Source organism: Protopterus annectens, chromosome 12.part0 (assembly GCF_019279795.1).
Source record: "Protopterus annectens isolate FY-2018-M chromosome 12.part0, PAN1.0, whole genome shotgun sequence".
NCBI classification, from domain to species: domain Eukaryota; kingdom Metazoa; phylum Chordata; order Ceratodontiformes; family Protopteridae; genus Protopterus; species Protopterus annectens.
This window is the reverse complement of record NC_056746.1, coordinates 1,334,515,107-1,334,587,195: the sequence shown is the minus strand read 5'-3', so window position 1 is coordinate 1,334,587,195 and position 72,089 is coordinate 1,334,515,107.

The window sequence follows — 72,089 nt, the reverse complement described above, 5'->3', positions numbered from 1 at the left end:
AAGAAGCAAGTTTGTTAAGGGTTGTCTTGTTTAGGTTTGTAAAGAGGGGGGAGGCATAGAAAAGAGTTGATAGTAGGTGTGTGCTGGCAATTGTAATTTTAGCGTGAGGAGTGAGAAAGTGTTTTACTTTATAGAGAGCCAAGCTTTTATTGACGGTTTTGATGGTAAGATTGAAATGGGTGTCAAATTTAAGGAGTTATCAATGGTAACACCTAATAGCTTTGTGTAAGCTTCTGGTGATATAGTGATTCCATTGGAGGATGTAATAGAGAAGGTGGGGGGAAGAGTCTTGTAAGTGGGTGAGAAAGTAAGTAGTTTTGTTTTGTTGGGGTTGAGAACTAGTTGTCGACTTGAGAACCATTTTTCTATTAGGTTGAAGGTGTCTTGGGTTGAAGCAGTGAGGTCTGCCAGGTTGGAGGCAGTGCTGATGATAGTTGAATCATCTGCATATTGAATGCATGTGGCATGGGGGTGATTGTGGGCAGGTCATTAACAAAGATGGTGAAGAGAAGAGGGCCAAGAATAGATCCTTGGGGAACTCCAAGTGTAACAGGTAGGCATGCAGATAATTTGTCCTGCCATAGAACAGCCTGTTGCCTATTGGACAGGTAGGATTGGAACCATTTCAGCGTGGAATTGCTGAGTGATAGTTTTTTTAATGTATGGAGGAGTTGAATGTGGTTCACCATATCAAAGGCCTTGGAGAGGTCTAAGAAAAGAGCAGATGATAGTTTATTACTGTTTCTGAAGTTATTGATGGTATTAGAAAAGGATAGTAGGGCTGATCTGGTACTGTGATTTGGCCTGAAGCCATGTTGGGAGTTGGCTAGAATTTTATTTTTGGTGAGGTGCTCCATCAGTTGTTTGTGGACACACTTTTCCATAATTTTGGCCAGGGGTGAGAGTATAGCTATAGGTCTGTAGTTGGTTAGCTCTAGTGAGCTACCACCTTTATGGAGAGGAATAATGTGGGACATTTTCCATATGGTGGGGATGAAGGCTTCTGACAAGGTACGGTTTATGATTATGGAGACGGGATAGGAAATGGCCTCAGCTGCTTTTTGCAGAAACTCAGCTGGGAGAAGGTCAGCTGCTAGCTTAGTGGGTTTTAGTTTTTTAAGAAGAGATGTTATAAAGGATATGGGTACTGGATCGAAGGTAAATAGATGATCTGATGTAGTTGTAGTATTCTGCTGGCATGGATAGTGGAGTGGGCTGGTTGTTTGTTTGAATTGTGTGGCCAGGGATTGTATAGTTTCTGTGAAGAAACTATTGAATGTGTTAGCAATGTTTACAGGGCACTGTTGTTTGCAAGTTGTTGGAGTGGGGTGGTTGCCTGGCCTGGGTGCAGGAGCTTGTTTAAGCCTGCCCAGAATTTTTGTGGATTATTAAGGTGTTTGTGTTGGAGGTGGAGGAAGAAGTTTTTTTTATCATTTAAGATAATTCTTTTAGTTTCATTTCTAAGTTGCGGAAGGTTTGGTGGGAGTGTGTGTCTTTAGAGGTACGCCATGTGACCCACATCTTGTTTCTAGATAGGATTTTGGATTTTGTTTCCTTAGAGAGCCATGGTGCGGTTTTGGTTTTAGTTCTAATGGACCGTATTGGAGCATGGGAATCTAGAATCTTGAGGAAGGTGGTGTTGAAGTAGATAACTGCCTCTTCAAGAGGAAGAGACTTGAGTATTGTCCAGTTGTGGGCTTTAAGTTCAGTTTGAAAAATGGAGGCGTTGAATTTATTATTGTTCCTGATTTTTTTATGGTTGTAAGAAGGGGTGATTTTCTTGAATTTGATAACATAGGTGAGTAAGTGATCACTCATGTCCTCTGGGTGAGTACCTGCTGAGTACTGGTCAGGATCTTTATTAGTAAGGATCCAGTCCAGGATGCTGTCTTTGTTTTGGGGTTTACCTAGTCTGGTAGGAGTGGATATGAGCTGAGAAAAGCCATGTAGATTTATGCTGCTAGATGGGGAGCTAGATGAGAAGGAATTCCAATCGATGTTGAAGTCACCTAACACTATGGATTCCTGGGGTGAGTTTGAGTTAACCAGTGGAGAAAGTCCTCCAAGGTTTTGTTATTATTGTTGCCTGGGGGGATGTAAATACATGCTATATTTATGCTTTTATGTTTGTTTGGTTGAAGTTTTACAAGTAGAATTTTGGCATTGTTTGTTAGGAGGGGTTGTGGAGAGGCAAGGGAGATTTGTAATGTATTTTTGTAGAGTATGGCTACACCGCCACCTTTACGAGTTATTCGGTCTGCTCTTAGTATATCATACCCTGGTGGGATTATCTGTGTGTCTTTCGTACTTGGTTTAAGCCAGGTTTCTGTGAGACATAGTAGGTCTGGGGAACAAGTAGCTAAAAGGGCATGTAGGTTGTGAATCTTATTGTTTACACTTCTGATGTTTAGATGACAGGTCAGAAGAGAGTTAAAGGGTCTAGAGTTTAGATTGAGAAGTGGAGGGAGGATAGGGTGGAATTACAATTGAGTGGAGGGAAGGGCCAGGGTTGGGGTGGATATCACCATCTGTGGCTAGTCTGTGATTCAGAGTGGTAATGAATTTGAGGGCTTTGAGTAGAAGTTTGTAGTAATGTTTTTCATTTGGCCTAATATTGGTAGGTTTGATAATTACATAGCGTTCGAGTTCTAACAAGGTGGGTGAGTAGGGAGTTGAGTCATGGCCTCTGTTGTTAATTATGGGTGAGGGGTTGGTTTGGTAGCCTGGGTGGTGGAAGCCTGTGTAAGACCAGGTTTCATATAGGGTAGCTAGGTAAGGGACAAGTAGGAGGGGAAAAAGAGTTAGTATGATAAGCTTCCTGGGTGGTGTCATATTCCGTTTGATCTTAGAGGGCGGTAGTGAGGTACAGGAAGTTAGTGGACAGTAGGGGAGTGGTTTGAGGTTATAAAAGTACAGTACTGGGGCGGGTGGGAATAGGGGGCAGGGCGGGAGCGAGCAGCGAGTGCTTTCATGAGCGGGCTTACACTAAGCCACTAGAGCCCAGGTTTCAAGATGTAACTCCTGAATAATTAACTTGCAGGTGAGTAATCTCATCTAAACAAACACCAGGTTCAATGCCTATTATACTATTATACTATGCTTTACTTGTGTTACCTGATGAGTTACACGGATTATACTAGGCTTTACTTGTGTTATCGGATGAGTTACACTGATTATACTATGCTTTACTTGTGTTACCGGATGAGTCACACTGATTATACTATGCTTTACTTGTGTCACTGGATGAGACACACTGATTATACTATGCTTTGCTTGTGTTATTGGATGCATTACACTGATTATACAATGCTTTACTTGTGTTATCGGATGAATTACACTGAATATACTATACTTTACTTATGTTACTTGATGAGTTACACTGATTATACTATACTTTACTTGTGTTATCGGATGAGTTACACTGATTATACTATGCTTTACTTGTGTTACCTGATGAGTCACACTGATTATACTATGCTTTACTTGTGTTACTAGATGAGTCACACTGATTATACTATGCTTTACTTGTGTTATCGGACGAGTTACACTGAATATACTATGCTTTACTTATGTTACTTGATGAGTTACACTGATTATACTATACTTTACTTGTGTTATCGGATGAGTCACTCTGATTATACTATGCTTTACTTGTGTTACCGGATGAGTCACACTGATTATACTATGCTTTACTTGTGTTACCGGATGAGTCACACTGATTATACTATGCTTTACTTGTGTTACCGGATGAGTTACACTGATTATACTATGCTTTACTTGTGTTACCTGATGAGTTACACTGATTATACTATACTTTACTTGTGTTATCGGATGAGTTACAGTGATTATACTCTGCTTTACTTGTGTTACTGGATGAGTCACACTGATTATACTATGCTTTACTTGTGTTAGCGGATGAGTCACACTTATTATACTATGCTTTACTTGTGTCACCGGATGAGTCACACTGACTATATTATGCTTTACTTGTGTTACCGGATGAGTCACACTGATTATACTATGCTTTTCTTGTGTTACCTGACGAGTTACAGTGATTAAACTATGCTTTACTGGTGTTATCGGACGAGTTACACTGATTATACTATGCTTTACTTATGTTACCTGATGAGTTACACTGATTATACTATGCTTTACTTGTGTTACCCGACGAGTTACACTGATTATACCATGCTTTACTTGTGTTATCAGATGAGTTACACTGATTATACTATGCTTTACTTGTGTTACCTGATGAATCATACTGATTATGCTATGCTTTACTTATGTTACCGGATGAGTTAAAGTGATTATACTATGCTTTACTTGTGTTACTGGATGAGTTACACTGATTATGCTATGCTTTACTTGTGTTACCGGATGAGTTACACTGATTATACTATGCTTTACTTGTGTTACCGGATGAGTTACACTGATTATACTATGCTTTACTTGTATTACCTGATGAGTTACACTGATTATACTATGCTTTACTTGTGTTATCTGATGAGTTACACTGATTATACTATGCTTTACTTGTGTTACCGGATGAGTCACACTGATTATGCTATGCTTTACTTATGTTACCGGATGAGTTAAAGTGATTATACTATGCTTTACTTGTGTTACTGGATGAGTTACACTGATTATACTATGCTTTACTTGTGTTACCAGATGTGTTACACTGATTATACTATGCTTTACTTGTGCTACCTGATGAGTCACACTGATTATACAATGCTTTACTTGTGTTACCGGATGAGTCACACTGATTATACTATGCTTTACTTGTGTTACCGGATGAGTCACAATGATTATACTATGCTTTACATGTGTTACCGGATGAGTTACACTGATTATACTATGCTTTACTTGTGTTACCTGATGAGTCACACTGATTATATTATGCTTTACTTGTGTTACCGGATGAGTCACACTGATTATACTATGCTTTACTTGTGTTACCGGATGAGTCACACTGATGATACTATGCTTTACTTGTGTTACCTGATGAGTTACACTGATTATACTATGCTTTACTTAAGTTACCTGATGAATTACACTGATTATACTATGCTTTACTTGTGTTACCTGATGAGTTATACTGATTATACTATGCTTTACTTGTGTTACCCGATGAGTTACTTTGATTATACTATACTTTACTTCTGCTACCTGATGAGTTACACTGATTATACTATGCTTTACTTGTGTTACCGGATGAGTTACACTGATTATACTATGCTTTACTTGTGTTACCTGATGAGTTACACTGATTATACTATGCTTTACTCGTGTTATCTGATGAGTTACACTGATTATACTATGCTTTACTTGTGTTAGCTGATGAGTTAGACTGATTATACTATGCTTTACTTGTTTTACCGGATGAGTTACACTGATTATACTATGCTTTACGTGTGTTACCTGATGAGTTACACTGATTATACTATGCTTTACTTGTGTTATCGGATGAGTTACACTGATTATACTATGGTTTACTTGTGCTACCTGATTAGTCACACTGATTATACAATGCTGTACTTGTGTTATTGGATGAGTTACACTGATTATACTAAGCTTTACTTGTGTTACTGCAGGAGTCACACTGATTACACTATGCTTTACTTGTGTTACCCGATGAGTTACGCTGATTATAATGAGCTTTACTTGTGTTACTGGATGAGTTATACTGATTATACTATGCTTTACGTGTGTTACCGGATGAGTTACACTGATTATATTATGCTTTACTTGTGTTACCGGATGAGTTACACTGATTATACTATGCTTTACTTGTGTTACCTGATGAGTCACACTGTTTATACTATGCTTTACTTGTGTTACCGGATGAGCACACTGATTATACTATGCTTTACTTGTGTTACCTCATGAGTTACAATGATTATACTATGCTTTACTTATGTTACCTGATGAGTTACACTGATTATACTTTGCTTTATTTATGTTACCTGATGAGTTACACTGATTATACTATGCTTTACTTGTGTTACCTGATGAGTTACACTGATTATACTATGCTTTACTTGTGTTACCAGATGAGTCACACTGATTATGCTATGCTTTACCTATGTTACCAGATGAGTTAAAATGATTATACTATGCTTTACTTGTGTTACCGGATGAGTTACACTGATTATACTATGCTTTACTTGTGTTACCTGATGAGTCACACTGATTATACTATGCTTTACTTGTGTTACCGTATGAGTCACACTGATTATACTATGCTTTACTTGTGTTACCTGATGAGAGTCACACTGATTATACTATGCGTTACTTGTGTTACTGGATGAGTCACACTGATTATACTATGCTTTACTTATGTTACCTGATGAGTTACACTGATTATACTATGCTTTACTTGTGTTACGTGATGAGTTACACTGATTATGCTATGCTTTCCTTGTGTTACCCGATGAGTTACACTGATTATACTATACTTTACTTCTGCTACCTGATGAGTTACACTGATTATACTATGCTTTACTTGTGTTACTGTATGGGTTACACTGATTATACTGTGCTTTACGTGTGTTACCTGATGAGTAACACTGATTATACTATGCTTTACTTTTGTTACCGGATGAGTTACACTGATTATACTATGCTTTACTTGTGTTACCTAATGAGTTACACTGATTATACTATGCTTTACTTGTGTTATCGGATGAGTTACATTGATTATACTGTGCTTTACTTGTGTTACCTGATGAGTCTCACTGATTATACTATGCTTTACTTGTGTTACCTGATGAGTTACACTCATTATACTATACTTTACTTGTGTTATCGGATGAGTTGCACTGATTATACTGTGCTTTACTTGTGTTACCGGATGAGTCACACTGATTATACTATGCTTTAATTGTGTTATCAGATGAGTTACACTGATTATACTAAGCTTTACTTGTGTTACTGCAGGAGTCATACTGATTACACTATGCTTTACTTGTGTTACCGGATGAGTTACACTGATTATAATGAGCTTTACTTGTGTTACCGGATGAGTTATACTGATTACACTATGCTTTACTTGTGTTACCTGATGAGTTACACTGATTATACTATGCTTTACTTGTGTTACCCGATGAGTTACACTGATTCTACTATACTTTACTTCTGCTACCTGATGAGTTATACTGATTATACTATGCTTTACTTGTGTTACCAGATGAGTTACACTGATTATATTATGCTTACTTGAGTTACCGGATGAGTTACACTGATTATACTATGCTTTACTTGTGTTCCCTGATGAGTCACACTGATTATGCTATGCTTTACTTGTGTTACCGGATGAGTCACTGTGATTATACTATGCTTTACTTGTGTTACCTGATGAGATACACTGATTATATTATGCTTTACTTGTGTTACTGGATGAGTCACACTGATTATTTATTTTATTTTTTATTTATTTATTTATTTTACATTTGTTAACCGGGAGAGTCCGACTGGATACATGTCCATTTTCAGCGGAGGCCCGGGGAGAAAAGCTCCAAGTACATAACAGACATATGAACAAGATAGTTGAGTTCTAAATACAATATAAAGATACATCACATCTTGGGGAAAAAAAACAACAGCAGCAAATAAAAAAAAACATAGGTCAGTTACAAAGGTGAGGCGCCTTGTTAAAAAGCGGTTAAGGATAGTGAGGTAAGAGAAGGGTAAATGATAGTGGTTAATCAGGTTTGGAACAGGGACATTGCCAGAGAGTATTGAGATGGGGTTTAAGCTTTTTGAATTGTAGGAGTGAGGGTTCTGAGGTGAGCATGGTCGGTAGGAGTTCCACATTTTACCTACAAAGTTTGAGAATAGAGAATCCCCAGCAGAATTATTGGCTTTGGTAGTTTGAGCTATGATCTTATTGGAGGAGCGTAAAGATTGCAGGTTAATATAGGGGTGAATGATGTTTTTCAGAGCTGGTGTTTTCTCTGGGTGATACAGTATCTGGTGAGCCATTTTGAGTTGGTTGAAATGGAGTTGGCTGGAAAACTCTAACCACCCTAGTTGCTTCAAGTTAGTGCAGTGGTGCGTTCTAAAGGTGGAATTTGTGGCAAATCTAGCTATGTGATTGTAACAAGAAGCAAGTTTGTTAAGGGTTGTCTTGTTTAGGTTTGTAAAGAGGGCGGGAGGCATAGAAAAGAGTTGATAGTAGTTGTGTGCTGGCAATTGTAATTTTAGCGGGAGGAGTGAGAAAGTGTTTTACTTTATAGAGAGCCAAACTTTTTATTGACGGTTTCGATGGTAAGATTGAAATGGGTGTCAAATTTAAGGAGTTATCAATGGTAACACCTAATAGCTTTGTGTGAGCTTCTGGTGATATAGTGATTCCATTGGAGGATGTAATAGAGAAGGTGGGGAAGAGTCTTGTAAGTGGGTGAGAAAGTAAGTAGTTTTGTTTTGTTGGGGTTGAGAACTAGTTGTCGACTTGAGAACCATTTTTCTATTAGGTTGAAGGTGTCTTGGGTTGAAGCAGTGAGGTCTGCCAGGTTGGAGGCAGTGCTGATGATAGTCGAATCATCTGCATATTGAATGCATGTGGCATGGGGGTGATTGTGGGCAGGTCATTAACAAAGATGGTGAAGAGAAGAGGGCCAAGAATAGATCCTTGGGGAACTCCAAGTGTAACAGGTAGGCATGTAGATAATTTGTCCTGCCATAGAACAGCCTGTTGCCTATTGGACAGGTAGGATTGGAACCATTTCAGCATGGAATTGCTGAGTGATAGTTTTTTTAATGTATGGAGGAGTTGAATGTGGTTCACCATATCAAAGGCCTTGAAGAGGTCTAAGAAAAGAGCAGATGATAGTTTATTACTGTTTCTGAAGTTATTGATGGTATTAGAAAAGGATAGTAGGGCTGATCTGGTACTGTGATTTGGCCTGAAGCCATGTTGGGAGTTGGCTAGAATTTTATTTTTGGTGAGGTGCTCCATCAGTTGTTTGTGGACACACTTTTCCATAATTTTGGCCAGGGGTGAGAGTATAGCTATAGGTCTGTAGTTGGTTAGCTCTAGTGAGCTACCACCTTTATGGAGAGGAATAATGTGGGACATTTTCCATATGGTGGGGATGAAGGCTTCTGACAAGGTACGGTTTATGATTATGGAGACCGGATAGGAAATGGCCTCAGCTGCTTTTTGCAGAAACTCAGCTGGGAGAAGGTCAGCTGCTAGCTTAGTCGCTTTTAGTTTTTTAAGAAGAGATGTTATAAAGGATATGGGTACTGGATCGAAGGTAAATAGATGATCTGATGTAGTTGTAGTATTCTGCTGGCATGGATAGTGGAGTGGGCTGGTTGTTTGTTTGAATTGTGTGGCCAGGGATTGTATAGTTTCTGTGAAGAAACTATTGAATGTGTTAGCAATGTTTACAGGGCACTGTTGTTTGCAAGTTGTTGGAGTGGGGGTGGTTGCCTGGCCTGGGTGCAGGAGCTTGTTTAAGCCTGCCCAAAATTTTTGTGGATTATTAAGGTGTTTGTGTTGGAGGTGGAGGAAGAAGTTTTTTTTATCATTTAAGATCATTCTTTTAGTTTCATTTCTAAGTTGCGGAAGGTTTGGTGGGAGTGTGGGTCTTTAGAGGTACGCCATGTGACCCACATCTTGTTTCTAGATAGGATTTTGGATTTTGTTTCCTTAGAGAGCCATGGTGCGGTTTTGGTTTTAGTTCTAATGGACCGTATTGGAGCATGGGAATCTAGAATCTTGAGGAAGGTGGTGTTGAAGTAGATAACTGCCTCTTCAAGAGGAAGAGACTTGAGTATTGTCCAGTTGTGGGCTTTAAGTTCAGTTTGAAAAATGGGCGTTGAATTTATTATTGTTCCTGATTTTTTTATGGTTGTAAGAAGGGGTGATTTTCTTGAATTTGATAACATAGGTGAGTAAGTGATCACTCATGTCCTCTGGGTGAGTACCTGCTGAGTACTTGTCAGGATCTTTATTAGTAAGGATCCAGTCCAGGATGCTGTCTTTGTTTTGGGGTTTACCTAGTCTGGTAGGAGTGGATATGAGCTGAGAAAAGCCATGTAGATTTATGCTGCTAGATGGGGAGCTAGATGAGAAGGAATTCCAATCGATGTTGAAGTCACCTAACACTATGGATTCCTGGGGGTGAGTTTGAGTTAACCAGTGGAGAAAGTCCTCCAAGGTTTTGTTATTATTGTTGCCTGGGGGGATGTAAATACATGCTATATTTATGCTTTTATGTTTGTTTGGTTGAAGTTTTACAAGTAGAATTTCGGCATTGTTTGTTAGGAGGGTTGTGGAGAGGCAAGGGAGATTTGTAATGTATTTTTGTAGAGTATGGCTACACCTCCACCTTACTGAGTTATTCGGTCTGCTCTTGGTATATCATACCCTGGTGGGATTATCTGTGTGTCTTTCGTACTTGGTTTAAGCCAGGTTTCTGTGAGACATAGTAGGTCTGGGGAACAAGTAGCTAAAAGGGCATGTAGGTTGTGAATCTTATTGTTTACACTTCTGATGTTTAGATGACAGGTCAGAAGAGAGTTAAAGGGTCTAGAGTTTAGATTGAGAAGTGGAGGGGAGGATAGGGTGGAATTACAATTGAGTGGAGGGAAGGGCCAGGGTTGGGGTGGATATCACCATCTGTGGCTAGTCTGTGATTCAGAGTGGTAATGAATTTGAGGGCTTTGAGTAGAAGTTTGTAGTAATGTTTATCATTTGGCCTAATATTGGTAGGTTTGATAATTACATAGCGTTCGAGTTCTAACAAGGTGGGTGAGTAGGGAGTTGAGTCATGGCCTCTGTTGTTAATTATGGGTGAGGGGTTGGTTTGGTAGCCTGGGTGGTGGAAGCCTATGTAAGACCAGGTTTCATATAGGGTAGCTAGGTAAGGGACAAGTAGGAGGGGAAAAAGAGTTAGTATGATAAGCTTCCTGGGTGGTGTCATATTCCGTTTGATCTTAGAGGCGGTAGTGAGGTACAGGAAGTTAGTGGACAGTAGGGGAGTGGTTTGAGGTTATAAAAGTACAGTACTGGGGCGGTGGGAATAGGGGCAGGGCGGGAGCGGAGCAAGCACGAAGCGAGTGCTCATGAGCGGGTTTACACTAAGCCACTAGAGCCCAGGTTTCAAGATGTAACTCCTGAATAATTAACTTGCAGGTGAGTAATCTCATCTAAACAAACACCAGGTTCAATGCCTATTATACTATTATACTATGCTTTACTTGTGTTACCTGATGAGTTACACGGATTATACTAGGCTTTACTTGTGTTATCAGATGAGTTACACTGATTATACTATGCTTTACTTGTGTTACCGGATGAGTCACACTGATTATACTATGCTTTACTTGTGTTACTGGAGGAGACACACTGATTATACTATGCTTTGCTTGTGTTATTGGATGCATTACACTGATTATACAATGCTTTACTTGTGTTATCGGACGAATTACACTGAATATACTATACTTTACTTATGTTACTTGATGAGTTACACTGATTATACTATACTTTACTTGTGTTATCGGATGAGTTACACTGATTATACTATGCTTTACTTGTGTTACCTGATGAGTCACACTGATTATACTATGCTTTACTTGTGTTACTAGATGAGTCACACTGATTATACTATGCTTTACTTGTGTTATCGGACGAGTTACACTGAATATACTATGCTTTACTTATGTTACTTGATGAGTTACACTGATTATACTATACTTTACTTGTGTTATCGGATGAGTTACACTGATTATACTATGCTTTACTTGTGTTACCTGATGAGTCACACTGATGATACTATGCTTTACTTGTGTTACCGGATGAATCACACTGATTATACTATGCTTTACTTGTGTTACCGGATGAGTCACACTGATTATACTATGCTTTACTTGTGTTACCGGATGAGTTACACTGATTATACTATGCTTTACTTGTGTTACCTGATGAGTTACACTGATTATACTTTACTTTACTTGTGTTATCGGATGAGTTACAGTGATTATACTATGCTTTACTTGTGTTACTGGATGAGTCGCACTGATTATACTATGCTTTACTTGAGTTAGCGGATGAGTCACACTTATTATACTATGCTTTACTTGTGTCACCGGATGAGTCACACTGACTATACTATGCTTTACTTGTGTTACCGGATGAGTCACACTGATTAAACTATGCTTTTCTTGTGTTACCTGACGAGTTACAGTGATTAAACTATGCTTTACTGGTGTTATCGGACGAGTTACACTGATTATACTATGCTTTACTTATGTTACCTGATGAGTTACACTGATTATACTATGCTTTACTTGTGTTACCAGATGAGTTACACTGATTATACTATGCTTTACTTGTGTTACCGGATGAGTCACACTGATTATACTATGCTTTACTTTTGTTACCTGATGAGTTACACTGATTATACTATGCTTTACTTGTGTTACCTGACGAGTTACACTGATTATACCATGCTTTACTTGTGTTATCAGATGAGTTACACTGATTATACTATGCTTTACTTGTGTTACCTGACGAATCATACTGATTATGCTATGCTTTACTTATGTTACTGGATGAGTTAAAGTGATTATACTATGCTTTACTTGTGTTACTGGATGAGTTACACTGATTATGCTATGCTTTACTTGTGTTACCGGATGAGTTACACTGATTATACTATGCTTTACTTGTGTTACCGGATGAGTTACACTGATTATACTATGCTTTACTTGTATTACTGGAGGAGACACACTGATTATACTATGCTTTGCTTGTGTTATTGGATGCATTACACTGATTATACAATGCTTTACTTGTGTTATCGGACGAATTACACTGAATATACTATACTTTACTTATGTTACTTGATGAGTTACACTGATTAGACTATACTTTACTTGTGTTATCGGATGAGTTACACTGATTATACTATGCTTTACTTGTGTTACCTGATGAGTCACACTGATTATACTATGCTTTACTTGTGTTACTAGATGAGTCACACTGATTATACTATGCTTTACTTGTGTTATCGGACGAGTTACACTGAATATACTATGCTTTACTTATGTTACTTGATGAGTTACACTGATTATACTATACTTTACTTGTGTTATCGGATGAGTTACACTGATTATACTATGCTTTACTTGTGTTACCTGATGAGTCACACTGATGATACTATGCTTTACTTGTGTTACCGGATGAATCACACTGATTATACTATGCTTTACTTGTGTTACCGGATGAGTCACACTGATTATACTATGCTTTACTTGTGTTACCGGATGAGTTACACTGATTATACTATGCTTTACTTGTGTTACCTGATAAGTTACACTGATTATACTTTACTTTACTTGTGTTATCGGATGAGTTACAGTGATTATACTATGCTTTACTTGTGTTACTGGATGAGTCACACTGATTATACTATGCTTTACTTGTGTTAGCGGATGAGTCACACTTATTATACTATGCTTTACTTGTGTCACCGGATGAGTCACACTGACTATACTATGCTTTACTTGTGTTACCGGATGAGTCACACTGATTAAACTATGCTTTTCTTGTGTTACCTGACGAGTTACAGTGATTAAACTATGCTTTACTGGTGTTATCGGACGAGTTACACTGATTATACTATGCTTTACTTATGTTACCTGATGAGTTACACTGATTATACTATGCTTTACTTGTGTTACCAGATGAGTTACACTGATTATACTATGCTTTACTTGTGTTACCGGATGAGTCACACTGATTATACTATGCTTTACTTTTGTTACCTGATGAGTTACACTGATTATACTATGCTTTACTTGTGTTACCTGACGAGTTACACTGATTATACCATGCTTTACTTGTGTTATCAGATGAGTTACACTGATTATACTATGCTTTACTTGTGTTACCTGACGAATCATACTGATTATGCTATGCTTTACTTATGTTACTGGATGAGTTAAAGTGATTATACTATGCTTTACTTGTGTTACTGGATGAGTTACACTGATTATGCTATGCTTTACTTGTGTTACCGGATGAGTTACACTGATTATACTATGCTTTACTTGTGTTACCGGATGAGTTACACTGATTATACTATGCTTTACTTGTATTACCTGATGAGTTACACTGATTATACTATGCTTTACTTGTGTTATCTGATGAGTTGCACTGATTATACTATGCTTTACTTGTGTTACCGGATGAGTCACACTGATTATGCTATGCTTTACTTATGTTACCGGATGAGTTAAAGTGATTATACTATGCTTTACTTGTGTTACTGGATGAGTTACACTGATTATGCTATGCATTACTTGTGTTACCAGATGAGTTACACTGATTATACTATGCTTTACTTGTGTTACCTGATGAGTTACACTGATTATACTATGCTTTACTTGTGTTACCGGATGAGTTACACTGATTATGCTATGCTTTACTTGTGTTACCTGATGAGTCACACTGATTATACAATGCTTTACTTGTGTTACCGGATGAGTCACACTGATTATACTATGCTTTACTTGTGTTACCGGATGAGTCACACTGATTATACTATGCTTTACATGTGTTACCGGATGAGTTACACTGATTATACTATGCTTTACTTGTGTTACCGGATGAGTTACACTGATTATAGTATGCTTTACTTGTGTTACCTGATGAGTCACACTGATTATATTATGCTTTACTTGTGTTACCGGATGAGTCACACTGATTATACTATGCTTTACTTGTGTTACCGGATGAGTCACACTGATTATACTATGCTTTACTCGTGTTATCTGATGAGTTACACTGATTATACTATGCTTTACTTAAGTTACCTGATGAGTTACACTGATTATACTATGCTTTACTTGTGTTACCGGATGAGTTACGCTGATTATACTATGCTTTACTTGTGTTACCTGATGAGTTATACTGATTATACTATGCTTTACTTGTGTTACCCGATGAGTTACTTTGATTATACTATACTTTACTTCTGCTACCTGATGAGTTACACTGATTATACTATGCTTTACTTGTGTTACCAGATGAGTTACACTGATTATACTATGCTTTACTTGTGTTATCAGACGAGTTACACTGATTATCCTATGCTTTACTTGTTTTACCGGATGAGGTACACTGATTATACTATGCTTTACTTGTATTATTGGATGAGTTACACTGATTATACTATGGTTTACTTGTGTTACCTGATTAGTCACACTGATTATACAATGCTGTACTTGTGTTATTGGATGAGTTACACTGATTATACTAAGCTTTACTTGTGTTACTGCAGGAGTCACACTGATTACACTATGCTTTACTTTTGTTACCCGATGAGTTATGCTGATTATAATGAGCTTTACTTGTGTTACTGGATGAGTTATACTGATTATACTATGCTTAACGTGTGTTACCGGATGAGTTACACTGATTATATTATGCTTTACTTGTGTTACCGGATGAGTTACACTGATTATACTATGCTTTACTTGTGTTACCTGATGAGTCACACTGTTTATACTATGCTTTACTTGTGTTACCGGATGAGCACACTGATTATACTATGCTTTACTTGTGTTTCCTCATGAGTTACACTGATTATACTATGCTTTACTTATGTTACCTGATGAGTTACACTGATTATACTATGCTTTATTTATGTTACCTGATGAGTTACACTGATTATACTATGCTTTACTTGTGTTACCTGATGAGTTCCACTGATTATACTATGCTTTACTTGTGTTACCAGGTGAGTCACACTGATTATGCTATGCTTTACTTATGTTACCGGATGAGTTAAAATGATTATACTATGCTTTACTTGTGTTACCGGATGAGTTACACTGATTATACTATGCTTTACTTGTGTTACCTGATGAGTCACACTGATTATACTATGCTTTACTTGTGTTACCGTATGAGTCACACTGATTATACTATGCTTTACTTGTGTTACCTGATGAGCCACACTGATTATACTATGCGTTACTTGTGTTACCGGATGAGTCACACTGATTATACTATGCTTTACTTATGTTACCTGATGAGTTACACTGATTATACTATGCTTTACTTGTGTTACGTGATGAGTTACACTGATTATACTATGCTTTACTTGTGTTACCTGATGAGTTACACTGATTATACTATGCTTTCCTTGTGTTACCCGATGAGTTACCCTGATTATACTATACTTTACTTCTGTTACCTGATGAGTTACACTGATTATACTTTGCTTTACTTGTGTTACTGTATGAGTTACACTGATTATGCTATGCTTTACTTGTTTTACTGGATGAGTTACACTGATTATACTATGCTTTACGTGTGTTACCTGATGAGTTACCCTGATTATACTATACTTTACTTCTGTTACCTGATGAGTTACACTGATTATGCTATGCTTTCCTTGTGTTACCCGATGAGTTACCCTGATTATACTATACTTTACTTCTGTTACCTGATGAGTTACACTGATTATACTTTGCTTTACTTGTGTTACTGTATGAGTTACACTGATTATACTATGCTTTACTTGTTTTACCGGATGAGTTACACTGATTATACTATGCTTTACGTGTGTTACCTGATGAGTAACACTGATTATACTATGCTTTACTTTTGTTACCGGATGAGTTACACTGATTATACTATGCTTTACTTGTGTTACCTAATGAGTTACACTGATTATACTATGCTTTACTTGTGTTATCGGATGAGTTACATTGATTATACTGTGCTTTACTTGTGTTACCTGATGAGTCTCACTGATTATACTATGCTTTACTTGTGTTACCTGATGAGTTACACTCATTATACTATGCTTTACTTGTGTTATCGGATGAGTCACACTGATTATACTATGCTTTAATTGTGTTATCGGATGAGTTACACTGATTATACTAAGCTTTACTTGTGTTACTGCAGGAGTCACACTGATTACACTATGCTTTACTTGTGTTATCGGATGAGTTACACTGATTATACTAAGCTTTACTTGTGTTACTGCAGGAGTCACACTGATTACACTATGCTTTACTTGTGTTACCGGATGAGTTACACTGATTATAATGAGCTTTACTTGTGTTACCGGATGAGTTATACTGATTATACTATGCTTTACTTGTGTTACCTGATGAGTTAGACTGATTATACTATGCTTTACTTGTGTTACCCGATGAGTTACACTGATTATACTATACTTTACTTCTGCTACCTGATGAGTTATACTGATTATACTATGCTTTACTTGTGTTACCAGATGAGTTACACTGATTATATTATGCTTACTTGAGTTACCGGATAAGTTACACTGATTATACTATGCTTTACTTGTGTTACCTGATGAGTCACACTGATTAAGCTATGCTTTACTTGTGTTACCGGATGAGTCACTGTGATTATACTTTGCTTTACTTGTGTTACCTGATGAGATATACTGATTATATTATGCTTTACTTGTGTTACTGGATGAGTCACACTGATTATACTATGCTTTACTTGTGTTACCTGATGAGTTACACTGATTATACTAGGCTTTACTTGTGTTATCGGATGAGTTACACTGATTATACTATGCTTTACTTGTGTTACCGGATGAGTCACACTGATTATACTATGCTTTACTTGTGTTACTGGATGAGACACACTGATTATACTATGCTTTGCTTGTGTTATTGGATGCATTACACTGATTATACAATGCTTTACTTGTGTTATTGGATGAGTTACACTGATTATAATGAGCTTTATTTGTGTTACCGGATGAGTTATACAGATTATACAATGCTTTACTTGTGTTACCAGATGAGTCACACTGATTATACTATGCTTTACTTGTGTTCCTAGATGAGTCACACTGATTATACTATGCTTTACTTGTGTTATCGGACGAGTTACACTGAATATACTATGCTTTACTTGTGTTACCAGATAAGTTACACTGATTATACTATGATTTACTTATGTTACCTGAAGAGTTACACTGATTATACTATGCTTTACTTTTGTTATTGGATGAGTTACACTGATTATACTATGCTTTACTTGTGTTACCTGATGAGTTACACTGATTATACAATGCTTTACTTGTGTTACCGGATGGATTACACTGATTATACTATGCTTTACTTGTGTTACCTGATGAGTTACACTCATTATACTATGCTTTACTTGTGTTACCTGATGAGTTACACTGATTATACTATGTTTTACTTGTGTTATCGGACGAGTTACACTGACTATACTATGCTTTACTTGTGTTATCTGATGAGTTACACTGATTATACTATGCTTTACTTGTGTTACCTGATGAGTTACATTGATTATACTATGCTTTACTTGTGTTACCTGATGAGTTACACTCATTATACTATGCTTTACTTGTGTTACCTGATGAGTTACACTGATTATACTATGTTTTACTTGTGTTATCGGACGAGTTACACTGACTATACTATGCTTTACTTGTGTTACCTGATGAGTTACACTGATTATACTATGCTTTACTTGTGTTACCTGACGAGTCACACTGATTATACTATGCTTTACTTGTGTTACCGGATGAGTCACCGTGATTATACTATGCTTTACTTGTGTTATTGGATGAGTTACACTGATTATACTATGCTTTACTTGTGTTACCTGATGAGTCATACTGATTATGCTATGCTTTACTTTTGTTGCCGGATGAGTTACACTGATTATACTATGCTTTACTTGTGTTACTGGATGAGTTACACTGATTATACTATGCTTTACTTGTGTTACCTGATGAGTCACACTGATTATACTATGCTTTACTTGTGTTATTGGATGAGTTACACTGATTATACTATGCTTTACTTGTGTTACCTGATGAGTCACACTGATTATACTATGCTTTTCTTGTGTCACCGGATGAGTCACACTGATTATACCATGCTTTACTTGTGTTACCGGATGAGTCACACTGATTATACTATGCTTTACTTGTGTTACCGGATGAGTTACACTGATTATACTATGCTTTACTTGTGTTACCTGATGAGTTACACTGATTATACTATGCTTTACTTGTGTTTTCAGGTGAGTTACACTGACTATACTATGCTTTACTTGTGTTACCTGATGAATCACACTGATTATACTATGCTTTACTTGTGTTACCGGAATGAGTCACACTGATTATACTATGCTTTACTTGTGTTATCGTATGAGTTACACTGATTATACTATGCTTTACTTCTGTTAACTGATGAGTCACACTGATTATACTATGCGTTACTTGTGTTGCCGGATGAGTCACACTGATTATACTATGCTTTACATGTGTTACCGGATGAGTTACACTGATTATACTATGCTTTACTTGTGTTACGAGATGAGTCACACTGATTATACTTTGCTTTTCTTGTGTTACCTGATGGGTTACACTGATTATACTATGCTTTACTTGTGTTATCAGATGAGTTACACTGATTATACTATGCTTTACTTGTGTTACTTGATGAGTTACACTGATTATTCTATGCTTTACTTGTGTTACCTGATGAGTTACACTGATTATACTATGCTTTACTTGTGTTACCCGATGAGTTACACTGATTATACTATACTTTACTTGTGCTACCTGATGAGTTATACTGATTATACTATGCTTTACTTGTGTTACCAGATGAGTTACACTGATTATACTGTGCTTTACTTGTGTTACCTGATGAGTTACACTGATTATGATATGCTTTACTTGTGTTACCTGATGAATCACACTGATTATACTATGCTTTACTTGTGTTACCTGATGAGTTACACTGATTATACTATGCTTTACTTGTGTTATCGGATGAGTTACATTGATTATACTATGCCTTACTTGTGTTACCTGATGAGTCACACTGATTATACTATGCTTTACTTGTGTTACTGGATGAGTCACACTGATTATACTATGCTTTACTTGTGTTATCGGATGAGTTACACTGATTATACTATGCTTTACTTGTGTTACCGGATGAATTACACTGATTATACTATGCTTTTCTTGTGTTATCAGATGAGTTACTCTTATAATACTATGCTGTACTTGTGTTACCGGAAGAGTTACACTGATTATACTATGCTTTACTTGTGTTACCTGACGAGTTACACTGATTATGCTATGCTTTACTTGTGTTATCAGATGAGTTACACTGATTATACTATGCTTTACTTGTGTTACCTTATGAGTTACACTGATTATACTATGCATTACTTGTGTTACCGGATGAGTTACACTGATTATACTATGCTTTACTTGTGTTACCTGATGAGCTACACTGATTATACTATGCTTTACTTGTGTTATCGGATGAGTTACACTGATTATACTATGCTTTACTTGTGTTACCTGATGAGTCTCTCTGATTATACTATGCTTTACTTGTGTTACCTGATGAGTTACACTGATTATACTATGCTTTACTTGTGTTACCTGATGAGTTACACTGATTATACTCTGCTTTACTTGTGTTATCGGATGAGTTACATTGATTATACTGTGCTTTACTTGTGTTATCGGATGAGTCACACTGATTATACTATGATTTACTTGTGTTACTGGATGAGTTACACTGATTATACTATGATTTACTTGTGTTATCGGATGAGTTACATTGATTATACTGTGCTTTACTTGTGTTACCTGATGAGTTACAATGATTATACTATGCTTTACTTGTGTTATCGGATGAGTTACATTGATTATACTGTGCTTTACTTGTGTTATCGGATGAGTCACACTGATTATACTATGCTTTACTTGTGTTACTGGATGAGTCTCACTGATTATACTATGCTTTACTTGTGTTATCGGATGAGTTACACTGATTATACTATGCTTTACTTGTGTTACCTGATTAGTCACACTGATTATACAATGCTTTACTTGTGTTATTGGATGAGTTGCACTGATTATACTAAGCTTTACTTGTGTTACTGCATGAGTCACACTGATTATACTATGCTTTACTTGTGTTACCGGATGAGGTACACTGATTATAGTGAGCTTTACTTGTGTTACCGGATGAGTTATACTGATTATACTATGCTTTACTTGTGTTACTGGATGAGTCACACTGATTATACTATGCTTTACTTGTGTTATTGGATGAGTTACACTGATTATACTATGCTTTACTTGTGTTACCTGACGAGTCACACTGATTATACCATGCTTTACTTGTGTTACTGGATGAGTCACACTGATTATACTATGCTTTACTTGTTTTACCGGATGAGTTACACTGATTATACTATGCTTTACGTGTGTTACCTGATGAGTAACACTGATTATACTATGCTTTACTTGTGTTATTGGATGAGTTACACTGATTATACTATGCTTTACTTGTGTTACCTGATGAGTCATAGTGATTATACTATGCTTTACTTGTGTTGCCGGATGAGTTACACTGATTATACTATGCTTTGCTTGTGTTACCTGATGGGTTACACTGATTATACTATGCTTTACTTGTGTTACCTGATGAGTTACACTGATTATACTATGCTTTTCTTTTGTCACCGGATGAGTCACACTGATTATGCTATGCTTTATGTATGTTACCGGATGAGTTAAACTGATTATACTATGCTTTACTTGTGTTACTGGATGAGTTACACTGATTATAATATGCTTTACTTGTGTTACCGAATTAGTCACACTGATTATACTATGCTTTACTTGTGTTACCGGATGAGTTACACTGATTATACTAAGCTTTACTTGTGTTACCGGATGAGTTACACTGATTATACTATGCTTTACTTGTGTTACCTGATGAGTTACACTGATTATACTATGCTTTACTTGTGTTATTGGATGAGTTACACTGATTATATTATGCTTTATTTGTGTTACTGGATGAGTCACACTGATTATACTATGCTTTACTTGTGTTACCATTTGAGTCACACTGATTATACTATGCTTTACTTGTGTTACTGGATGAGTCACACTGATTATAGTATGCTTTTCTTGTGTTACCTGACGAGTTACACTGATTATACTATGCTTTACTTGTGTTATCGGACGAGTTACACTGATTATACTATGCTTTACTTATGTTACCTGATGAGTTACACTGATTATACTATGCTTTACTTGTGTTACCTGATGAGTCACTCTGATTATACTATGCTTTACTTGTATTACCGGATGAGTCACACTGATTATACTATGCTTTACTTGTGGTACCAGATGAGTCACACTGATTATACTATGCTTTACTTTTGTTACCTGATGAGTTACACTGATTATACTATGCTTAACTTGTGTTATTGGATGAGTTACACTGATTATACTATGCTTTACTTGTGTTACCTGATGAGTTACTCTGATTATACTATGCTTTACGTGTGTTACCTGATGAGTTACACTGATTATACTATGCTTTACTTGTGTTACCCAATGAGTTACACTGATTATACTATGTTTTACTTGTGTTACCTGATGAGTTACACTGATTATACTATACTTTACTTGTGTTACCGGACGAGTTACATTGATTACACTATGCTTTACTTGTGTTACCTGATGAGTCACACTAAGTATACTATGCTTTACTTGTGTTACCTGATGAGTTACACTGATTATACTATGCTTTACCTGTGTTATCGGATTAGTTACACTGATTATACTATGCTTTACTCGTGTTACCGGATGAGTCCCACTGATTATATTATGCTTTACTTGTGTTACTGGATGAGTCACACTGATTATACTATGCTTTACTTTTTTATCGAATGAGTTACACTGATTATACTATGCTTTACTTGTGTTACCTGATGAGTCACACTGATTATACTATGCTTTACTTGTGTTATCGGATGAGTTACACTGATTATACTATGCTTTACTTGTGTTACCAGATGAGTCCCACAGATTATACTATGCTTTACTTGGGTTACCTGATGAGTTAGTCTGATTACACTATGCTTTACTTGTGTTACTGGATGAGTCACACTGATTATACTATGCTTTACTTGTTTTACCGGATGAGTCACACTGATTATACTATGCTTTACTTGTGTTACCGGATGAGTCACACTGATTATACTATGCTTTACTTGTGTTACTGTATGAGTTACACTGATTATACTATGCTTTTCTTGTGTCATCAGACGAGTTACACTGATTATACTGTGCTTTACTTGTGTTACCAGATGAGTTACACTGATTAAACTATGCTTTACTTGTGTCACCTGATGAGTTACACTGATTATACTATGCTTTACTTGTGTTACCTGATGAGTTACACTGATTATACTATGCTTTACTTGTGTGACCGGATGAGTCACACTGATTATACTATGCTTTACTTGTGTTACCTGATGAGTCACACTGATTATACTATGCTTTACTTGTGTTACCTGATGAGTTAAACTGATTAGACTATGCTTTACTTGTATTAGACTGATTTCAGATATGCTTCACTTGTTTAATGAATATGTAAATATTTATAGAGTTACTATTTTATCTGTCTCACTTCTATGTATAGTGGAGGCTGTGTTTTGCTGCTGTTGTGTAGGGGTTTGATCCGAGTGACAGATGTCACTGGGGCAAGGAATTTACAACTCCAGGCGGGTAGCTACCCCATTTTTTCATAACATATACACTACATTTAATTTTCTTAATAAGTTTTTCCTGACATCCATCATAATTCAAATATATATAATTGTAAGTTGCAAGAATAGTATAACACATACTTTGTATCTCATACTAACAGACAAAGACTATAATTTATATAAATATTCTGGAGAGGATTATATAAACTATATTCAAGATACACACAGATCACAAGAATCCATTACTCATTTATAAAGCTATCATGACCACACTAAAAGGTTTATCAATCAACATAAATGGTCTGAATAACCCTATTAAAAGAGGAACTTTATTTAAATACTTAACTATATACAAACCAAACATAATATTTTTACAAGAAACACATCTTTTAAAAGAAAATATTAACTTTTTAAATACTAATAAATATATAGTTATTGCCAGTTCTGAACATTCTAAAAAGAAAAGAGGACTAGCAATCCTCTGGAACAGAACTCTCCCTTTACCTAGAATTATTAAATCTTATCAAGACGATAAAAGGATGCTTTGCCTGGTGACAATTAAAATAAATACAAAACTTTTCACCTTAGTAAATAACTATTGGTTACTGGGCATTGGAACCAGAAGCATTAAACAACAATTGAACCAAATTGTATCTCATTCTGAGGGTAATATTATTATGGCAGGGGACTTTGTGTTTTAAATGAAAAGGACTCTAGCACTTCAGGGAAAATGAAGATAACCTCACAAGCTAAACAACTAATACAATTTAGGGATACATATCATCTAAAATATATACATGACTATACAGACTTGAGCTCATCTCAATTTACATTCTATTCTAATAGATTCAAATCATACTCTAGAATAGAAAGGTTAGTTATATCCACGCAAATAATAAATGATTGAATAAACATCAAGATTGTGTCTTGCCCTATTTCAGATCATAATACAATTATATTTGAGCTTAATTTAAATGATACCCCAATGACTCATACAAAAATAACTCAATTAAAAGAATTTCAAACATTTTTTGAAGAAGAAACAAAAAATGTTATAAAAACCAGTCTAACATCTAACTCTCATGACATTTATCTATGGGATGCATTAAAAGCTTATTTATACGGACAAATAAATAAATGGTACTATAACAAAAGGAAGTCCTGGGACTAAGATTTAATAAAAATGCAAGACAAACTAGATAGATTACACCTCAAAGTTAATGCAAGTTCACGCCTAAAAATATCAGAGATGAAATAAATAAAACTAAGGAGGAATATAGTGCAATCTTAGAGAAATTTAAATTCCTAGCCTATTCAGTGAACCCGAAACATTTAACCAACCTTGTAAATAAAACAAAAAGAATCAACAAACAATCATATTAAAGAAATATACTCAAGAAAAAAGAAACGTTTATAATATACATGACATAATAGATGAATTTAGACATCATTTTCACACGATTAACTTCTCAGATCATTCAACCAATAGATATTATAAAACAATACATTAAAAAGAATTTGTATGCCAAACTCAACAAACAACAGTCAGAAATCATAGACAAACAGATCTCCCTAGCGGACATACAAACCAAATTAATAAACTTAAACAGAACAAAGCACCAGGCAATGATGGCATCATTCCTGAATTGTATAAAACTATGCCTAATACAGCTATTTCTTTACTACATAACATATTTCTTCTAGCCCAGAATGACATTATTTTGCCTCTATCTTGGAAATATACCTTTATTTCGCCCATTCTAAAATCTAGTATATATCCTAAATTATGTACCTCATATAGGCCCATAACTCTTTTAAATATTGACTACAAAATGTTTATGAATATATATGCTGACAGATTAAAAAAAATGACCCCAGTTAATTAATGATGACCAAATAGGCTTTGTAACTAATAGAAGTACATATGATAACATCAAATGGTCTCTTATTTTAATTGATTATTCACACAGAAAGAAAAAAAAACTTGTCTCTGGTTAGTCTTGACTTTAATTCAGCATTTGACTCAATACATTGGGACTTTCTATTCACATTATTACAATGTTTAAACTTTTCAGATAACTTTATTAATCTGCTATTACACCTTTATAAAGGCACTCTGGCTTATATCAAAATTGGATCATACACATCGACTCAAATACCCATCACTAAAGGAACAAAGCAAGGCTGCCCCCTATCTCCCTTATTGTTTACCCTTATAATGGAACCATGGGCTAACGATATATGAGGAAATAAAAACATAGAAGGTTTAGAAATAAATGATGAAATAACTTCTAAAAATTCCGTTACTTGCTGATGTTCTCATCACTACTAAAGGAGATAATTCCTCCATAACAGCCTTATTTGAAGCTGTTAACACATTTCAATTTATATCTGGACTGACACTGAATGATAATAAAACTAAGATCCTACCTATTTAAACAATAAGAGAAACTAACAAATACGTCACAGATCAGATTACGTATTTAGGCATCATTCTTGCTAAAGATATTAAATTAATCACAAAACTAAATTATAATACATGTTATGTAAGCATTCAAACCTTATTAATGAAATGGAATATAATTATATTTACAAGTGAGGAAAGGTTAACTATCATTAAAATGATAATCTTTCCTAAAATTCTCTATATTATACAATCTGTTTTAATACTTCCCAATAAAGTTTTCATTAACAAGTTCAATTCCCTGCTATTAAAGTTTTTTTGGTTTCCCAGGAAACCTAGAATAGCACTCAAATGCCACCTTTATAGCTAGAACAAAGGGGGCATAGCTTTTCCTGATTTGAACCTTTATTCTAATGCAGCTATTATTAGATCCATAGAACAACTTTTAGATACATCATATCAGGCCAAAAGAGAAAATATTTTGGGAATCCTCAGCTATGCTATTAACATTGAAACCACAACCTTACAAATTAGAATTAATAAACAATCCAATACTATGGATACTTAAAGATTACTTCATGTTACACAGCATACCCAAATATTCATTTAGCTACTTGTATAATATATTAATAAACTTTAGAAATTTTATATTTAAACACACAAGATACAAGGAACTTTTCTTTACAATTTTCCCGATAGTCTTTACTTAAGAATCCTTACAATCCTCAGATATAGATAACATTACCTTGCTTAAACAAAAAGGTCTTTTGTATTGGTTCCAACTAATCACGGACGAAAGGGTTAAAGATGCAGATCAGATAATAAGTGAATATCAGTTAGACAAATCCCTTTGGCTTAACACACGATCCCTCAGATTATTTTTGCAAAATAAGATAGACCTGATTACTCCTGCTAATAAACAGGTCACTAGTATACTACTAGTTTTTTTAATTCAGTTATTCAACATAAACAAACTTATTCAGACAAAATGGCATTTATATACAGACTTATTAGAGAAGAAACATATTGTTGTCCAGCTAATTTCTGGAATTATTTTTATATAACAAATAGCACACTTCCAAGGGATCTAGATAAAACAAATATATTAGAATCTGCAGGGAATACAACACTTTCACTTAAATGGAAAATATATTCCTGGAGATTTTTATATAGATCCTTCTACACTCCTCAACAAATGAACAAAATTAATGGTAAACAAAATATATGTAACGGATGTAAGTCTAATATAAACATTGATTGGACCCATATGTTTTATGACTGCCCTGCTTTAAGTGTATTTTGGAAAAACATTAATGAATTCCTGCAAGCAATATTCACAGATAATTTTATTTTGACCAAATCATTAATACTCTTCAATGCACCCCATACCTGGTTGTGTAAAAACAGTTAAACATTCCTTACTTTGGGCAATACTGGCAGGAGCCAGGAAAACTATAACAAGAAACTGGATATCTGAATCCTCTCCTTCCTATAATGATTTTAAGAAAATTCTAATGGAAGTTTGTCAATTACAGATTGGAAGTATGACATCTAGAACATCTAGAAAAACTTATAACTATAATTTATGGGTTAATTTACAGAATTTGATGAAAAGAGATTGACAACTATAACATATAAATTAAATTTCAACCTTTCTATGTGTTATATATATGGAAAAATCAAATACTTGTCAACATAATGATATTCAAAGGATGTCTTTGTAAATAGTTTTAGTAATTTAATTTTATTTGTTAAACATTATGTGAATGCCTATGTGAACATTTTTTGAATTGTAAATATTTTTATGTTAAAAGAATATGTAATTGTTTATACTTATCTCTTTAAAATCAATAAAATTGTTAAAAAAAAAAAAGAAATCACACAAGTGCAAAAACTGAACATAATTCTGTGTCTCCAGACTCAATGTGCAGAGAACATGTAGACTATTTTCACAGACATTTACACATATAACACCTGGCTGTTGCATCACGGACATGCAGGTAGACAGACTAATGTTGCACATAATTAGAAACACATTTTAACACATTTTGAACTGAACACTTACTTGCATGAGACTTTAGTATTGCACAGGTACTTGGTTAAGACATTGCATTGATCCTTGCACAGAAACAGACATTGGAGTATTGCACTGTGAACATTAGAGTATTGCACTATGGATTGCGCTATGGTTAATTTATGAATTTGCAACATGTATTGTACTGAAAGAAGCGATATTTTATTGTATTGCTACTGCCCTAGATGGCCTATAAGTTACAGTCATGGTGAATATTGCACTACATATTAGATGAGACTGGTAACCAGGTTAATGCACAATTTGAGACAGTTTGTACTGATCCAGGTGGACATCATGGAGTGTAGTGGTTACTAGAGTTCAGCAGCCTGATCACATCAAGGAAGAAGCTGTTCCTGAATCTCGTACTTCTGCAACATATGGTTCGGAATCACTTTCCAGATGATAGATTTAGGAACATTTTGTAAGCAGGGTGAGTGCAGTCTTTAATTATTTCTCTGGCCCTGTTGAGACATCTGGATAAATACAAGGCATGGATAGGTGGTAAGGTGGTCTTAATGATCCTCTCAGTTGTCTTCACCCCTCTCTGGAGGGGTTTGCACTCAGAGGTAGAGCAGCCTCCATACCATACTACAAGGTTATTCGTCAGGATGCTTTCTATAGTACCTCTGTAGAAGGTAGTGAGAGCTGTCGATAGGAGATTTGCTCTCCTCAGCCTTCCTAGAAAAGTACAATCTGTGGCACGCTTTCTTGACTATGGCATTTGTACTTGTGTTCCAAGACACGTCCTCATCAATATCACTCCCAGAAACGTTGGGATTCTCACTATTTCCACTGTTTCCCCATTGATGGTGAGGGGAGAATGTTCCTTGCAATTTTTCCTGTAGTCCACAATCATCTCTTTTGTCTTGTTCACATTTAGTGCTAAATTATTATTTCCACAACAGGTAATCAGTTGTTCCACCTCATCTCTATACGCTGTTTCATTGTCATTACTGATGAGGCCCACCACCATTGTGTCATTGGCAAACTTGATGATATAAGGGCATAACTACACCAAAAACCACTTCATCTTGGGTATGTGATATGTACATGAAAAGTTAAACTTTCTATATTTCTGTATATTAAAACAATACATTTCATTATCAAACATTACAGGGAACGTTTGGGACTCCCAGACTTTGCATAAAATTAAATAGCTGAATAAATTACAAATGAAATAAGTGACTGTGCAAGGCACCCACATCATTCTGTATGGACACTCAACCCATACGGCAGCATATACACTTCTGACAGCTAAGTGACCTGAGTTCAGAAACAAACTCATACTACTTAAAGGAAAATTCCACTCAGAAACTGAAAAAAATATTTATTTTTTCTTCTTAGTTTCAATTGTCTGATAAACCATTTAGAATTACAGTCGGTCAATAATACTAGACATTAGAGACTCCTACTTCTCAATGTGCAAAAAATGGATGTTGATATGAAACCTGTTGTATGCTATTAACCTTTTATTAAGTGAACTGGAGTTCACAGGTTCATAGGTGTTCACTAGGACAATGACCACAAGGGCTTTTTTAAGCCTAGTCATGCATCCCAAATCTCTGACAAGTTCTGGTACCCTTGTACAAGTTCTGGTACCCTTCTAAGCAGTGACTGTACAAGCAAGGGCTTGGGAGCTGAACCATTTACGGGCAGTATGTACCCATCAGAGACACAAGTGTGCCAAACAAGGAATGAATTAACTGTTTCCCATCCAATTGCCCAGTTTATACTTGAATTGGGTTATGGAGGAACTCTGCTTTAGATGAATGGGGAGCCTGTTCTAGAGAAGGGGTAGTCTTTGGGATACATACATGTCTCTTCAGTAGGTCCCATTTATATCACAGGCAAGTTTTAAGTCTTTAGAATGGGTAATTCTGGTGCTGTTTGTTTTGCAGATATGCAGGAAGTCCATCAGGGTGGGGTCTGACAATGCCTTGTATGCCAGGCATAGATCTCTCCTCAACAGCCTGTAGGAGACAGAATACAGGAATACAGGACTAGGGCTTTGAGGCAGTCTGCATAGGACAAGTTACTTATGCCCTCTATTCTTTTAGTGATTACCCCCTGTGAACATTGTAATTGTTGCATAGTGCCTGGTTAGGTACATAACAAAGGGGGCATTGTACTCATTGATTGGTGTAATGAATGCTGAATACAGTGAAACAATAACCTTCTTGGACATTTTTTTATTTTATTTTATTTTATTTTATTTTACAATTGTTTACTGGGAAAGTCCGACTGGACACAGGTCCGTTTTCAATGGAGGCCCGGGGAGAAAAGCTCCAGTTAAATACATAAGAATCAATCAAGATCACATAAAATGCAATGTAAATAAAATAAAATAAAATAAAAGGCAAGAGTACATAATATGATATAAAATGTGCTGTACATTAAAATAAATGGAAAGTACATTGGAGTAAGGTAGAATGCAGAAGTACATAAAATAAGTACTATTAGATACAGTAAGCCAGTCTGTCTGTTAGATAGTAGATTTAATACAGCCCCTAGCACTAAAGACATTAACTTTTACTATATAGATCCACATGGTTCATAACCAAAAGTTACTTGAGAGATCATTTTTTTATGCAAAGTTACTGATAGTATAGTAATACTGTTTAGGCAGGTCACAATAATAACAGTATTAGGTGGTATGATGGTATCATAGGCCTGTCTGGAGGTGTGGCTGTGGGAGTCAATAATAACAGTATTAGGTGGTATGGTGGTATCAAGGCCTGTCTGGAGGTGTGGCTGTGGGAGTCAATAATAACAGTATTAGGTGGTATGGTGGTATCAAGGCCTGTCTGGAGGTGTGGCTGTGGGAGTCAATAATAACAGTATTAGGTGGTATGGTGGTATCAAGGCCTGTCTGGAGGTGTGGCTGTGGGAGTCAATAATAACAGTATTAGGTGGTATGGTGGTATCAAGGCCTGTCTGGAGGTGTGGCTGTGGGAGTCAATAATAACAGTATTAGGTGGTATGGTGGTATCAAGGCCTGTCTGGAGGTGTGGCTGTGGGAGTCAATAATAACAGTATTAGGTGGTATGGTGGTATCATAGGCCTGTCTGGAGGTGTGGCTGTGGGAGTCAATAATAACAGTATTAGGTGGTATGGTGGTATCAAGGCCTGTCTGGAGGTGTGGCTGTGGGAGTTAATAATAACAGTATTAGGTGGTATGGTGGTATCAAGGCCTGTCTGGAGGTGTGGCTGTGGGAGTCAATAATAACAGTATTAGGTGGTATGGTTGTATCATAGGCCTGTCTGGAGGTGTGGCTGTGGGAGTCAATAATAACAGTATTAGGTGGTATGGTGGTATCAAGGCCTGTCTGGAGGTGTGGCTGTGGGAGCCAATAATAACAGTATTAGGTGGTATGGTGGTATCATAGGCCTGTCTGGAGGTGTGGCTGTGGGAGTCAATAATAACAGTATTAGGTGGTATGGTGGTATCATAGGCCTGTCTGGAGGTGTGGCTGTGGGAGTCAATAATAACAGTATTAGGTGGTATGGTGGTATCAAGGCCTGTTTGGAGGTGTGGCTGTGGGAGTCAATAATAACATTATTAGGTGGTATGGTGGTATCATAGACCTGTCTGGAGGTGTGGCTGTGGGAGTCAATAATAACAGTATTAGGTGGTATGGTGGTATCATAGGCCTGTCTGGAGGTGTGGCTGTGGGAGTCAACAATAACAGTATTAGGTGGTATGGTGGTATCATAGGCCTGTCTGGAGGTGTGGCTGTGGGAGTCAATAATAACAGTATTAGGTGGTATGGTGGTATCAAGGCCTGTCTGGAGGTGTGGCTGTGGGAGTCAATAATAACAGTATTAGGTGGTATGGTGGTATCAAGGCCTGTCTGGAGGTGTGGCTGTGGGAGTCAATAATAACAGTATTAGGTGGTATGGTGGTATCATAGGCCTGTCTGGAGGTGTGGCTGTGGGAGTCAATAATAACAGTATTAGGTGGTATGGTGGTATCATAGGCCTGTCTGGAGGTGTGGCTGTGGGAGTCAATAATAACAGTATTAGGTGGTATGGTGGTATCAAGGCCTGTCTGGAGGTGTGGCTGTGGGAGTTTAGTCTGAAAAGAGTAAGAAAGAGGGGTAAGAGAGAATGTTAGCTGAGATTATGAGGTCATTTTAAATTGTTATTATGTAGCATTATCCCTGTGTAATTGACCAAGAAGGAAATGGGAAGGCGAGTTAGAATTGATTAGTTAACAAATTAGTTTTGGGAATATATATATAAATATATATATATATATATATATATATATATATATATATATATATATATATATATATGCTACACCTTATATAGACATATATGCTTTACCTTTGTTTATAAGCTGTACAACATAGAATGGTTTCTTCACTACTGTAGAAATGTGATGGTTAAAGACTAAATGACTATCTGTATGTATCTTCAAGTCAATGACTACTGGGTCGACTCTTAGGGGTGTGTTGTCAATATAATAGCTGCCAGAGATGGATGACTTCCTTAAGGATAATATTGTGCATTTCTTGGAAATTAGTGTTAGACCATGGCTCTAACACATGTTATTTGTCTCTGTCAGCCCTTCTTAGAGAACATTAGTATCCATGGGGATTCTATGGCTGCTACTAATTTGCAATTATCTGCAAATTTAGTCAGCCAGTCGCACTTGACATTGTCCTTGACTGGAAGGGAAATAAATGCCATAAAGGAGCTGTCCCAGGAGCAATCCTTGAGATACTCTGTTTGTGACTGGCCTCTTTGTAGAAGTGGACTCCCCAGTTCTAGCTTCCTGGGTCCTGTCTGTGAGTCAGATGGCTCTCTACCAGGTGATATAAGGATATATACCTAACCTGTTGAATTTGTCAACCATGTCTGAGTGGGATACTGTGTCAAATAAATGCCTTGGCCAGGTCAAGGTAGGCAGTGTGAATCATTGTGCCCTCATCCATTGCTTTGGTAACCTACTCAAAGAAGTCTGCCAGGCTGATAAGGCGTGATCTGCCCTTGATGAAACTAGATTGGGTATGGCCCAGTGTTTGTAGGTTTCCTATGCCATTACTGATCATTTCCATGATAATTCTTTCTGTGCCTTTGCATATGAGACCAGTAAGACTTATGGATTTGTAGTTTCCAGGGTTTGAAGATGGGTCGCCTTTGTGCAGATGTCTTTTTGGAGTCTATAGTTAAATAGCAATTCCAGTGGACCTGATAGGTCATGTTTCATGCTATTTAGAAGGCAACCTATGACACTGACTGGGTCCATTGATGCAGTGTTCCTGGCCTTAGAGAGAGAGAGAGCATTGAGGACCTATTCCTTAGTGATAGTAGGGAGGAGTTATATTTGAAGGTACTTCCTGAGGAGAGGTTGAGGGGGAGAGAGGGGTACAGTTAGAGCTGAATTTGTCTGCCAATAGGTTTGCTATATCTTCTGGCTGTTTAATTTCTTCAAGTCCTTTGGGTTTCTTGTACTATGACAGGAATGGACCCCATTCCTAAGTCAAAGATCTCTTTGCAGTACGAATAATATGTTCAGAATCTATGCCTTATATAATTCATATGGAGTTACATGTGTCAGTAGCATATGTAAATAAAACTGTAAATTCTTTTTTTATGAAATCCATTGCTCCCACTACTATTGCAACTGCCTGTGTATCCTTCTTCCACACTGCCCTCGTTTCTGTCTGCAAATCCTGTTTTTTTTGTTTTTGTTTGTGACTTTGTGCCTCTCTGTAAGTAAGACACTATAATCACTGGGTGTAGCAATGTCAATGACCAATGCTACTTTTGTCTTCTTTTTATGGACTACTTATATCTTGTTTTCTCCCATCTGTTTTCTGAACTGTTGGTAATGGGTGATACTATGTGATATAAACCATCCATATCTATAATGCTTTGCGGCTCATGTTTCCAATGTCTCTCAGCTACTTCAATATTACAATTTTCGCACAATCCCCAGTGCAGCAGTCTTGCCACATTATTAAGCCTTTCAATATACATGCCATCTGCCGTTAGTGTTTCACACTCAGCAACAAGATGCGTGACTGTTTCAAGTTCTGTTTTACAGAACCTGCATTTGTCTTTTTCTCCCTCATGTTCAATGGACTTTGTAAACTAACATGTACTTAGACATGCATCCTGGGCTGCCAGTATTAACCTTTCAACTTTTGGTCTAGATTCACCTCTCCTTAACCATGCCTATGTCAAATCCTACTTGACATGAGGTTGTTCCAGGAGTTTTCTGTACTTTCAACTGTATTCATGCGTTTTCCACATTTCTTTCCCTTTCATCTGATTCTTCTCCTTATATTCTTTTTTTTTTTTTTTTTTGGCTCATTCAGTTGCTGCCTGTTTTTATATATTTTTTTGTCTGCTTCTGGTTTGATTTTCATTCCTGCTTGACAGTAATTTACTTCTGTTGAACTAAGCAGGGAAGTCATCTTAGACTTGTTCTCCTCATGTTTTAAAACTTTCACTATGTTTCGATCTGGTGAAGTCCGCAGATATGTGTGCAGTCCTGCCATTGGAGATCTATACATGTAGTCAGTTTTAAGGAGGCCCATACCGCATTCAGAATGAGGAATGTGTAATCTTGGTATGCACTGTTTTCTATATATCATTCAATAAGTGTGAAGCATTGTTCTTGTTTTCTTTTCAACTGATATAATGCCTGTTGGGTCCAATAAATCACCCCCAAACTGTAAGTTACAACAGGAAGAGCAAAATGATTTATACCTTGAACTTTATTCCTATATGTCTGTCTGTTTTCAGTATTAATTTGTCTTCTAACATATTCCTGAGTTTTGTTTGCATTTATTCATGTTTTATTGTCAATCCTTCATTAATTCCTAAATATTATCTGGCTTGGTATAGGTGGGTCCTTTAACAATGAGCTCTGCACACAATTGTGTAATGCCTTTGAGGTTGTGGACATAGCTAAATAATGCCTTGTGGTTGTCCTTGGCCTGGGAGGCCAAAATTACCTCAAATTTGGCTTTGCTAGACTTTGTTTGTCCTCTGAGTTCTTTGTTTATTTTATTTATTTACTTTTATTTATTTTACATTTGTTTACCAGGAAGGTCCGACTGGATATATGTCCATTTTCAGCAGATGCCCGGGAAGAAAAGCCCAAGTTAGTAGATTACATTACATTAGTAACATTTACAAATTGACATAGTTTACAGTCTTGTTGCCTCACAGTTAGACGTTGCCCATTCGATTCTCAGTTAGAGAGTCTTCTGTGTGGCGACATGCATGAATGGGTGTTCCTTCATTGAAGGTTGTGCATTAGGCCCGCCGCCCGGCAAGCCAGCATGTAAAACTCTACTGCCAATCATTAGCAGACAGGAGTTCCGCTGTGGCGACTCCTAACTGGGAAAAGCCGAAAGACACAAACAAACAGTCTTCAGTAAGGTTACAAATATTTATAGAACATGGTAGGCAACTGAGAGTTTTACACAGATAAGAACTTTATCCCATAACGAGCTATAGATATGCCACAAAGCAAAGTCATATACATTTTAGAGTCAAATGACAGATTTAATTAGGCAAGACAACCAATATCAGGGGGTGGGTGTTAGGTTTTGAACAAGGACATTGCCAGTGCATTTGAAAGTGTAGTTTGAGGCTTTTTTATTAACTGGGTTAGAGAGGGCTGGAGAGTAAGTTCAGCAGGTAGAGAGTTCCAAGTCTTGCCTACAGAGTTGGCAAATAGAGAGTTACCAGTCACATTTATGCTTTTGGTTGTGCCAACCAGGATGAAGTACAGAACTAACTCAAAAAACAAGCCAAAAACTTGTTCCATGGTTTAGTTTGATGAGAGTCCTTTTATCCTGCTGGGAGCTGCGCCTCTTAATTTTTGTCACGATTTTCTTCCTTCTGTTATAGGTTCATAGGTGTTTACTAGGCTAATGGCCACAAGGGCCTTTTTAAGCCTAGCCACCCATCCCAAATCTCTGACGAGTTCTGATACCCTTGATAAGTGTAAGCACAGGCCTGGAAGATGAACCATTTACAGGTTACCTGTTTGCATCAGAGAAATAGGTGCCAAACCAGGGACGAATTTCTGGTTTCCCATCCAATTGTCCAAGTTGCACCTGAATTGGACTAGGGAGGAACTCTGCTTCACATGGATGGGAAACAGGTTCCATAGACAGGATAGTCTCTGGGATACATACCTATCTCTCCAGCAGGTCCTATTTATATCACAGGCAAGGTTTAAGTCTTTAAAATGGGTAATTCTGGTACTGTCTGTTTTGTGGACATGCAAGAGATCCATCAGAGTGGGGTCTGACAGTGCCCTAAAATGTACAGCATACCTAGTGTTTATCAAACTGAGCTATGGAGCCACTGTTATACAGTCTATTGATGCTGTGATTCCACCAGGGTGGCCTGTTTTTTGAGTTAGTTCTGTACTTCTTCCTGGTTGGTACAACTGTATCTGTGCAGCTATTGACATGCTTGTATAGGGTTTATGTGAACAGTTCTGCATAGGGAGCAGTGTTCTCAGGGTTTATGGGGGTTTGAAATTTTGCCAGGTTATCAATTAATACTAGGAAGGAAGCCTTAGAGGAGTTCCTGAGCATTCCAGGGTTAGCTGGAGGTATGAAGTTTTATTTTTGCTTCAAAGAAGACCATTTTGTGATCTGACCTTGCCAGAGAAGACATTAAACTAGGGGGTTTCCAGCACTCTCCCATATTAGTGACGACAAGATCCAGTACATGTGCCCCCCTGGTCGGTATATTGAAAATCTGGTCCAGGGAGTTTGTGTTTACAAAATCCAGGAATTGTTGTGCCTGCATGTTTAGTGTTGTATACAATTCCCAGTTTACAGTGAAGTTAATAAAGAGGCACCCATAAATATGGTATTTGGTTGGATGGCGAGTGTTTGCAATTGCTTAAATACATGTTATGGGTTTCCTTAGTGATACAGGGGGACCTATAGCTTTCAAGGAAGTCATACAGAATTTTCCCTGTAGTAATTTGAATGTGGAAAAGGTCAATTGCATTGTCCTGTTTGACCCTTGAGGTATATTTATTTTTTTATATAAATCGAGAGACCTCCATCTTTAGTTCCTGTCTGTGTAGTAGCTGGTCTAAATGTATGGATGACATTATAGCCTTGCATTGCTAGGGTGCTCTCTGTGGCTCTAAAACATGTCTCAATGACTGCACAGACATCAGCATTCTCTAAGGTGAGGAGAGCTTGTGGTGAGTGGAGTTTCTTGTTTAGACTCCTAGCATTCAGCAGCAACACCTTTACTTTCTTGGTTTTGATTTGCTATGGTGGAAATATTTTCAGTTTGGCATTGCCTGAAAAAGGCACTATGTTTTAACTAATATTCAAAAGCCTGGAGGAGAGTGGTGCACACTATCCCTGGCAAAGCAGGGTATCCTGGTGATCATCTCCTTCCATGCTGACAAATATTGTACCCTCTTGGAATGACACCAAAAACTAAACCAATTATTAAATGCAGTCATCTTCTGTTCGTATTGTAGCATCATCCTTGGAAAGTGGTAATATTTAACAATATATACTGACATTAACGAGTGGGAGGTTGGTATAATGGTTAAGGTGCTTACCTTATAGACACAGGGCGCAGGGTTTGATTCTTACATGGGGTAATTGGCTAGGCTTAAAATGGCCCACAAGGGCAGTTAGCCTAGTACTAATTTGTGAACCTATGAACAATTGCCCCCGATGTTCAGCTTTTTGTCCCCTCACTGTTTTTGTTTTTTGTCCAGAATTCTTAAGCAAAGAACTTGGGAGGTATGATGGATCCCTTGTTTAGTTACACCGACTATGCTGAGAATCACTTGCTTTTTAAACTGTCCTTACATATTTTTAACTTAATTATTCTAACTAGTGTTTACTTTAAACTTGTAAAAAGCTTTTCTTGTTACATTTATATTTTCCAGAACAAAAACTCAGGACTCTGGAAACGCTACTTGTTGAATCATATAAAACTACAAAGCTTTCCGGTATGTACCTTTCCTCAGTGTGTAATCAAATACAAAAAAAAAAACAAAAAATCCCCAAAAAAAACCAAGACTCCATTATAAAACTTTTCAAATAAAATTATGTGGCACAGCCCCCAATCACATTACAGCTCCAATTAATCAATCATGAATTAAGAACACAATATTAGAAAAATAAGCATATAAAACTTTTATAAAAAGCTTGTATACAATATTATATCAACATTACACCATAAAGTCATACAAAATTTCTTTCAAATATTAACTTAAATTATTTTAGATACATTTGTTTCTTCCTAATAACAGACTTGAGACTCACTGCAGGATTAATCCCAGGAACCCAACATAATGTTATATACAAGCTTTATTTGAAAAGCTTTATAATGGAGAGTTAGTTTTTTTTTACTGATTTCACACTGAGGAAGGGTGCATACCCAAAAGTTTTGTGTTTTTTATGTTTAAACAACTGGCATATTTCCAGGGTTCTGAGTTTTTGATCTGGTGCTTTTACTTTTTTATACTATGGACCTAGTTTATCATTAGCGATCCTGTTGTCATTGCTACACTTATATTTTCCTCAGTACCAAAGGGATAAAAAAGTAGGGTTTTGTACGTTATTTTAAGATGTAGTCCTTAAAAAATTTACCACCCCAACTTACAAACAGTCCTGCAAGGTGTGATAGTTTTCAGACTCTTCTCATTCTATGATTACTGAAAATTGTCTCATGAAATAGATAAGGCAAATTACAGTATTTGTGATAATGTACTTAATTTGTTTGTTAAACAAATAAAAACAATTAACTGTCCAACAATGAGGGTGATTACCTATGTTTATGTAGTGCAAGAGCTTAAATCATCCCTGTTCTTTATAAAAAGATTTATTCCAACAATTAACTCTTTGGAAAACATAGAAAGACTTTCACTCTAGCTGTTTGTTGCACAATACTGGTCTCAGCAAGACACAATCTCAAGACGTAAATTTGTGAGTGGAGATCAAAAGTGAAAACTACATAACCTCTGCTGTCTGGCCTATGCTATGCAGGTGGAGGGATAGAGACAAATCCTTTTCTCAAACAATGTGAGATTTGAATAGGGGGTGGGGGTGGCAGAAACGTAGTGCTTTATGGCAGGAACATAAATGATAATGACAAATTGAAAGGCACTTAAGGGTTTCGGAGCAGTTATACTTCTGGCATAAGGTTAAATATATTGAAGATGGTGTTTTTCTTAAAGGATCATCTGGAAAGGGAAAGATTAGGCATTTTGTAGGTTAAGGATGAGCAGTTATTTGTTGTAGCCTGACCTTCAGCAGTGGAAGTAATTAACACAAGGCAGTATCTGAGACACTTTTTAAAGAGTGAGATAAGGCATGATGATCTCATAATATCAGTGTCACATGCCTTGCTAATACAACAGAGACAGTATATCTGTCTTACCTTGTAGACATGGCGAGCAGCAATCCACTACAGCTAGGCGGCCACAGACAATGGACAGAACTGTATCCAATTTACCATAAATAATTTCTACAGATGTTTTTGCATTTTAAGAAAGGGTGGATTGGGGAACCAGGGAATATCTTGATTAACCCAAGGAACTTATTTCATTATGATAGTGGGATGATACCAGAGTACCGTTAGCACTTTAACAGGTGAAAAATAAGTGATTTTTTCCATGATCATAGCTACAACGGATATCTTAGCAAAAATGTATCATACAGCCATGATAGGGTATAAAATGCAGAAGAGATTCTTAAATCTTTATAATCTGGTGGATGCCACCATACATAACATTTTATATAAAATGTTCCACCACCACAATTCATAAGTTTCCAATACAATCATTAAAACTATCCAAAGGGTCATCTACTTTCACTTGGACTGTATAGAACAGATACAGGTCCATATGATTTGTGAAACAGGAAGGCCTCAGTGCATGCAAATGGTTTCCTTATGACCGCCTTTCTCACCTGCAATCTCTTACCACCACTCTCCCTTACACTGACCACAATAGGAAGTAAAACCATAATCCTAAAATGACTCCAGCAATTTCTTTTTCTCATCATTTAAAATACTCAGTCAGTAAATGGTGCTGTAGATGAAATGCGTTTTACCATACATCTAGTGAATAAAAGGCAAGGATTTCCTATAGTAACATCAGATTGAGAATACCAGCTTTCAATGTAGGCTGAGAAACAAAGTTTACATATTATATATGTAATCAGTCCTTATCAGAAAGCTATGTCCCCACACTGTGGATTATATCCCACATCATTCCCCTCCATAAAGGTGGCTCCTCCACTGAACTTTCCAATTACTGCTCATAGCCATTCTTTCTCCACTTTCCAAGATACTTGAGAAATGCAGCCATTCTCAAGTCTTAGACTACCTCTTAGCTAATAACCTCCTCTCCAGCACCTAGCATGGCTTCAGGCCATACCACAACACTACTACCACCTTGCTCTCTTTCACTAATGCTATCCTTCATCATAAGACTAATGGCCTGTTCTCCTCTGCTATATTTCTGGATCTATCCAAGGCTTTTGACATGGTCTCACACAAACTACTAATATCTGTTCTCACTAACGTATCCTTTTCCCAATCAGCTACTGATTGGTTTCACAGCAATCTAACTGGCTGCCAGCAATCAGTTGTCTGACATAATGACCTATCTCCTTGACTTCCTGTAACACTTGGTGTTCCCCAAGGCTCCATCCTTGGTCCCCTACTATTCTCACTCTTCACCAATGATCTATTCACAGCCACCAAGCATGCTTCTGTTATACAGTATGCAAATGACTCCACCATCATTTTCTCAGCCCCAACTATACCTGATCACAAGATCACACAGGAAGCCTTTTCATCTGTAGAAAACTGGCTATCTAATGCCCAATTATTACTCAACCTGAGCAAGACTAAACTCCTTATCTTCCAACCCACTAAATCTAACCCAATTATCCCCACTTTAATATTCTAGCCAAAGACAATACAGTCATCTCCCCAACAGAACACACCAAACTACTTGGTGTTGAGATTGATAACAATCTCAGATTTGACACTCACATTTCGCTTACCATAAAAAAGGTATACAAAAAACTAGGTGCATTGTACAGAAACAAACAATTCATCATAAAGACAGACAGAATTTCTGCTGCCAATTCCCACCTAATCTCCACTTTATGCCTCTCCTATACTTACCTACCTTAGACAAACAGACCTAAACAAGCTCAAGGCTTGCTAAAATAAAATTGCTAAGTTTGCCACTGGTGCATCTTATCACAGCCACCACTGTATCTTCACCTGAATCTACTCTCTCTTGCCCACAAGTTAGTAAACCATCCAATTAAAGTCCCAGCCCTTCAAAACCTTCTCCAGCCCTACTGCTCCACTAGACTTATATGCTCCAGCACCAAAAATCTACTTCTAGTGACCAAACCCAAGAACTCAGCGGGAGAAGCACTATTCTCCTGCATCATATCCAGATTATGGAACAACCCCCCCCCCCTCTATCACCACATTACCTTCTTGCAATCACTTCAAGACTGCACTAAAAACTCACTTAAAAAGTCTCTGGTTATGACCATGCACCAGTTCCGACTAGTAACCCTCCTTTTACCTCCCCTTCCTCTCCCATTCCCTAGCCACCCTGCCTCACACTGTGATCATTGCATTCCTTCCTCTGCAGGCTCTGGCTCTCCCTTTACCCTCCCCTTCCCTCCTCACTCAGTCTCTCAGACCTGTTATAACATGCTTAGCTACCTCACTTCATCTCAACTCCAAATACATATCCAACTGACTTACACCTAACTTCCTCTAACTACCATGTATACTACTCACTCAGTCCCCTCTCTTTCTCCTCTGTCTTCCATTAGCCCTTCTAGCTTGTTCCACCTTCGTGTGGAGCTTCTCCTTTATATCTGCTTGAGTTTAGTGCAATATTTGTATACAAGATTTAGGTATATGAGTTTAGAACAGTATCTGTTTGAGCTTAGTACTATCTGTATATACATCCTACCTTTATTCCTATCCTATAGCTAGATATTGGTATATCTGTTCATTACTGTGTTTCATATTGTATGTATAGCTAATGTTTGCTGCAGTATGTATTATTTGCTATTGGTATATCTGTTCATTACTATGTTTCATGTTGTTTGTATAGCTAATGTTTGCTGCAGTATGTATTATTTGCTATTGTATGTATATTCAATTGTTCTTCATGTACTCTGCTGCTCATTTATTGTTCTGTGGAGATTTTCTCCCCAGGCCTCCACTGAAAAAGGATCTGTGTCTTGTTGGAATTTCCCAGTAAATAAAAAAAAATAATAATAAATAAATAAATAATGTATGTCAGTGGCAGAGAAATATTCTGCTTCTGAGTACACTGTACGATGTATTTAAACATCACGTACACTGTAAGACGTAGCTTACATCCTTCTAAGTTGGGAACTGCTGATTGAGGGCTCAGTGTCTGTTATTCTAAAAGTGTATTAGTTCTGGTTTAAGCACTTGGGCTTCAGGCCAGTTATTTTACATTAAGAATGTTTGTGGTCTGCAGTCTTGTGGGAGGAGAGGCTGGACTCTGCCCTTCTGAGCTGGGAATTTCTGGTTAAAGGCTTATAGTGCCTGCATATTTGAACTGTTTCTTACTGAAATTGGTGCGTCTTGTTTGCTGTAGCATAGACTAGATCCAGGGCTGCTGAATCTAACTTTGTTTGTATAACTTGAGCACTAATCCAGGCCTTCTTTTTTGGAGAAGGTTCCCCTGCACCCCAGTAGCAGGAGTGTGCAGTTAGAACTTGTCTGATTGAAGACTACAGGAACAGGGCTCAGTTTTGAGATTTTTTTACTGGTTAATTGGGTAATTTGTTTAAAAGCCTTTTCTGATTGCTTGTAGTCATCCAAAGCTGTTTTAAGTGTATTTTTTACTGTTTGTAATCATTTAAAGCGGTTTTAAGTGTATTCTTACTGTTTTTGCCTTATCTTTTCAAAAAAAAAATCTTTCCTTATTTCCCACCTTTCTAAGCAAGTATAGTCCAGTTTTCAGGCTAGTGCTGAATTCAGGGCTGTTACAGTTTTCTGAGTTGCCCATACCTTACTTGGATAGAGGGAGGTTTCTCTGTTCACCTGTGAGAGAGGGAGCCTTGAGCAGCCATCTGTCCCTGGAGGAGTGGTTCCAGCCCAGGATTTAGTAGTTTGCGGGCCATTTTGGGCTAATTTCGATCTCTTTCATTTCCCTGCTGTAAAAAAACATGTTTGCACGGTTTTGCACGTCCAGGCAGCACCAGTTAGCTAGGGCTAAATTTATCCCAGCTCCACCAAGTCTCCTCTTCGGTTTTTCCCTTGAAAGTAGTCTAACTCTCAACCTAAGCACTTAAAAAGCATCCTACAGTCCGGCACTTGCACAGACCTAATAGCAAGCACTAATATACCCAGACACTTGATTGCCCAGCAGGGCAAGGCTCATTATTCACCCCTCACCAACCAAGCAACTAAGCAGCTCACCCTACTATTCAGGCATGACCAAAGGGCAATTTCAGGTATACTCTCCAGTCCAGCTGGTGAACCTGGGTATCCTAAGGCAATGTTACAACTGCCTCATGTACACAGACAACCCTCTCCTCCTACCACAAAACATTAACATATGCGAGAGATGCAATTATATAGCTAAACTGGAGGCTAAGCTGTCTCCACCCAAGACTGGAACAAGCAGTCATGAGGCGAAGGTTAACACTTGCACCACACATCCAGCCTCACATGGACATACTAAACCAGCACTGGCAAAAAATACACATAAATACACAAAATCATATTTGGAGGCTCTAAATAAAAACCTGCAAAAGCATCACAGACGTCCAAAACAGACACCCAAAAAACCTGCACCTCCCATCACAAACCAGACAACACATAAAACACAAAATCAGTGTGCCGCACAATCACATCCTTTAAGACGAAATAACATATCCAACACACTAGTAATAGGCGACTCTATAGTCAGGCACACTGATGTCCCACTCACTAGGCTGGACAAGGAGAAGGTTACTGTTAGCTGCCTGTCGGGAGCCAGAATCCGCCACATAACACAAGCACTCAGGTCACTCCAGAACAAGTACAAATATGACTCTCTCATTGTTCATGTTGGTGTGAATGACCTGAGATGTACCTCCCTGGACTACATGAAAAGAGACATGGAAGAGCTCTCTGATCATGTAGCCCAGGTGGGTATGACCCTGACCCTGAGTAGCATCCTGCCCTGACCAAGAATGATACCGCAGTATAAAGAAAAAATGATCAATTTCAACAATTGGCTAAGCTTCTGGTGTCATTCAAAGGGGATCCAATGTCTGTCAGTCTGGGACGACATGCTCGACAGGCCTCGTTGCTTTGCAAGAGACGGCTTGCACCTGTCACCCCTAGGCTTTTGAATACTGGCCAAGGCTCATGCTGCCCCCATAGTGCCTTTTTTAGACAAGGCTCAAAAGTCAAAGCCACCTCCGTAAACAGCACAAATAAAAAAATGAGGGTTATGCTACTCAACGCCAGGAGTTTAAATCTCAAAATGCATGTGCTCGAAGCACTCCTCAGAATGGAGAACGTTGACATCTGTGCAGTAAGTGAAACCTGGTTCAAGGCTCCACAGATCACCCCAGCACTACCGGGCTACAACTCATACCACACATTTGGGCCAGAGAACATGGACTGAAACACAAAATGAGGGGGTGTATCCATATTCTTCAAGGATACCTACACCTCCAGGTTGGTGGCGCAGCATGATGCCTCCGAGATCATCCATGTGCAACTAACATCAGACAAATCTTCATTGCAAATTGTGGCCTGCTACAGATCACCCTCCATGACCCAGGATCACCACTCCGCCTTTCTGGAGACACTGGAAAACATGAAGGTCCTACCAAACACCCTGATATCGGGCAATTTCAATTACCCTACCGTTAAGTGGGAAAACTACTCAAGTACAAACTCCCAGGTCCAGCACTTCCTGGAATTTATCAACTCAAATGCCCTGGATCAGCTGATAAACTCCCCTACCAGAGATGAAAACATACTGGACCTGGTCATCACCAACATGGGCGACAGGTGTTCCACACCAGAGGTCAACCCATCACTGGTTAGATCAGACCATAAACTAATCACTCTGGATGTCCACCCCCCCCACCACCCCCAATTAAGGAAACCACAATAAAAAACTTTTCTAAAGCAAACATCACCTTACTTAAGACAGAGGTGGTAAGTTTCACAGCCCCCACGCCAAAGGATAATGCTGCCCAAGATGCAGGAAACCTTTACAAATGCACTCTATGAGCACCTACAAGGATGCATGGATCATGCCATCCCTAGCAAAACTAAGACTTACTCCCCTAAGAGAAGGAAACCATTATGGTGGACCCTTGTCATAAACAGGCTATACAATAGAAGGAGGAAACTAGTTCAGAAAAAAAGCAAATCCCAAGAAGGAAAGACATTCCTGATCATTATCAGTAAGAAACTAAGGTCCCTCATAAAATCTTCCAAGGCTAACTTTGAAAGAGAAATAGACAAGGTTTTGAAAGATAACCACAAAGCCTTCTTTAGCTATGTCAAGTATCTAAGTGGCAACTCACAGATATGCTCTGAGCTAGTGCAAAATAGCACAAAATATACTAAACCCACTGATATTGCCAACATCCTGGCAGATAGATTCAGTGCCAACTTCACCCCCTCTCACCCCCAAAAGGGCCCACAATAATACCGGAAAAGTGTAGTGTCCCAGAAATCATAGACACACAGGTGAAAACAGCCCTTTCAAAAGCCATAAGCACACCATCAATGGGGCCAGATGATGTCCCAGGCTGCGTCTTGCACAAACTACAGAACAAACTAACCCTCCCACCTAAACACACGTTTCAACCTCAGCCTCTCCACAGGCTACATGCCCATAGAATGGCACACAGCAACAGTTATTCTGCTCCACAAAGGAGGGGCCACAACTGACCCTGGTAACTATCACCCCATAAGCCTGACTAGCCTGGTCTGCAAGGCTATGGAGCGCATCATCATGGAACTCATTAACTAAGACATTGGGAACCTCCAAACACTTGACCCAACCCAGTTCGGCTTTGTTAATGGCAGATCATGCCTACTAAACCTGGTTGACTTCTTCGAGACAGTCACCAAGGCTGTAGATGAGGGGAAGGTAGTTCACACAGCCTACCTTGACTACGCCAAGGTTTTTGACACCATTCCTCATTCAGGAATTATAGAAAAACTCACCAGCCTGAACATAAACCCCGACGTCACGAGATGGGTTGCAAACTGGCTTACAGACAGAACTCACATGGTAAAACTTGCGGGCTCCAGGTCTGACTCTAAACCAGTCACAAGTGGTGTCCCACAAGGCTCGGTCTTGGGACCCCTGCTGTTTGGCATATACTTCTCAGAAGTACAGGCAAACACAGGAGGACTATGGCTAACCAAGTTCACCGATGACTGCAAACTGGGAGCCATAACTGACTCTCCAGCTGACACAGACATTCTCCAAAAGGGCCTTACTGAGACGGACACCTGGTGTCAAAGTCATGGTCTCAAGCTAAATGCCAAAAAATGCATAGTCATCCCGTTTGGGAAAAACAAAACACCCATGAATTACCACATAGGTGGCAGCCCCCTTAATACAGAAGAGGTAATAAGAGGTCTGGGGACCCAGGTAGATAGTAATCTCTCATTTGACTATGATATTGCCAAAGTAGTTAGGAAATCCTTCTATGTAGCCCATCTAATTACTAAAGGGTTCGCATCTAAAAATAAAGAGGTTATAGTGCCCCTCTACTCATCACTCATCAGACCCATCATAGAGTATAATGCCACGTTTGGGATGTACCTCAGAAGACACTTCCAACAGCTGGAAAGACCACAAAAGTACCTAACCAAGAGGATTATTGGTCTCAAACATATGTCCTATGCAGCCCGACTGGAAAAACTCCAGCTGTACTCAGTGGCATATCGTTTACTCAGAGGTGATCTCTGCCTGACTTACAAAGCCATGTCCAACTCAGAATTGATGGACATGCTCCACATAAAGAAATCCAAGTCACTGCGAGCCACTCGCTCTAGTGACCTAAACCTCACCACAACAATAAATAGAACATGCTGGAGGGATAGATTCCTGTCACAGAGACTCCCCATGCTTTGGAACAAAATTCCTAACTACATTAGGCAGAGCCCCTCACTAACACTCTTCAAGAGAAACCTTGACGAGTGGATGGGTAACAGAAAATACACCCCTGGGATCACTTCATTGGGTCTTCTTGACAGAGGTTCAGTTAATTAATCAATGGGGCGGTGAAAGCTGACACACTCTGGCTAGGCTTATAAATGCCCTCGGGCAGATAGCCTAGTACCTACCTATGAACCTATGAACCTATTTAAACATCAAGTACACAGTAATATATAGTATTTAAACATCAAGTACACTGTACGATGTAGTATTTGAACATCAAGTACACTGTACGATGTAGTATTTGAACATTGAGTGCACTGTAAGACGTAGTATTTGAACATCGAGTACACTGTAAGACACAGTATTTGAACATTGAGTGCACTGTAACACATAGTATTTGAATGTTGAGTACACTGTAAGAAGTAGTATTTGAACATCGCATACATTGTAAGATGTAGTATTTGAACACAGAGTACACTGTAAGACATAGTATTTGAACATCGAGTACACTGTAAGACATAGTGAGACCGCTGTAGTATTTGAACATAAAAGCCTGTTAGTTTGCATTCTATTTACAGTGCTTGGGTTTGTATTCTGTTAACCAGGTGGGATCTTTAGGTTCTTTTTTCAGAAGTGGCACTGATTGGTATTAGCAGTGAGTGTGAGGGCTTTTTTAACGGTACCATGGAAGACTCAGCTTCCCTTCACTGAGGCAGTGCTGTTCACAAGTAGTACAAGTATAAAAGGTATCTTGTATGTTGGATGGTACCTCCAGAATGCAGCACCCACTGTGTATAGCTGTACAGTGTCAATACTGGAATATTAATCAAAGTACCTGGTGCAGGAATTGAACCCATGGGACTATGACTTTCTAGATATCAAAGACAAGTATGTAGCTTACTGACCAACCATCACTGATACTTTGTCCACTTTTTAAATTATTGACTTTTAAAATAACCATTTGACAACTACACCAAGAAAAAAACTTGGTGTGTGTTAAGGCTAAAAAAATGATGACAAATACTGGGTCTTTTACCTCACAATAAAGCTGTCCATATTCTGGTCAGTATATAACTTCAATATGAACAAAAACAGCATTCTGTGCAGGTATTGTATACAAACTCCCATTTTATTAGTAGGAAATGAGATTAATTATCAGCTTGTTTATGTAGTATGGAGTAGCACCCATCCCTGTTCCTCACAATGGTAGAGGAAACAGTAACAGGTAATGGGAAGGTCTTATAACCCAGCATTACCTGGATCTCTTTGATCGTAGCCAGTCACTTTTATCAGCAGGACCATTCTAGAGACCTTACATAGGACATGCCACGGAAAAGAAAAGTAGTATTAGAACTCATGCTACACAAGACATGCCACGGAACAGAAATGTAGTATTAGAACTCATGCTACATAGGACATGCCACAGAACAGAAAATTAGTATTAGAACTCATGCTACACAGGACATGCCATGGAACAGAAAAGTAGTATTAGAACTCATGCTACATAGGACATGCCGCGGAACAGAAAAGTAGTATTAGAACGCATGCTACATAGGATATGTTACAGAAAAGAAAGATGGTATTAGAACTCATGCTACATAGCACATGCCACAGAACAGAAAATTAGTATTAGAACTCATGCTACATAGGACATGCCACGGAACAGAAAAGTAGTATTAGAACTCATGCTACATAGGACATGCCACGGAACAGAAAAGTAGTATTAGAACTCATGCTACATAGGATATGCTACAGAAAACAAAGATGGTATTACAACTCATGCTACATAGGACATGCCGTGGAACAAAAATGTGGTATTAGATATCATGCTTCATAGGACATGCTACAGAAAAGGAAGATGGTATTAGAACTCATGCTACATAGGGCATGCCATGGAACAGAAAAGTAGTATTAGAACTCATGCTACATAGGATATGCTACAGAAAAGAAAGATGGTATTAGAACTCATGCTACATAGGACATGCCATGGAACAGAAAGGTGGTATTAAAACTCATGCTACATAGGACATGCCACGGAACAGAAAAGTAGTATTAGAACTCATGCTACATAGGATATGCTACAGAAAACAAAGACGGTATTAGAATTCATGCTACATAGGACATACCGTGGAACAAAAAGGTGGTATTAGAACTCATGCTACATAGGATACACTACAGAAAAGAAAGATGGTATTAGAACTCATGCTACATAGGACATGCCATGGAACAGAAAGGTGGTATTAGAACTAATGCTACATAGAACGTGACACAAAACAGAAAGGTAGTATTAGAACTCATGCTACATAGGATATGCTACAGAAAAGAAAGATGGTATTAGAACTCATGCTAAGTAGGACATGCCACAGAACAGAAAGATAGTATTAGAACTCATGCTACATAGGACATGACACAGAACAGAAAAGTAGTATTAGAACTCATGCTACATAGGACATGCCATGGAACAGAAGAATAGTATTAGAACTCATGCTACATAGGACATGCCACGGAACAGGATAGATGGTATTAAAACTCATGCTACATATGACATGCAGCGGAACAGAAAGATGGTATTAGAACTCATGCTACATAGGACATTCCATGGAACAGAAGAGTAGTATTAGAACTCATGCTACATATGACATGCAGCGGAACAGAAAGATGGTATTAGAACTCATGCTACATATGGCATGCAGCGGAACAGAAAGATGGTATTAGAACTCATGCTACATAGGACATGGCCTGGAACAGAAAGGTAGTATTAGAACTCATCCTGGAGCAAGGCCATTCTTGAATTTGGAATTCTCAGGTGAAAATGCAGAGGATCACTTTTATGCAGTGTTGTGTAGCATGCAGATGAAGAGACATTATGTGGTTTGCAGTAAACAGCTGCAGGTATGAGCTATACAGAAATGGTGGACTGAACTTGGAATTATTTAAATTTGTCAAAGTTGGAAAGAACCTGAAATATTTTAGAAAACAGGAAAGAATGAATTTATTACTATACATGAACACACTACAACTACCAGAAGGTTGACAATAAATAACCTTGAGTATGAAACAATTAAATTGAAAAAAAATGTGTCATTGCATTTCACAAAAACAGAGGTAAACATAGTGAAAAATATGCAAGATTCAGGGAGTCTAAGAAAACAGAAGACCAGTACACGAATGCAACAGGGAACGGGACTACTACGGGACTACTACGGGACTACTCAAAATAGAAGGAAACAGGCAATAGAGTTGGAAAGGCAAAGCAAATTGGTTATCTGTTGTGAGCAGATTCTTTAAAGTCCACTTTTCTCCTTATTATGTTATTTATTTCAAATTCAAATGTATTAATGCACTGGTATTCAAGGATTATATAGCATACAAATTAAAACAGATAGTGACATTCAGATAAAAACAGCACATAGATAAACATGGGCAGCAAAGGAACAATAAATTCACTGACAATAAAAGTCCAATAAATAGGTAAATAAATTATATGCTAGAGAAAATAAAAGTCATTTAAGGGACTTCTTAAATCCTGCAAATGTGCCACACTCTCTCAACCACTGAATATGGAGGTAGAAGGCTTGTGGAGATCGATAACTAAAGGGTAAGACACCAGAATTCTGTAAATGTACTCTGGTCTGGACATCAGCAACAACACAATGGAAGAGGAGCAATGAGGTCTAGCTGGACAGTAACGGTCCAAGAGCTCCTTAGCATGTGAAGGGCTTGTATCATATGGGGATGAATAATTTAACTGGAGAACTTTAAAGATAATATGAGGTCTAACTGGCAGCCAGTGCAGACTCCGCAAAACTCAGGTAATGTGCAGTTAACTGAAAATGCCTGTAAGTAACTTGGAAAATATGATTCTGCACAGCCTGTAGATGAACAAGTTTGCATTTAGGAAGTCCCAGGTAAATGCAGACATAGTACCCAAATAAGGAAACACACAATGAAGGTGTTTAATATCAGAGATATTACTTTGGCTTTTATGGTTAGGTTTTGCATGTTTTAGGGATTAGGTATTTTATTATTTTATTACTTATGGAGTTTTGATTTGGTATTTTATGCTTTATATTTTTGTGTTCATGTGTGATAGGCTTAGGTTTAGGTATAGTAGTCTTAAACATGTCACACCATAACTGAATAAAACCAAAGTAGTATTACCCAGATCAATAGATCTGTAAAACTGTGGAGGATGGCAATCTTTTACAGCTCTCATTTATCCATGATTTTGCAAAATGTCCCTGAATTTCCTGCAGATTTGTTCATTGTTCCTAATACATTTTGTGGTGTTCTGATAAATAATGGAAGAATGGAAGAAAATTAGCTAAGTAATGATAGACATAGAAGTCTAGACTTCTTATTCTTCGTAAAAATGCATATTAATGCAACCGTAATTATTCTACTATCTTTCACTTCTTATTCTTCGTAAAAATGCATATTGATGCAACCGTAATTATTCTACTAGCTTTCCCTTCTTATTCTTTGTAAAAATGCATATTGATGCAACCGTAATTATTCTACTAGCTTTCACTTCTTATTCTTAGTAAAAATGCATAGTGATGCAACCGTAATTATTCTACTAGCTTTCACTTCTTATTCTTTGTAAAAATGCATATTGATGCAACCGTAATTATTCTACTATCTTTCACTTCTTATTCTTCGTAAAAATGCATAGTGATGCAACCGTAATTATTCTACTAGCTTTCACTTCTTATTCTTAGTAAAAATGCATAGTGATGCAACCGTAATTATTCTACTAGCTTTCACTTCTTATTCTTTGTAAAAATGCATATTGATGCAACCGTAATTATTCTACTATCTTTCACTTCTTATTCTTCGTAAAAATGCATAGTGATGCAACCGTAATTATTCTACTAGCTTTCACTTCTTATTCTTTGTAAAACTGCATATTTATGCAACCGTAATTATTCTACTAGCGTTCCCTTCTTATTCTTCGTAAAAATGCATATTGACGCAACCGTAATTATTCTACTAGCTTTCCCTTCTTATTCTTCGTAAAAATGCATATTGATGCAACCGTAATTATTCTACTAGCTTTCCTTCTTCTCCATCTTTCTAAGTGAGCAAGAAAATATTTTTTTTAAAAGTGTCACTGATTTGAGGTATTTGGCCTACTTTATTTTTTTTCTTGTCCATAATTCTTCAGATTAAAGGTCAATAGCTATGATTAATGCAGTTTAAATGAGGTACAACAGATAATAAGGTTCTGATTTTATACAGCAAAGGATCTAAACAGATTGATCACATGTGGTAGATGTTTTCCCTTTAAGACCTAATTCCTCTCCCAGGGAGCAATTCTGTGGGCCTAGGCAATGGAAAGGAGGGAGCTTGCAGCATATTGTCCATGTCTTAGCATGCATCTCAGCCAACTTCCTATCCCCTTTTAGGCAGCACTGTTCAGGTATCCATGGCCTCAACCAGGTACCAAGTGCTGCTGCTATGTGCCCAAATGCACTTCTTCTCCAGGGATGGGCATTCCCTTCTTGTGCCATAAACAGCATGTTGCTAATCAGACTCGGGCCAGTTGGGCCATATGCACCATTTTATTCATCTGTGCCAGTGGTGCAGCCTAGTTATATTTTAATGTAGGTGATTCATGTCCTGATCATTCAGGACGTTACTCAATGCCTGCTAGTGGTGCAGCCTAGTTATATTTTTAATGTAGGTGATTCATGTCCTGATCATTCAGGACTTTACTCAATGCCTGCTAGTGGTGCAGCCTAGTTATATTTTAATGTAGGTGATTCATGTCCTGATCATTCAGGACATTACTCAATGCCTGCTAGTGGTGCAGCCTAGTTATATTTTTAATGTAGGTGATTCATGTCCTGATCATTCAGGACTTTACTCAATGCCTGCCAGTGGTGCAGCCTAGTTATATTTCTGATGTAGGTGATTCATGTCTTGATCATTCAGGATGTTGCTCAATGCCCTAGCATGCACACTACATGTGCTGCTTTTGATATGCTGCCTGAAGTGGATTACAGTAACTTATGCACTCTCCCAAGCTTAATATGTATTTGTTTGAGCTTACTAGCTCAGATGCATGTTTCTTTTTACAATGAAGTTTAGTTACTTGCTAATAAGGTCTGGGTTCCCCAAGGTCAATCTACCTTGGAGAAAGTACATTACAGGTGTTACACTCCCTTTCTTCAAGGTGCAACATCCTTGGAGTGAGAGTATAAAGTTTGCAGGATGTGGATTGTTTGCATGAAAACACTTTTTTGGTCACACTCACTTATAAGTTGTTCAGCCCGAGTACATGCATTATGAGAGTGTGTTACATTCCAGCTGTCATTTTAAAACTGTTGTAACCAGGAGAGTGTGACATGAGGATTTTAATAGCATACATAGCTCTGCCTCAGGCAGAGCTGGTTTCTGCCAGTGCTGTATTTACTCATGCAATAATACTGCCAGTGCTGTATCTACCCATAAAATAATATTCACTTCTGCTTGCTTCACAACTTGTCCAGGCAGATTCCCTTTGGTGTTTATCACTCTGCTTTGTAAAGCATGCAAAGATGAGAACTTCTGCTAAAGATTCACTTAAATAATTATCATGCTTCACAGTATAATATAATGTACTACTAGGCATCTAATCTTCAGGGATAATTTAAATGTTGACCATCTCAAAGCCCTGGCACTACACTCAGGCTCATACAGACTTCTAAGAGGTGACCTAACCTGGCATATAAGGCATCCACAGACACAGCATGGACCTACACCATATTGACTAGTCAAATGATGTTAGAAATACCCTTTCTAGACACCTTAACCTCTTCTGCAAGATAAGCAAAATGGTTTGGAGGGACAGGTACATATCCCAGAGGATATCACTGCTAAGAAGCAGATTCCTCACATACAAAAAACAAAGCCTTTCCATGAACCTACTTAAGCATAATTTGGAGAAGTGGATGGGAAATAGGAAATGTTCCCCAGGACTGACCCCTATTTTCCTAATAGATAGAGGCAGTGCTTGAATGCCCTACCTTACACTAGGGACGCCTGATACAACAAAGACAAGATCCAAACAAAATATTCCACTACAAATGAGAAGTATTAAAATATAGCTATGGCTATGATATGTAAAGACATATGGGCTAACATGGCAGGGTGACTAACTGGAAACATGGCTAGGCTTAAAATGTTTCATCAGGGACGCTGGACTAGTACTTACCTATGAACCTATATTATTTGAATAACATAGGGCTCTGGTATGTGCATTTTAATGTAAACCATTTTTGTGAATATTACTCAAGAGTCTAGCCAGAAAACCAAGTGTTGTCAGGCAGCAACACTAATCACTGGACCAGTATGCCATTCCCAGTACAAGGAGCATTCAAGGAAACAAAAGTTATTTTCCAAAATAGGTCAGAACTGGCATATGAAGAATGAAGTTTTCAGCACTGCACATATTTAGCACTGCGGGTATCCATCACTGCAGGTATTCAACACTGCATGTATCTGGCACTGCAGGTATTCAGCTCTGAAGTGTATATCATTGCAGGTATTCAGCGCTACAGGTATTCAGCAGTGCAGGTATCCATCACTGCAGGTACTCTACTACAGTGTTACAGGTTACAGGCAGAAAACTGACTGAATATGTGTGTGTGTGTGTGTGTGTGTGTGTGTGTGTGTGTGTGTGTGTGTATATATATATATATATATATATATATATATATATATATATATATATATATATATCGCTCTCTTTCACTGCAGAAGCTCGAATTTACAAAATCTTGAACTGCAAATAACCGAAACCAAAAGATCGAGTTTCGTAAACTCGAACTTCTGAAGTGCCCCACTTACTTTTCTTTTACTAAGCAATATTATATCAAAACTTAACAATATCATATGCGCCCCCCACACCCCCCGTTGTGGGGGGCTGTGCCCCCCACACCCCCCCAACTATATATTCTAATTCCAGGGTCGCACTACAGTGGGGAAGGGGGCATATTCCATTTTCTTGCTAATAATACTTGTCAGTCAAATGAACTGTCAGTGAAATGCAATGTCAGTGAAATGAAATTTCAGTGAAATGGGGTCAGTGAAATGAAAGTCAGTGAATTGGAAGTTAGGTGAAACAAAGTAGACCCACATATATATATATATGTATGTCTGTCTGTATGTATGTTTATGTGTGTGCGTGTATATTGGTCTACTTCATAAAACTGAAATTTCATAACGTTCAATTTCATAACATTGAGAACATAACATCGAAAATTCAAAACACTGAAAACCCAAAACATTAAAACTCAGAACATTGAAAGTGTTCTTTATAACATTGAAAGCTGCATTGCACAAGTATGCAAGATCCCCTCCACCTACAACACCACCTAACAAACAAACACACTTTCTACTACGTTCCTGCAGGGGGGCAAGCCCCCCTGTAATGCCCATGTGGGGGGCTTCCCCATAAATTAAATATACCAACTCCAAGATCTCACTACAGAGTGCGATCTTGGAGTTGGTATATTTAATTTATGGGGGGGGGGTGTTTTAGGATTTCGATGTTTTGTTCTCAATGTTATGAAATTCAGTGTTATGAAATTTCAGTGTTATGAAGTAGACCTGTGTACGTATGGGTCTACTTTCATTCACCAAAAATGCACCTCTTTGAATCTCACAAAGCCAAACTCACTTAAGTAAAAGTGCAGTTTAATGAAAATATAGGGTTAAGATCTCAGCTGAGGGGGTCAAGCCAAGACCTCCAGCACCCTCTCTGTCCAACCATTGCTTTGTACCCCTGCCCAAGTAGCTGACACGCACACTTTGAGATTTGATTTATATACAAACACACAGACACTCCTGGAGAAGGCTGCCACAGGTTTACTAGCTATGCCCCATTCTGCCCAGACTATAAGGTAGTTATTACTGCCACCAACCCCTACTTATCAGCTACTATAAGGCCCTTACAAAGGGTGACCAATTCTACTGTGTAATGTTACTATTATCCATATGGCAAGTGAACAAGAGCAAGGCTATTTAGGAGTGGCCTGTACAGTGTCAGCAAATACATATACAAGTACACTAAGAGCTTAAATATGCCTCACAAGTATCAGCCACAAAGATAAGTTTAAATATATTTAATAATAAATAATAAAAGAACAAGAAATCAATACAGTAAATACAAAGTTCAGAATCACAGGAAATATTTTAAAACAATATTGCAGGACAGTCTCAAATAAATACAGAAAACATCTAAACTAATCTTTACTATATTCCTATCTATATCCAAAAGATACTATGCCCTAAATAACTTACTTACAGAGCAACACACAGGCAGACGTGCTGAGTGAATGTTTCTAGTTCCAAGACAAGATACAAAATGCCAAGATCTCTCTCTGACAGAGTTCTTAAATTAATAGCAGATATTACTGTCAGGTTGATCTAGATAACATCACTCTTTATAACCTGCCTTCAGTTCCCAGGCTAACAGAAACTAATATCTCTGTGTTAGAAATATATATATATATATATATATATATATATATATATATATATATATATATATATATATATATATATATATATATAATATATATATCAGATGTACAGCTGCTAAGAAGTCACAGAGCAATAAAAAACACTTTACACTTTAAACATAGCAATTACTTTTCTCCAAGACAATAGAAAAAACTTCTAGCTGTAGACATCCTGTCTCCTTGCTGCATTAACTAACTTTTATAGCACATCGTAAAGCACTTCAATTTTTAACTTATTTTCTTGAAGTTTTATAAGCTAACTCTGTATGTTACAGCTTCTGCTATTAAAACGTACATTTGCACAGGTATATAGTTTATATAGATTTCTATTCTTTTCCAGTAGGGTACACTGTGGTTACATTCTTGAAGCTCAGTACAGTAAAAACCCTGTTCAACACACACACACTTCTGCACCAGTAGCTTAATATAAACATAACATATAGTTCTCTTACATTTGCAAGACAAGCATATGAATCATATTAATATTCACACATGACATATGATTATTTACAAAATTCCAGATAGCTGGGCTAGCAGTGTCACATCATGTTTCTCTGTAATGATCGCATGCATGCAGTTACTTTACCATGTCAGTGCCTGTGTCCTGTTGCTCTGAAATAATTGCACGTATACAGTTGTTTTACCATGTCAGTGTGTATGTCCTTTTTCTCTGTAATGATTGCACACATTCAATTATTTTACGGTGTCACTGCCTGTGTCCTGTTTCTCTGTAATGATCACATACGGTTTCACTTCAGAATCTCGAACTACTGAAATATCGAATTTCAGTAGTTCAAGACCGAAGTGTCGAAAATGCACTTGCAAGAAAGTGCAGAATCCCGAATGTGGAAATGCTGAATGCAGAAATGTTGAATCTGCGGTTGTGGAGGCACGCACATGCCGTGGGATTCCATGTGTTCATGATGTGCGGTGTGGTATGTGGATGCAGCTGGAGATTCAGGTAAGTGATGTTTTAATATGGGTTTTGACTGGTGATTTTAGTGCGTATGAGAGTGTTTGGAGTTTTGAGGTGTAGGTTAGGGTAGGTTGGTAAGATTGTGAGTGTGTAAGTGTTGAGAGTGGTGGTATTTGTACGTATGTGATGTGTGTTTGTGCAACAGGAGTGTAGAATGTGTAGTGGCGGTTTTTGTGTGTTTGTATTTTTAGTTCGACCTCGGAGGTAGTATATATAAGTAGCGGGGGTTTGGGGGGATGTGCCCCCTGCTTATATGTAGGGTCCACACGTGTGTTTGTTTTGTTGTGTTTGTGTGTGTTTTGTTAGTTTGTAGTGTAGGGAGGAAGGTGTATGTGTGCTCGTTTGTGTGTGGGTGTTTATGTAGGCAGTCACGATTTTGAATTTCACGCTTTTGGGGTTTCAGATTTTTCAGTTTTCAGCTTTACAGTTTTGAGATACTGAATTTCGATATTTCAGTATTTCGGGACTGTAAAGTGAAACCTCGCACAGATACAGTTATTTTACCATGTCAGTGCATGTGTCCTGTTTCTCCATAATGATCACACACATACAGTTATTTTACCAGGTCAGTGCCTGTGTTCTGTTTTCCATCATGATCGCACATGAATCTATATTAGAACATCGAATATTTAACAGTTTGAATCACTAAAGGTCGACCTTTAGTGATCGAACTGTTAAAACATCGAATGTTCAGAAAAAAAAAAAAAAAAAAAACTAAACGGTGTAGAGAGGGGCGGCAAGCACCCATGCACCCCCACACCCCCGCTACATAAATATACCAACTCCGAGACCGCACTATATTGAAGTAAATGGAAATCTCTCCTTACGGAGATTTACGTTTACTTGTTCGATGTTCAGCAGTTTCGCTATTCTCGTGTCAACAATGTCATATTCGACATTGTCAGCTTTCGAGAATCTAATATAGACCCATCGCACACGTACAGTCAATTTACAGTGTCAGTGCCTGTGTCCTGTTTTTCTGTAATGATCACACACAAGCAGTTATTTTACCATGTCAGTGCCTATGTCCTGTTTCTCTGTAAAGATCTCACACATATAGTTATTTTACCATGTCAGTGCCTGTGTCCTGTTACTTTGTAATGATTGCACACATACAGTTATTTTACTGTGTCAGTGCCTATGTCCTATTTCTCTGTAGTGATCTCACACATACAGTTATTTTACCATGTCAGTGCCTGTGTTCTGATTCTCTATAATGATTGTATACATACAGTTATTTTACCATGTCAGTGCCTGTGTCCTGTTTCTCTGTAATGATAGCATGCATTCAGTTATTTTATGGTGTCAGTGCCTGTTTCCTGGTTCTCTGTAAAGATCTTACACATACAGTTATTTTACTGTGTCAGTGCCTATGTCCTGTTTCTCTGTAATGATCACACACATACAGTTATTTTACAGTGTCAGTGCCTGTGTCTTGTTGCTCTGTAATGATTGCACATATAAATATATTTTACAGTGTCAGTGCCTATGTCGTGTTGCTCTGTAATGATTGCACACATAGTTATTTTACTGTGTTAGTGCCTGTGTCCTGTTGCTCTGTAATGATCTCACCCATACAGTTATTTTACAGTGTCAGTGCCTATGTCCTGTTGCTCTGTAATGATCGCACACATGCAGTTATTTTAAAGTGTCAGTGCATGCGTCCTGTTTCTCTGTAATGATTGCACACATACAGTTATTTTACTGTGTCAGTGCCTATGTCCTGTTTCTCTGTAATGATCGCACACATACAGTTATTTTACAGTGTCAGTGCTTATGTCCTGTTTCTCTGTAATGATTGCACACATACAGTTATTTTACTGTATCAGTGCCTATGTCCTATTTCTCTGTAGTGATCGCACACATACAGTTATTTTACTGTGTCAGTGCCTATGTCCTATTTCTCTGTAGTGATCGCACACATACAGTTATTTTACCATGTCAGTGCCTGTGTTCTGATTCTCTGTAATGATTGTACAAATACAGTTATTTTACCATGTCAGTGCCTGTGTCCTGTTTCTCTGTAATGATAGCACACATTCAGTTATATTATGGTGTCAGTGCCTGTTTCCTGGTTCTCTGTAAAGATCTCACACATACAGTTATTTTACTGTGTCAGTGCCTATGTCTTGTTTCTCTGTAATGATCGCACTCATACAGTTATTTTACCATGTCAGTGCCTGTGTCCTGTTTCTTTGTAATGATTGCACATGTACAGTTATTTTACTGTGTCAGTGTCTATGTCCTGTTGCTCTGTAATGATTGCACATGTAGTTATTTTACTGTGTCAGTGCCTGTGTCCTGTTAGTCTGTAATCATTGCACACATACAGTTATTTTCCTGTGTCAGTGCCTATGTCCTGTTTCTCTGTAATGATTGCACACATGCAGTTATTTTACTGTGTCAGTGCCTGTGTCCTGTTGCTCTCTAATGATCTCATCCATACAGTTATTTTACAGTGTCAGTGCCTGTGTCCTGTTTCTCTGTAATGATCTCACCCATACAGTTATTTTACAGTGTCAGTGCCTATGTCCTTTTGCTCTGTAATGATTGCACACATACAGTTATTTTACAGTGTCAGTGCTTATATCTTGTTGCTCTGTAATGATTGCACACATACAGTTATTTTACCATGTCAGTGCATGTGTCCTGTTTCTCTGTAATGATTGCACACGTATTTTACTGTGTCAGTGGCTGTGTCCTGTTTCTCTGTAATGATTGCACACATACAGTTATTTTACAGTGTCAGTGCTTGTGTCCTGTTTCTCTGTAATGATTGCACACATACAGTTATTTTACTGTGTCAGTGCCTATGTCCTATTTCTCTGTAGTGATCTCACACATACAGTTATTTTACCATGTCAGTGCCTGTGTATGATTCTATATAATGATTGCACACATACAGTTATTTTACCATGTCAGTGCCTGTGTCCTGTTTCTCTGTAATGATAGCACACATTCAGTTATGTTATGGTGTCAGTGCCTGTTTCCTGGTTCTCTGTAAAGATCTTACACATACAGTTATTTTACTGTGTCAGTGCCTATGTCTTGTTTCTTTGTAATGATTGCACACGTACAGGTATTTTACTGTGTCAGTGCCTATGTCCTGTTTCTCTGTAATGATTGTATACATACAGTTATTTTACAGTGTCAGTGCTTATATCTTGTTGCTCTGTAATGATTGCACACATACAGTTATTTTACCATGTCAGTGCATGTGTCCTGTTTCTCTGTAATGATTGCACACGTATTTTACTGTGTCAATGGCTGTGTCCTGTTTCTCTGTAATGATTGCACACATACAGTTATTTTACAGTGTCAGTGCTTGTGTCTTGTTTCTCTGTAATGATTGCACACATACAGTTATTTTACTGTGTCAGTGCCTGTGTCCTCTTTCTCTATAATGATTGCACATGTACAGTTATTTTACTGTGTCAGTGCCTATGTCCTGCTGCTCTGTAATGATAGCACACATACAGTTATTTTACAGTGTCAGTGGCTGTGTCCTGTTTCTCTGTAATGATTGCACACATACAGTTATTTTACTGTGTCAGTGCCTGTGTCCTGTTGCTCTGTAATGATTGCACACATACAGTTATTTTACAGTGTCAGTGCCTATGTCCTGTTGCTCTGTAATGATTGCACACATACAGTTATTTTACTGTGTCAGTGCCTGTGTCCTGTTGCTCTGTAATGATTGCACACATACAGTTATTTTACTGTGTCAGTGCCTATGTCCTGTTGCTCTGTAATGATCGCACACATACAGTTATTTTACTGTGTCAGTGCCTGTGTCCTGTTTCTCTGTAATGATTGCACACATACAGTTATTTTACTGTGTCATTGCCTATGTCCTGTTGCTCTGTAATGATTGCACACATACAGTTATTTTACAGTGTCAGTGCTTATGTCCTGTTTCTCTGTAATGATTGCACACATACAGTTATTTTACTGTGTCAGTGCCTATGTCCTGTTTCTCTGTAATGATTGCACACATACAGTTATTTTACTGTGTCAGTGCCTATGTCCTGTTGCTCTGTAATGATCGCACACATACAGTTATTTTACTGTGTCAGTGCCTATGTCCTGTTGCTCTGTAATGATCGCACACATACAGTTATTTTACTGTGTCAGTGCCTGTGTCCTGTTTCTCTGTAATGATTGCACACATACAGTTATTTTACTGTGTCAGTGCCTATGTCCTGTTGCTCTGTAATGATTGCACACATACAGTTATTTTACTGTGTCAGTGCCTATGTCCTGTTGCTCTGTAATGATTGCACACATACAGTTATTTTACTGTGTCAGTGCCTATGTCCTGTTGCTCTGTAATGATTGCACACATACAGTTATTTTACTGTGTCAGTGCCTGTGTCCTGTTGCTCTGTAATGATTGCACACATACAGTTATTTTACTGTGTCAGTGCCTATGTCCTGTTGCTCTGTAATGATTGCACACATACAGTTATTTTACTGTGTCAGTGCCTGTGTCCTGTTGCTCTGTAGTGATCGCACACATACAGTTATTTTACAGTGTCAGTGACTATGTCCTGTTGCTCTGTAATGATCGCACATGTACAGTTATTTTACTGTGTCAGTGCCTGTGTCCTGTTGCTCTGTAGTGATCGCACACATACAGTTATTTTACTGTGTCAGTGCCTGTGTCCTGTTTCTCTTTAATGATTGCATACATACAGTTATTTTACAGTGTCAGTGCCTGTGTCCTGTTTCTCTGTAATGATTGCACACATACAGTTATTTTACTGTGTCAGTGCCTGTGTCCTGTTGCTCTGTAATGATTGCACACATACAGTTATTTTACTGTGTCAGTGCCTATGTCCTGTTGCTCTGTTATGATTGCACACATACTGTTATTTTACTGTGTCAGTGCCTGTGTCCTGTTTCTCTGTAATGATTGCACACATACAGTTATTTTACTGTGTCATTGCCTATGTCCTGTTGCTCTGGAATGATTGCACACATACAGTTATTTTACAGTGTCAGTGCCTATCTCCTGTTGCTCTGTAATGATTGCAGACATACAGTTGTTTTACTGTGTCAGTGCCTATGTCCTGTTGCTCTGTAATGATTGCACACATACAGTTATTTTACCGTGTCAGTTCTTGTGTCCTGTTTCTCTATAATGATTGCACATATACAGTTATTTTACAGCGTCAGTGCCTGTGTCCTGTTCTCTGTAATGATGTCACCCACACAGTTATTTTACAGTGTCAGTGCCTGTGTCCTGTTTCTCTGTAATGATTGCACACATTCAGTTATTTTACTGTGTCAGTTCTTGTGTCCTGTTTCTCTGTAATGATTGCACACATACAGTTATTTTACCGTGTCAGTTCTTTTGTCCTGTTTCTCTGCAATGATTGCACACATACAGTTATTTTACAGTGTCAGTGCCTATGTCCTGATGCTCTGTAATGATTGCACACATACAGTTATATTACTGTGTCAGTGCCTATGTCCTGTTGCTCTGTAATGATTGCACACATACAGTTATTTTACTGTGTCAGTGCCTATGTCCTGTTGCTCTGTAATGATTGCACACATACAGTTATTTTACTGTGTCAGTGCCTATGTCCTGTTGCTCTGTAATGATTGCACACATACAGTTATTTTACTGTGTCAGTGCCTATGTCCTGTTGCTCTGTAATGATTGCACACATACAGTTATTTTACAGTGTCAGTGCCTATGTCCTGTTGCTCTGTAATGATTGCACACATACAGTTATTTTACAGTGTCAGTGCCTATGTCCTGTTGCTCTGTAATGATTGCACACATACAGTTATTTTACTGTGTCAGTGCCTATGTCCTGTTGTTCTGTAATGATTGCACACATACAGTTATTTTACTGTGTCAGTGCCTATGTCCTGTTGCTCTGTAATGATTGCACACATAGTTATTTTACTGTGTCAGTGCCTGTGTCCTGTTGCTCTGCAGTGATTGCACACATACAGTTATTTTACAGTGTCAGTGACTATGTCCTGTTGCTCTGCAATGATCGCACATGTACAGTTTTTTTACTGTGTCAGTGCCTGTGTCCTGTTTCGCTGTAATGATTGCATACATACAGTTATTTTACAGTGTCTGTGCCTGTGTCCTGTTTCTCTGTAATGATTGCACACATACAGTTATTTTACTGTGTCAGTGCCTGTGTCCTGTTGCTCTGTAATGATTGCACACATACAGTTATTTTACTGTGTCAGTGCCTGTGTCCTGTTGCTCTGTAATGATTGCACACGTACAGCTATTTTACTGTGTCAGTGCCTATGTCCTGTTGCTCTGTAATGATTGCACACATACAGTTATTTTACAGTGTCAGTGCCTATGTCCTGTTGCTCTGTAATGATTGCACACATACAGTTATTTTACTGTGTCAGTGCCTATGTCCTGTTGCTCTGTAATGATTGCACACATACAGTTATTTTACTGTGTCAGTGCCTATGTCCTGTTGCTCTGTAATGATTGCACATGTACAGTTATTTTACAGTGTCAGTGCCTATGTCCTGTTGCTCTGTAATGATTGCAGACATACAGTTATTTTACTGTGTCAGTGCCTGTGTCCTGTTTCTCTGTAATGATTGCACACGTACAGTTATTTTACAGTGTCAGTGCCTGTGTCCTGTTTCTCTGTAATGATTGCACACATACAGTTATTTTACTGTGTCAGTGCCTGTGTCCTGTTTCTCTGTAATGATTGCTCACGTACAGTTATTTTACTGTGTCAGTGCCTGTGTCCTGTTGCTCTGTAATGATCGCACACATACAGTTATTTTACTGTGTCAGTGCCTGTGTCCTGTTTCTCTGTAATGATTGCACACATACAGTTATTTTACTGTGTCAGTGCCTGTGTCCTGTTGCTCTGTAATGATTGCACACGTACAGTTATTTTACTGTGTCAGTGCCTATGTCCTGTTGCTCTGTAATGATTGCACACATACAGTTATTTTACTGTGTCAGTGCCTATGTCCTGTTGCTCTGTAATGATCACACACATATAGTTATTTTACAGTGTCAGTGATTGTGTCCTGTTTCTCTGTAATGATTGCTCACGTACAGTTATTTTACTGTGTCAGTGCCTGTATCCTGTTCTCTGTAATGATCTCACCCACCCAGTTATTTTACAGTGTCAGTGCCTGTGTCCTGTTTCTCTGTAATGATTGCACACATACAGTTATTTTACTGTGTCAGTGCCTGTGTCCTGTTACTCTGTAATGATTGCACACATACAGTTATTTTACCGTGTCAGTGCCTGTGTCCTGTAGCTCTGTAATGATTGCACACGTACAGTTATTTTACTGTGTCAGTGCTTGTGTCCTGTTTCTCTGCAATGATTGCACACATACAGTTATTTTACTGTGTCAGTGCCTATGTCCTGTTGCTCTGTAATGATTGCACACAGACAGTTATTTTACTGTGTCAGTGCCTGTGTCCTGTTTCTCTGTAATGATTGCACACATACAGTTATTTTACTGTGTCATTGCCTATGTCCTGTTGCTCTGTAATGATTGGACACGTACAGTTATTTTACAGTGTCAGTGCCTATGTCCTGTTGCTCTGTAATGATTGCACACATACAGTTATTTTACTGTGTCAGTGCCTATGTCCTGTTGCTCTGTAATGATTGCACACATACAGTTATTTTACTGTGTCAGTGCCTGTGTCCTGTTGCTCTGTACTGTATGCACACATACAGATATTTTACTGTGTCAGTGCCTGTGTTCTGTTGCTCTGTAATGATTGCGCACGTACAGTTATTTTACTGTGTCAGTGCTTGTGTCCTGTTTCTCTGTAATGATTGCACACATACAGTTATTTTACTGTGTCAGTGCCTATGTCCTGTTGCTCTGTAATGATTGCACACATACAGTTATTTTACTTTGTCAGTGCCTATGTCCTGTTGCTCTGTAATGATTGCACACATACAGTTATTTTACTGTGTCAGTGCCTGTGTCCTGTTTCTCTGTAATGATTGCACACATACAGTTATTTTACTGTGTCAGTGCCTGTGTCCTGTTGCTCTGTAATGATTGCACACATACAGTTATTTTACTGTGTCAGTGCCTGTGTCCTGTTGCTCTGTAATGATTGCACACGTACAGTTATTTTACTGTGTCAGTGCTTGTGTCCTGTTTCTCTGTAATGATTGCACAGATACAGTTATTTTACAGTGTCAGTGCCTATGTCCTGTTGCTCTGTAATGATTGCACACATACAGTTATTTTACAGTGTCAATGCCTATGTCCTGTTGCTCTGTAATGATTGCACACATACAGTTATTTTACTTTGTCAGTGCTTGTGTCCTGTTTCTCTGTAATGATTGCACACATACAGTTATTTTACTGTGTCAGTGCCTGTGTCCTGTTGCTCTGTAATGATCGCACACATACAGTTATTTTACTGTGTCAGTGCCTGTGTCCTGTTGCTCTGTAATGATCGCACACATACAGTTATTTTACTGTGTCAGTGCCTGTGTCCTGTTTCTCTGTAATGATTGCACACATACAGTTATTTTACAGTGTCAGTGCCTGTGTCCTGTTTCTATGTAATGATTGCACACATACAGTTATTTTACAGTGTCAGTGCCTGTGTCCTGTTTCTTTGTAATGATTGCACACATACAGTTATTTTACTGTGTCAGTGCCTGTGTCCTGTTGCTCTGTAATGATTGCATACATACAATTATTTTACTGTGTCAGTGCCTGTGTCCTGTTTCTCTGTAATGATTGCACACGTACAGTTATTTTACTGTGTCAGTGTTTCTGTCCTGTTTCTCTGTAATGATTGCACACATACAGTTATTTTACTGTGTCAGTGCCTATGTCCTGTTGCTCTGTTATGATTGCACACATACTGTTATTTTACTGTGTCAGTGCCTGTGTCCTGTTTCTCTGTAATGATTGCACACATACAGTTATTTTACAGTGTCAGTGCCTATGTCCTGTTGCTCTGTAATGATTGCACACATACAGTTATTTTACTGTGTCAGTGCCTATGTCCTGTTGCTCTGTAATGATTGCACACATACAGTTATTTTACTGTGTCAGTGCTTGTGTCCTGTTTCTCTGTAATGATTGCACACATACAGTTATTTTACAGTGTCAGTGCCTGTGTCCTGTTGCTCTGTAATGATCTCACCCACACAGTTATTTTACTGTGTCAGTGCCTGTGTCCTGTTTCTCTGTAATGATTGCACACATACAGTTATTTTACTGTGTCAGTGCCTATGTCCTGTTGCTCTGTAATGATTGCACACATACAGTTATTTTACTGTGTCAGTGCCTGTGTCCTGTTTCTCTGTAATGATTGCACACATACAGTTATTTTACAGTGTCAGTGCCTGTGTCCTGTTTCTCTGTAATGATTGCACACATACAGTTATTTTACTGTGTCAGTGCCTGTGTCCTGTTGCTCTGTAATGATTGCACACATACAGTTATTTTACTGTGTCAGTGCCTGTGTCCTGTTTCTCTGTAATGATTGCACACATACAGTTATTTTACTGTGTCAGTGCCTGTGTCCTGTTGCTCTGTAATGATTGCACACATACAGTTATTTTACTGTGTCAGTGCCTATGTCCTGTTGCTCTGTAATGATTGCACACATACAGTTATTTTACTGTGTCAGTGCCTGTGTCCTGTTGCTCTGTAATGATTGCACACATACAGTTATTTTACTGTGTCAGTGCCTGTGTCCTGTTTCTCTGTAATGATTGCACACATACAGTTATTTTACTGTTTCAGTGCCTGTGTCCTGTTGCTCTGTAATGATCGCTCACATACAGTTATTTTACTGTGTCAGTGCCTGTGTCCTGTTGCTCTGTAATGATCGCACACATAGTTATTTTACTGTGTCAGTGCTTGTGTCCTGTTGCTCTGTAATGATTGCACACATTGTTATTTTACTATGTCAGTGCCTATGTCCTGTTGCTCTGTAGTGATTACACACATACAGTTATATTACTATGTCAGTGCTTGTGTCCTGTTTCTCTGTAATGATTGCACACATACAGTTATTTTACTGTGTCAGTGCCTATGTCCTGTTGCTCTGTAATAATTGCACACATACAGTTATTTTACTGTGTCAGTGCCTGTGTCCTGTTGCTCTGTAATGATTGCAGACATACAGTTATTTTACTGTGTCAGTGCCTATGTCCTGTTGCTCTGTAATGATTGCACACATACAGTTATTTTACTGTGTCAGTGCCTATGTCCTGTTGCTCTGTAATGATTGCACACATACAGTTATTTTACTGTGTCAGTGCCTATGTCCTGTTGCTCTGTAATGATTGCACACATACAGTTATTTTACTGTGTCAGTGCCTGTGTCCTGTTGCTCTGTAATGATTGCACACATACAGTTACTTTACTGTATCAGTGCCTTTGTCCTGTTCTGTAATGATTGCACACATACAGTTATTTTACAGTGTCTGTGCCTGTGTCCTGTTTCTCTGTAATGATTGCACACATACAGTTATTTTACTGTGTCAGTGCCTGTGTCCTGTTGCTCTGTAATGATTGCACACATACAGTTATTTTACTGTGTCAGTGCCTATGTCCTGTTGCTCTGTAATGATTTCTGTAATGATTGCACACATACAGTTATTTTACTGTGTCAGTGCCTGTGTCCTGTTGCTCTGTAATGATTGCACACATACAGTTATTTTACTGTGTCAGTGCCTGTGTCCTGTTGCTCTGTAATGATTGCACACGTACAGCTATTTTACTGTGTCAGTGCCTGTGTCCTGTTGCTTTGTAATGATTGCACACGTACAGTTATTTTACTGTGTCAGTGCTTGTGTCCTGTTTCTCTGTAATGATTGCACAGATACAGTTATTTTACAGTGTCAGTGCCTGTGTCCTGTTGGTATGTAATGATTGCACAGATACAGTTATTTTACTGTGTCAGTGCCTGTGTCCTGTTGCTCTGTAATGATTGCACACATACAGTTATTTTACTGTGTCAGTGCCTGTGTCCTGTTGCTCTGTAATGATCGCACACATACAGTTATTTTACTGTGTCAGTGCCTGTGTCCTGTTGCTCTGTAATGATTGCACACATACAGTTATTTTACTGTGTCAGTGCCTGTGTCCTGTTGCTCTGTAATGATTGCACACATACAGTTATTTTACTGTGTCAGTGCCTGTGTCCTGTTGCTCTGTAATGATCGCACACATACAGTTATTTTACTGTGTCAGTGCCTGTGTCCTGTTGCTCTGTAATGATTGCACACATACAGTTATTTTACTGTGTCAGTGCTTGTGTCCTGTTTCTCTGTAATGATTGCACACATACAGTTATTTTACTGTGTCAGTGCCTATGTCCTGTTGCTCTGTAATGATTGCACACATACAGTTATTTTACTGTGTCAGTGCCTGTGTCCTGTTTCTCTGTAATGATTGCACACATACAGTTATTTTATCGTGTCAGTGCCTGTGTCCTGTTGCTCTGTAATGATTGCACACATACAGTTATATTACTGTGTCAGTGCTTGTGTCCTGTTTCTCTGTAATGATTGCACATGTACAGTTATTTTACTGTGTCAGTGCTTGTGTCCTGTTTCTCTGTAATAATTGCACACATAAAGTTATTTTATCGTGTCATTGCCTATGTCCTGTTGCTCTGTAGTGATCGCACACATACAGTTATTTTACTGTGTCAGTGCCTATGTCCTGTTTCTCTGTAATGATCTCACCCATACAGTTATTTTACAGTGTCAGTGCCTGTGTCCTGTTGCTCTGTAATTATTGCACACATACAGTTATTTTACAGTGTCAGTGCCTGTGTCCTGTTTCTATGTAATGATTGCACACATACAGTTATTTTACAGTGTCAGTGCTTGTGTCCTGTTTCTCTGTAATGATTGCACACATACCGTTATTTTACTGTGTCAGTGCCTATGTCCTGTTGCTCTGTAATGATCGCACACATACAGTTATTTTTCTGTGTCAGTGCCTGTGTCCTGTTTCTCTGTAATGATTGCACACATACAGTTATTTTACTGTGTCATTGCCTATGTCCTGTTGCTCTGTAATGATTGCACACATACAGTTATTTTACAGTGTCAGTGCTTATGTCCTGTTGCTCTGTAATGATTGCACACATACAGTTATTTTACAGTGTCAGTGCTTATGTCCTGTTTCTCTGTAATGATTGCACACATACAGTTATTTTACTGTGTCAGTGCCTATATCCTGTTTCTCTGTAATGATCGCACACATACAGTTATTTTACAGTGTCAGTGCCTGTGTCCTGTTGTTCTGTAATTATCGCACATGTACAGTTATTTTACTGTGTCAGTGCCTATGTCCTGTTGCTCTGTAATTATTGCACACATACAGTTATTTTACTGTGTCAGTGCTTGTGTCCTGTTTCTCTTTAATGATTGCACACATACAGTTATTTTACAGTGTCAGTGCCTATGTCCTGTTGCTCTGTAATGATTGTATACATAGTTATTTTACAGTGTCAGTGCCTATGTCCTGTTGCTCTGTAATGATCACACACATACAGTTATTTTACTGTGTCAGTGCCTATGTCCTGTTGCTGTGTAATGATTGCACACATAGTTATTTTACTGTGTCAGTGCCTGTGTCCTGTTGCTCTGTAGTGATCGCACACATACAGTTATTTTACAGTGTCAGTGACTATGTCCTGTTGCTCTGCAATGATCGTACATGTACAGTTTTTTTACTGTGTCAGTGCCTGTGTCCTGTTTCGCTGTAATGATTGCATACATACAGTTAATTTACAGTGTCAGTGCCTGTGTCCTGTTTCACTGTAATGATTGCACACATACAGTTATTTTACTGTGTCAGTGCCTGTGTCCTGTTGCTCTGTAATGATTGCACAGGTACAGTTATTTTACTGTGTCAGTGCCTATGTCCTGTTGCTCTGTAATGTTTGCACACATACAGTTATTTTACCGTGTCAGTTCTTGTGTCCTGTTTCTCTGTAATGATTGCACACGTACAGTTATTTTACAGCATCAGTGCCTGTGTCCTGTTGCTCTGTAATGATCTCACCCACACAGTTATTTTACAGTGTCAGTGCCTGTGTCTTGTTTCTCTGTAATGATTGCACACGTACAGTTATTTTACTGTTTCAGTGCCTATGTCCTGTTGCTTTGTAATGATTGCACACATACAGTTATTTTACAGTGTCAGTGCTTATGTCCTGTTGCTCTGTAATGATCACACACATACAGTTATTTTACAGTGTCAGTGATTGTGTTCTGTTTCTCTGTAATGATTGCACACGTACAGTTATTTTACTGTGTCAGTGCTTATGTCCTGTTGCTCTGTAATGATTGCGCACATACAGTTATTTTACCATGTCAGTGCCTATGTCCTGTTGCTCTGTAATGATTGCACACATAGTTATTTTACTGTGTCAGTGCCTGTGTCCTGTTGCTCTGTAGTGATCGCACACATACAGTTATTTTACAGTGTCAGTGACTATGTCTTGTTGCTCAGCAATGATCGCACATGTTCAGTTTTTTTACTGTGTCAGTGCCTGTGTGCTGTTTCGCTGTAATGATTGCATACATACAGTTATTTTACAGTGTCAGTGCCTGTGTCCTGTTTCTCTGTAATGATTGCACACATACAGTTATTTTACTGTGTCAGTGCCTGTGTCCTGTTGCTCTGTAATGATTGCACATGTACAGTTATTTTACTGTGTCAGTGCTTGTGTCCTGTTTCTCTGTAATGATTGCTCAGATACAGTTATTTTACAGTGTCAGTGCCTATGTCCTGTTGCTCATTAATGATTGCACACATAGAGTTATTCTACAGTGTCAATGCCTATGTCCTGTTGCTCTGTAATGATTGCACACATACAGTTATTTTACTGTGTCAGTGCTTGTGTCCTGTTTCTCTGTAATGATTGCACACATACAGTTATTTTACAGTGTCAGTGCCTGTGTCCTGTTGCTCTGTAATGATCGCACACATACAGTTATTTTACTGTGTCAGTGCTTGTGTCCTGTTGCTCTGTAATGATTGCACACATACAGTTATTTTACTGTGTCAGTGCCTGTGTCCTGTTGCTCTGTAATGATTGCACACATACAGTTATTTTACTGTGTCAGTGCTTGTGTCCTGTTTCTCTATAATGATTGCAGGCATAGTTATTTTACTGTGTCAGTGCCTATGTCCTGTTGCTCTGTAATGATTGCACACATACAGTTATATTACTGTGTCAGTGCTTGTGTCCTGTTTCTCTGTAATGATTGCACATGTACAGTTATTTTACTGTGTCAGTGCTTGTGTCCTGTTTCTCTGTAATAATTGCACACATAAAGTTATTTTATCGTGTCATTGCCTATGTCCTGTTGCTCTG